General features: G+C 39.9%; 1 protein-coding gene across 2 annotated transcripts; it reads left to right on the forward strand.

The window, feature by feature from the left end:
* The first annotated feature begins 38,831 nt into the window (after positions 1-38,831).
* Positions 38,832-52,878, forward strand: DMBX1 (diencephalon/mesencephalon homeobox 1). Of its 2 annotated transcripts, none has more exons than XM_007430162.3 (4): positions 38,832-38,985; positions 40,268-40,446; positions 47,801-48,155; positions 52,478-52,878. In XM_007430162.3, the coding sequence occupies exons 1-4, from the start codon at positions 38,832-38,834 to the stop codon at positions 52,876-52,878; spliced, it is 1,089 nt and encodes a 362-aa protein (XP_007430224.1). The 2 variants fall into 2 exon arrangements, with proteins under 2 accessions (XP_007430224.1, XP_007430223.1); XM_007430161.3 differs by having other exon boundaries at positions 38,832-38,983; positions 40,251-40,446.
* Positions 52,879-72,089: the final 19,211 nt, after the last annotated feature.

The following is a 72,089-nucleotide window of genomic DNA, read 5'->3' on the forward strand; positions in this document are numbered from 1 at the left end:
CAAATATAATTTGATAATCTTTGTGTGCTCAGATCTGAACACAGCGAAGCATATGGCTCATAGTGGTTGGATAAAGGGACATAATATGCAGAGGTATAAAATGTATATATTTCTTTAAAAAGACATTTATGAGACATGGTGCAGGAGTACATCAAGCAAAAGTGAGCCCTGACAATCTTTAAGATCTGCTGAAGAGTCAATAGCTGCCTTTCCTGTATTACTGACAGGATGAACAAGTGAGACAGGTAGCTAATATGTCTTTTTAGAGACTTTTAGAGATTCAAAACAGGCATTGTTCTTCATGGCTGCTTATCTGCCTCACTTTTAGTATCTTCTCTTTTTTTCTGGGCTTTGAATTATTTCAAAAAGTCAAAGAATGTATTTCACCATAGATGACAGCATGACCACAGTTGAAACAAACAGCTGTTATGATATTATAACAAAGATACAGGACCATCTACATATCACTTGGCAAAGAAATCTTTTAAATTTATATCAAGTGCAGAATGCTTAGATACATAATTCCACCAGGCTATATCTAATGTTTTATTAGCAGATTTATCCTTGTATGATGGAACTTCCTTTTTACTCCTCACTTTCCTATGCGTGCCCCAGATATCTTCCGGTAAGGCCCTCCATCCCTTTCAAGCAGATGTTTGGGCTACATGGGACACAGAGAGAGCAGAAGATCCTGGTCAAACATCATTCTGTCATCAAAATGACACTACTAAACACATAAACCTCCATTCAATTCCACTTCACAGTTCTGTTGGAATAAATGCCTCTCTTAAATCATTTCAGACCTCTTAAAAATTGTCTATCTCAAACCTAAGGCATACAAGTTACCAGGTTATTCAAAAAGAGGAAATTGCACAAGGGACATTACAATGGATAGATTCCTAATAAGCAGGAACTCAACTGATACCAGTTCAGGGAGAAGACTTAGCCCGTAAAAGTGGCATTAAAAGAATCAGAATAGAATCAACAGCTGATTCTTTTGGTTTGCATCTTTGTTTCCTGCTGACAGTGTATGTTACCAAGTGGCTGAAGCAGTTTCAACTGACATTTGCTTTTGCCTTTGGTATCTGCTTTCCCAACACACTCGGTAATACTTGCATTTTGTCTCTGTTAAGATTATCTCTGATTGATTAAGCTTTGTATCAACCCCAGCCATAGCCAAAAGACTTATCAAATCCCAGAGAGCAGATTCATTTTTAAAAGAAAAAAGGTCTTTTATCCTGTACAAGTTGCTATGGCATTTTGCATTTTGCCTAGATAAATGGATAGAATCTGGAGTTTAAAATAAAAGAGAAAAGAAACAAAGGCAAAATGTATGTAATACCCATAGGCAAGGAAAATAGCAAAATAAAATAAATAAAGTTAAATACACAAAATGTAAATAAATTGCTGTGCAACCATACTGATTTCACTAAAGTTATTATAATGATATCAAATCAAATTTCTAATTTAATTCTGGTGCAAGAGGGATAGTACTTAATCTCATACACATCAGAGATTTCATACAGTACCACACATATCTAAGCAGAGTCCTAGTGAGTCTTAAGTGTATAAGATTTCAACCCAAGATGTCGATATACCACTATGTGTCAACCACAAACAGGTGAGCAACAAAATGTATGTTCAGCCCCCAGTGTATAGTAGAACTTGTGTAATAAATCTCTGCACAATGGCTTTTCACACTGGAAGCTCTCCAAATGTGCTAGGAATACCATACCCAGAATTCCAGTGGTTTTGCTGATCAGAATTCTGGGACCTGCCCCCACGTATCAGGAGGGTATCAAGATAAGGAAGGTAGTATGTGCATCTTATTGGCAAGAACCTGCCAAGAGATCTAAAATTGACTTCAGACTTCAGTTTGCATTATATGCAGTAAAATACATTTACAACACAAATGTCCCCTTCTCAGACACTAAAATAAAAGGAACTCATGCTCTGGAGATTAGCTGTGATATGAAACACTGACTAATATAAAATTGTGTCCTTTTTTCATAAAACCACTTGTGGTATAGCCCACTGAACACATGGATAGCTGATTGAGAGAACATTTCTGTTTCAGCATAAAATAATCTCAGTGACACACTTTTTCCCATGAATACACCAAATGTGTATAATTTGTACATAAATGCACTCTTGTATCACACTTTTTCCCATGAATACACCAAATGTGTATAATTTGTACATAAATGCACGGTAGGTTTTTTTTCAAATCACGTGGCATATGCTATGCAAACATGTATATAGATTGAAATAATGGTACAATTGTTCTATTTTTGCCAGGATATAACAAGTGGCACACACATACACACACCTCATAGAAGCATTAAAAAGCATGTACCTAGCTTTAAATACTCATTCATTTGTCCTTTTTAGACATATACAGTACATAATAAAGCATGGGCACAAAAATCAATATTTGAAAATAATGTGCCTATGTTAGCATAGTTTCAGAGAAATTAGATATAAATTCAGAAAATTGCAATGTTATATTTTAAGGCAACAAGTATCAACACTAAGGACTACGTTTCAAATGATCTGACAATTAGTAGACCATTTTCCTTCATGAGGTCATGGATGATAAGACATTTTGCTCTTAGATCACTTTCAGACATTATTTTATGCAATCCCAAAGGTTTTTAATGATTGGATGAACTTAAGTCATATTGTCTTGTTCAACTTGCATATATCATACTTAATAGATTATTCATGGGTACATAGGTTCAACACGATATGCATTCCAAAAATTTTTCCATATCAGTTAATGGTGTTAATAGATATCTCATTAAATTAAAAATATTTCATTAAAAATCATTGGGTTCATATTACTTACTGGTATTTAATTGTTGTGCAGCTAGATATATGTGGAATATAACATGTCTCAGTATCATCAGATTGTTACTAAATCTAATACCCTGCATGAAAAAGTCCATTAGGTGTGTCTGAATCATTGTTATTTTATACTATGCATTTGGCTGCATATGCCAATATATGGTGCCATTACTTAAATTTGATACTTTTGAGGGGATGGGGGGAATCACGACAGCATTTCTGGAGGAAAAAAAAATAGCTATGCTTGCTAAAAAAGGAAATGTTCAGCTACACAATGGATATATCTGTGTAGGTGTGTGCCTAATATATTTTTAAAATCAGCTTCATTATAAGGTCTCTTATCTTGAGTGAGAAAAATTCTTATAGTGAAGCTGACTTTAAAAAACATTTGGCAAATCATCTGGTCCACCTAGACCCACCACTGAAGCATACTGTATTTGAAGAACTTCAACAGCTTCCATTGGCTTCTGGGCACAAACCAGATTATTGGTGTTGATCTTTAAAGCTTTAATGATTTGCTTAGGATATTTGCCAAGTCTCATATGAGTTTACCAGTGTATTGATGACATCATCATCAAAGGCTTTGCTGTCAGTTGGGTGGCAACCAGAGGAAGACCGTTTTTATGATAGCCTCAAGACTTCAGGAGATTTTCTGCCAATTTCTCTGCCCTCTTCCTTTCTAGCTAGTACAGAGAAAGGGGCATCAGTTTTGTTTTGGTATGCCTTTAGAGAACATAAATCCATGTTGTGTTTCTGATTTCATATGGGTTTGGATTGGGATCTGATTGCACTGGATACTTTTTATTGGAAAGATTAAAATCTACATATCTATCACCAGTCCACCCTGTTGCCTCCATCATCTCTCTCTCTCTCCTTTCTCTCTCTCTCTCTCTCTTTCTTTCCCTCCCTCCCTCTCTCTCCCTCTCTCTCCCTCCATCTTATGTGGTCTTACTCAGCATGATAGAAAAGAAAATGATTTCAAGTTACTTTTCAAATGAGTAAAGGATGGGGTTCAGCTTCATTACATAAGGATTCATTGTGAAGTGGGCCAAAGAATGTGTATATGATCTCTCATTATACAATCCTCTCTATAGCAGACTGCAGCCTAACTTTCCAACTTCAGTTAAGCCCCAAAATAAGACATCATAACCAAAGCTCGCCTCTAAGGCTTCTTCATATATGGTGGAGAAGTGACCGAAAATGTGCACATTGGGGGGGGGGGGGGAGACCTATATTCTACTTTACAACAGTGAGGACGACCATTTGGGAACTCCTCTCCATCCCACCAGTAATAATATTGTTGGAGTGAAAGACTGAATAATTTGCTGTTTTGGTATATTAACTAGAGTGAAATATAGGTATTGCTCACTTAGTGACTGTCCTGTACAGCAACCATTTGCAGTTATGACAGTGCTGAAAAAGTAACTGCCCACATTTACTATCTTTGCAGCGTCTCTCTCTCAGTCATGTGTTCGCCATTGCAGTCAATTTGTATACGTTGTCCTGTGTAAAATTGTAAGTACAGTCGTGGTCATGTGATTTTTCACTTAGCAATCACTTCGCTTAATGACCAAGTTGCTGGTCCCAATCCCTGTCACTAAACAAGGACTACCTGTAATTATAACAACAATAATAATCACAAAACAATAACATGTTATAAAAGAGGATTGTCTAATACTCTAATAACTGCAAATTCATCTGGAAATAGACATTCATTTATGTATTCATTTGTTTGTTAGATTTATATCCTAACTTTCTGTGGCAGTATGTATATAACTGTGCTGTAAGCATGTTACTAGATCAGAGCAGTGCCTGTAATTTACTCAGGCAGTCTTTGATTCTCTCAGGGACTAGATAACAAAGTCTACCCTGGATTTTATTTAATAAAAAGCAATAATAAATACATATAGCCATTTCTGGTGAGATTTTGCAAGCTGTATTCATCCTTCCTTTCCCTCTCTTCCATTCCCTATTCTCCTCTACTGCATATCCTTGTTTTTGTCTTGTGCAGTTCCATGATCTTTGGACAGGAATGCCACCTTCTCCTGGGCTGTCTTGATTCAAAGACCCTTGCATTCATCTTCTGTTGCTGAGGTCTTCATTCACTTAATTAGAGCAAGCCCTCAATTAGTGTAGACAGAGATCTGTTTCTTGCCCTGCCTGCCATGAAAATTGGGAGTCTTCTCAGATGGGAAGTTCCATGCATGTTTGGAGACTTTGTATATTGTGGAATCCATGGTATTTTCTGAGCTTGGTTCTCAAGCTCCACAGTTCAACCCTGAGCTACATATATTCTCTTCTATTGGTACTTTGTATATTCTTGCCCAGGCTCCAATTAAAAAGCTCTGTGCAAGTCTTCCTGTATCAATTCCCTCCTCCCACCCCCACCCCAATTTCCATGGGGCTGTGCAAGAGAATGTCTTGGTGGATTGTGTGTGATCATGGCTTTCACAGTAAAATGGAAGCAGCAGACATGTGACACATAGCTATCACCATTTATAATGTGTTGATTCCCCAACCCTTTAAGAAAATGGAGCATGTTAAAAGGAATTTCCATCCCCACAGTATTACAAAGCCAGCTAAGTGATGCACTAGACTGGGTCTGAAAATCCACACATATTTAATTCCATAAATAGCTTGGAAGCAGGAGGGAAACTAAGCTAGAGCAACATAATTCTTCATCATAGCTTTGCAAGCTTAGCAGCAGCCCCACTACTAAGAAATGCTTCAAAAAGACCCACAAAATAAATGATCTCCTAGTTACAGAAGTATTGATTTTCGCCCATATCCAGTAATAAAGAGCAAGTCACCTGTAGGTAAAACTGTTGTAAAATACATTTTATACTCTATTAGTTCAAGAGAGAGAGATTGCTTTATGCAGCTGAAAGAGAAAGGGAGAGAATGAAAAAATAATAAATATTTTCTGATAAGGTGATTGGGGGGATGGGGTATATTTTCTGGCACTTGTTGAATTAGCTAAAGCTATTATTTTCTACCAGCAACTTTTAGTGAGCACGTTTTTAGGAGGAATAAGTGTTTTAGGGTCTTGCTTTACAACGTTGACTGAAAAAGAATCACCTAAAAGGTTGGGGCCCATGAGATAATGAAGAAACAGGGCCTCCAAAACATGACAAAAAATGGTTCAGAATCAGAGGCACATAATAGAAATCATAGCCATATTAATCCATGGCAAGTGCAGAATACAATACCCACAGCAGGGTGATTGCTTTATTAAGATGCATTAAAACAACACAAAAGTGATAACTTTTTTTTTTCATTTGAGAAAATATTACCAAAAAAAAAAAAAAGGATGGGGAAGATACAAGGACTCCAAAAATTAAGAAAGGATATTATGGCTCTGACAGCTGTAATTTAAAGTCAGCTTCCAGATGCAATTATGGACTGAATGCAGAGCCAGGACTTATTTACTGTTTTATACTAACAAAAAAGGACCCCAGAGTAGTTTATAAGTTGAGGTGGAGGAGAAGCAGAATCTTAAACCACACCATTACAAAAAAAAAAAAAAAAAGTTTAAAAATTAACACATGTAAAAATGAAAAATATTTTAAAACATTAGGGCAATGTTAAAGGCAGCCATGGAGGAGATCACTTGCCAATTTAAGGGGCTCCCCAAAATTAATATAACAGAAATCATGCCACTTTGAAAAATGATGAGTTTTCATGTCATCATAAATACCAGTCACTTGGTATTCCTCATACAGTTAAGAGAGCAAGTGCCAAGTTAGAGTAACTACCAAGATCTGAAGTAATTCCTGCACACTGCACAAACATATTTTATAGGGTTTTTACTGTATTACTAGAAAACATAGCTAAGTGAATGTATGATTACATGTAACTTTCCATACACATCATTTCCCTTCCTGCACATAGATAATTCACCCTGACTTGCTATTCCTCCATAGGCAGAGATGACTTAAAAAGGGGGCGGGGGATGATCACTCAGCCAGGTAGTTCCCCCAACTCAATCTGAAATGATACCATTGCAAAAGAATTAAATAGAATTTGTATACCTGTCCACTGTTTTAGAAATTCAAATCACCAAGAATGGGTGAGTGCCATGGCAACTCCTTAGTCAAGTTTTTATTGATGCAAATCAGACAAGTAATACAATAAATTCTAGACTATATGTTTCAGAGAAGAAAGGATTGACAAATCATAACAAAAATGATGGGAAAGATATTAAGTAGCTGTATGTAAATGTATATGCATGTGTGCGTGCAAGTAGACTTAAAAAAGGAAGGCTATGGAAATTCTTGTGAAGCAACTTCCTTTTTTATGTTGCAATGGGTGTAACTCAAAAATGCATTTGCACACATCTTTCTCCCATGTGGCTTTTTAGTAAGAAACATGACTAAAGAAAACTACCCATAGGAAGGAATGAAGGACCTAGGAAAACTCAGCGGTGATATAGATTATATATGGCCAGTCCTTGTAATCTTTCTTCCATGGGGATATTTAACTTTGTCCCAATCTGCCATCATGGGTTCATTTTACAACGTCTGTGGCTTGGTAGAGATCAAGCTGCTTTGTTCATTTCCTGCACAATGCCTGAATGTTCATTGTACAACATACTGACATGTTTCTCCTCATAAGTGCTACCCATTCAATATAGTAAAGCTATAGGAATATGCAGCTTTAAATTTTTGAATTGCCCATCCAGTTCAGCTCTTAAGCATTCCCAACCATCTGGGTTTGCTGGTCATGCAGAATTAGAATAGCCTCCTCTGGGCAGGTCTCACATCTTTCACAGCAGTGTGGTTTTATTTATCTGAAGATCTCTCTGAAAAGAAGGCTGGCACTGTAATCCTCTTGTTGGGAATAAGTGTTTCTCATAAATCCTCCAGAATTTCATTTAGTTCACTTTTGTAAGAACTTACCAAAATTCACAACAAAAGTACTCTTGATAGATGAAAAGTAGATAAGGAATCCAATCTGACAGTTTTACCATAAACCGGTTTTTAATTCACAGAGGTCATTGTGGTTAAACAGGTCTGAATCTTCTGCCCCACTCATGTTCATACATGCGCAGGGGCTTGGCTTATTCTGTGTGAAATAATTTAACCTTTGATAAGGTACCAAAAGTTAGTTCCAACTGGGTGTTTCCTTGCATTATAGTGCAGTTCTCAGCACTATAAAGTTGCAAGTGACTCCCCTTGAGTTCTCATTTCCTGTTAGCTATGCCTCTTGCAGAAAGTACTGGGGTTTCTGTTTGTTGGATTGAGATCCTAGCTTATTCAGGCACTCAGCAGCACCTTCTTCTCCAGGTTTTCCCTACAACAGTCCTGTGAGGTAGGTTGGGCACTGAGAAAGAATATCAGCCAGTAAGTTGCCATAGCTGAGAGTCACAACATGAGATAGGCAGCTATGTAAATTTAATTAATTAATTAATTAATTGAAACCTGGGTCTCCCTGCTCTGGTCCAATGTCTTAACCACTATACCACACTGGCTGTTCCTCACACAGCATGCAAATATATATAATAAGAAAAAAAGGAACCATGATTTGTTTCACAGATTAATGTATTTTTTAATTTGCAGCATTAATATGCTTTTGTGTCCTTGCTTGTATAAAACAACTGCCAATGGAGGCTGTATTAAAAATTTAGCAGCAACTGAAATAAATAGAAATGAAATCTTCACTCCGGGGGTAGTGGGATTTTTTTTTCTTTTTTTAAGTGGCACAGGGAAAAGATGGGAGAGTAAGAGCAGAAGATCCTTTTTACCTCATGACCCTGAGATCACCTTGTATTGGAAACAGAAATCATAAGGCATGTGACACCGCAGTGAAGGTGCCTATTTTCTTTTTAATTTTAATTTTTCTTTTCTTTTTCTATTTTCATCAGTTGCTCTTGGCACCTACAGAAGAAAGAAAGGGAGGCTCAGGGAATGAATCAGAGGATGGGGGGAAAGAGCAAGTCGCAGAACAGGCTGGCCCTTTAAAGCAGGTACCTTCCACGAAGGTGGGGGGGTGCTTCTTTAAAATGAAATCTGTGCTAATAACATGTCCAGAAGATGGCTTCTGGCAAATTGCTTTGTTATTCTTGTCAAAAAAAAAAAAAAGTCCCTTGGAAGCGGTCAATTTTAAACCATATATCAAAATGATTAATTGCCCTTAAATGAGCAGATGTTGAAGTACCCTTGAATAGAGGCAAAAAGGCCTTTTGTGGGGGGGGGGGGAGGACTGCAGACCTAATGTATTTATCGCGTTGGCAAAATTTCATTAGGGCTATTAATTAGCTCTAAGCGCCCAAGCTTTGGGAGAGGCCAAGGTGTATGCAGGCTGCCCCCCAACCATTCCTCCTTTCCTGGTTTTCTTTTGTTAAGGTTTCCGGGCAAGGGGGCTTCCTGGATTCCGTCTGGCACGATTCACAGCCCAGGGAGAGAACGCGAGTCGTCCAGCTTGCGCGTCCTTCCGTCAAAGGAAGCTTCTCCAGGCTGGGTGTGGAAAGGATGCAGCACTCTGTGCTGCTAGATCTCAATGCGGGGAGACCTGGGACTCTCTATGAGCCACCAGGCAGGTGGGGAGAAGGGCCTCCAGCTTTCTTCCTGGACTTGAAGTATGTCCAAATTAAATGTGTTTTCATGGCTCCTCGTTTTTTATTTTTATGATGGCCAGGAGCCTCCCAAACTCTAGTGATCAGGGGCTTGGAGAGGATCCTAGTCTCTCTCAGCTGGGCGTAAGCCCCTATTCAACCTAAGAAGGCTTTTTTCTAAATCGATCAGGCCCAGGGAGCAGGACTTTTTTCCAAATAAACTCCTTCTTCTCTAGGCTGGATAGATCAACCTGGAGTGCAAACCAAGGACGTCATGAAAGACCATTATTAACCCAATAGGGACTGGGATAGTCAGCCAGCCTTTAAGTAAACTTTCATTAGCTGAAGATGAAACAAGTAGATGGTAGTTGATAGTTAGGGATGTTGGAGGAGCACCATAGTGACTTAGGGTCAAGTCCACCTTTAGCCAGTGGCCGTCTTTGGGCCACTCAGTCCTTTTATGTAGTTGTTGTGGGGGGAAATTGAAAAGGAGAGTGCTATTCCTGAGCTTCTGGAGGAAAGCCAGGGATAGAAGTTTAACCAATATATAATACCCAATGCCAAATACCCAAATATGTGTTAAGCAAAGGAAAAGTATCTCTCGCCCTCTCTCCCCTCTAAGGATGTTTGGTTGATAAAACTGTTCCTGCACTTTGGATGTTTCAAAGTGAACGTGGTGGTATTGTAAGAGTAGCACTAGCCAGACTGCCCCCCCCAAAAAACAAAAACAGGTAGAGAGATGAATGGCAGAGAAAAGAAGCACTCCCCCATCTACAGTTGTGGAATTTTTTCATAACTTTTCAAAAGATGGGGGAGCGGGAGGGAATCCAAGCATGAACAACAGGAGCAAGCCACTTCATACTTTTCATCAGAAAATCCTTAAAACTCAGTTGGTCTGGTTTCTTCTGAAATCCGGCATCAAATATGTTTTCAATGAATTCATGGAAAGTGGGGGTGGGGGGGAAATAGAGGGATGGGGAACTTTTAAAATCTGTTTAAGTTTATAAACAAGATTAAAGAAACAATGTCAAGGGTCTTATGGAAATGGTGATAGTGCCCCTTTAAATAACAGCAAGCGGAGATTTTCTATATCACTGTGCAGTTTAAATCTGCCTTGATGGACTGGACATTAGTCCTCCTTAAATCCTTCAGAAAGCAGCTTTAAGGAAAAAGGCTGAGAGGAATTTCTTCTCGCTTTAATTGCTTAAGAAACGGTTCCCACAATGAGCGGTGGCCTAGATTCGCCTCTCATTTAAGTTCTGATTTTTAAAAGTTCACAAGTTAATCCCCTTTCAGTCTCACACGAATGCAGTTGGCATAGGGGACAAAGTAATGGACAATGTGTGTGGTGTGGTGGGGAGACATTTCAAACCATTAAAAAAAAAAAAGATGCCACATAAGGAAAAGAGAGAGAAAAGAAGGCAATAGCAATGTATTGATTTGGTTAAGTAGCCATTTTAAGTCCTTGTTATCATTAGGATATGGGGTGACTTTATGCATCATCTGATACCACGAGAGTTTGGACTCCCCCCCCCCCCCCCACCTCACTTTTACTGTCTTGGCTGTAAGGATATGGAAAAGCTGTTTCCCAATTTAAACAGGTAGGCTGATGCATTTGAATTCAAGGTTTATATACCAGTCTGTCACTCAGGAAAAAAAAAAAAAAATGAGAAGTAGGATTCCAGAGTTTTGCAAAAAGAAATAGGATTGAGAAAAAGAGAAGGAATAATTTAAAGAAATATTTTAACCTTAGTAGTAAGCTCCTGATTTGTTAAACGAAATTAATGCACACACGCACACACGCATACACACAAACACGAAGTTGTCAATAACTGGGTAAAAATTAATAAGTGAACTATTTATTTGTTTTGTCCCAGTGAAATATGAAAATTGTGCAAAGAAATAATAATATTAGGGAAATCTTAAATTTATTAAAGAAATGTAAATCTAATTTCAAAATAATTGACATTGCCTTCCCCTTCTCTCTCTCTCACTCCTTTAAACTAGGACTCCCATCATCTCCAGAGAGGGATGATGGGAGTTGTAGTCTAACACAAGCACCAGGCTGGGGGAAGGTACTAAGATCAGCAATCTTCTCATTCACTTCCAGATTTCTGGACATCTGGATTAAGATGAAACTGTTGTTATATAGACATAGCATCTAAATGTTGCTTCTTGTTTAATAAACAAGTATGTGATTGATTTAGATCTTAACGTTAAAAAAATGAAAACTTTGGGGAAATTTTATGTTATAGATGCATTTATCTACACAGCAGGTAAATAGTTATTCTGTGAAGACTGATTTAAAGCATTAAAGGGCCAGAGGAAAAATATTTTATATTGAAATTTAACAACGTGGATTGGCTTCAATGCGTGAGTGTAGAAAGGGGTCCCTGTCAACGAACAAGTAACAAAATGTAATTTTAGTAAGGTTCAGAAAGAAGAAAGCTCTATAAAATCAAATCAGATTTAAAGAAAAAGTTCGGTTCTGTCCCATCCCGTCTGGGAATTTATTTACAAAATCGCACCCTGCGCCCTTTTTCCCCCGTATGACTGTGCCGCGGATTCATCACATCCGCCCATGAGAATCACAATATATTTATTATTAAACAGTCAATAGTTTAAAACAGGGAGTTCGGGGAAAAGGTGTCGATCAGCAGAATTAGATTGTCATCTCCTTCCTTCCCTTTTCTCAGATGGCCAACCTGTCGCTTTGCAAGCCAAGTGCGGCTGCCCGGAGGCGGTTGCGGAGCACTCGGCCCAGAGACTATGGAAGTTCACGTTCATTGACGGCCGGAGCCACTGAACGGCTTTTAACTTTTGAACCCATTCCCCTCCTCCCCGCCCGCTGCGCTTCTGCCCGGTTAAAGGGCCGCTGGCTCTTTCCCTGCGCGAGTTTCCTGCTCCGATCCGCTCACGCTCCGGAGAAGCTAGAGGTTTGCGGGCAACCCGAGAGCCGCAGGGCCTGGAGGGCAGGGGGGCGCCAATGGAAAGGGCTACGGCGACATCTCCCCTCCCAGCCCGGAGCGTCCACGACGCCCAGCAGAAGGCAGACAGGAAAGCCCGGCGATTTGCCTTCCCGCTGGGCTGGCTCTCTGCCGGCGTTCGTCCTCTCCTGGACGCTCCGCTCACTGCTTCAGTGCGGGGATCCGGAAGGGCTGCCGCCCCACAGTGTCAGAGCATTCCCCGAGTCCCCGCAGCTGGAGGTCAGTGGTTTCTTGCAGTGAGCCTGAGAAGCTGTTCTCAGGGCACACGGGGCGGGCGAACGGCAGGCCCCTGGGCACCTGTCAAGTTCCTTCGGAGGCGTCCGGAACGAGCTTTCTCACCAACTTCCTGAGTTCACCTCAGGTTAGGAACAGAGTCCCTGACCCACGTCAGAAAAATGCGGCTTGGCCAGGTGATAACAGCTTTTCCGAAGTAAAGGGTGGGGAGGAGAAATAAAAGCCAATCCCCGTCCAGTTTGGTGCCCTCTAGATGCGCCGGACTACACCTCCCATTATCCTTACTCAGTCCGACACATCTGGAGGGCTCAAGTTGGAAAAGATTGTTCCGGGTAAACATCCTGTTTGCCTTGTTCAGTGGGAAGATACTTCAATATCTTTGCTCTACTTAGGAGGAATCCTCTTCGCGTCCAATCTTTCCCTCTCCAAAACTTGTATTTAGAACTTCCTTCCTTCCTCGCTAACTCAGCAAATAACAATTTGCCATATATGAAGGGGTGTGTGCGTGTGTCTCTTTCTCTCTGTGTATACAGAGATACAGAAACACATACCCCCAAAAGTCAAGAGGCATTGCAGATGGCTATATGTTGCAGGCTTAAATTAAAAGAGCTTCTTTTCCCTCTTTTTCTCCCCCCCCCCCCCCCGCTCGCTTTCTGACTGTCTTCTTCCCTTAATTCCTGCCTAAACGGTTTTGCTCTGGGAGAAGAAATCTTTTCTAGAGGAGGGGGAGAACCCTTAAGAAGAGAAGGGTATTATTGTTTTAATCCTCTTATCCGCAGTCATTTTAAAACAGGGTGTTTTGGAACCTGAAATGGCGTCTTGTCCTCCCAATCCCACCCTAAATCCTTCTGGGATGGGAGAGAGTCTAAAGCAAAAAAAGAAAAAAAGAAAACCCTGGCATCTATTAGCAAGCCCCGCAAAGGATTTCAGCAACTGCAAAGGCATGACAGAGCCGAAAAGCAAATAAAACCAACGGTGCAGTTAGGTCTGCCAAAAGCTACTTCTTGGTTGCCTCAGAGAGATTGAGTGAATGAGTGTGTGTGAGAGAGATGGAATACTCGCAGAAATTAAAGGGAATGCTAAAACTGTTCTCTCTGTGTCACGCCTACTTTTTCTCCTTTTAATCCACCGGATTATTTGGGAATCAAATCTTAATCCCTCCCGCAGTCTTCACACACACCGTGGCAAGGACTAAACATTCTCTGAAGTCACCTTCGCTTTTGCCTAGGTATCTGTGGTAAGGTTTGTTTGGAGAAGCGGATTTTAACGCGTTTATTTAGAAATAAACTCACTTAGTTTAGAAAGATGTATTCTAGGCTAAACGGGGGTAGGACTGCAGCTTTAAGTCCTATGAAAATGTAGTTGGCATAACAGGGAGTGATTAAGATTGAGGTCGTAGTTTTTAAAAATAAATCAAAAGCTCAGTTCTTTGAAAATATCCCGCCGAGCGTGTGTGGTGGTGAGATACTTAGTTTAGAAATACCGCATAGTGCCCTGCGCAGTCAAGATGAAGATCAAATCAAACGGGAAGATGTCGCACAGCTTGGATCTTTTCTGTCCTGCGTTTGATACCCAAGAAGAAATGGTGCAGAGGTGATGATTTCAGAAGTCAGAAATCTGTGTGGGGAGCAGCGCCCAAAGGACAGGCCAGTCCTAGCGCTCCAAGTCACAGGAATAGTTGGCAACGAGGTCTGGGCAGGGGGAGGCGAAGTGATTTCCCTGGAGACCTGTGCAGGCGTCACGTGGAGGGGAAGCTTCAGCCTTCCAGACGCGACAAGTGCGAAGGGTGAACTTTCAGACTTCCGGTGAAACCCTAACCTGACCTGGGCTTTGGCCTCCCCCGAAAGGAAATGCGTCATAAAACTGTGCAAATATTCGAAGTACTGTACAGGGCTATGTCCAGGTTTCCCTCTAGGTAGGGTGGCCCAGGCTGTCGGCAGTGTTCGGCTGGGATCTTTCCAGGCGCCTCGTTATCATACACCTTTCGTTGTATGATGCAGGCAAACACGAGGCGCCATGGACGGATTAGTCTATCTATTGCCCCCTTTGGCTCTCTTCGGGCGTGGATCCATTACCCACTAAAGGCACTAATGCGACCCTTTTCTCTTTCCTCTGCCTCCAGTTCGACCCCGTCAGCCTGGTTTGCTGTTATGATCGGCCAGAGATTCAATTAGACTTTTACACCTGACTAGCCTTGGAATAAAGGACTGGAGCGAGCGGGAGAACCGCTTAAATTGCTATTAGAAGGGACGGCGGGAGGGAGGGACGGCGGGAAGGAGGCAGGGAGGGAGGGAGACGTGGCGGCCCGGGGAGGGGGCGATCAGCAAAGCCTCTCTTTTGATTGACGTGGGGAAGAGCCATTGAACATCTTGCGGGGGAGCTCCCAGGTCTATGTGAAGCTCCTTTTAAAAATCCTTCCTGAATCCGCCTCCCCCAGTAGATGGCAGCTTTGTATGACTGGGAGCCCGGCAGGAGGAGACTGGAGTAAAGCGAGCGCTCCTGAGTCCCTTTCTGGGCGCTCCGCACTCCCGAGCGAGAGGCTGCCTCCCTCAAGGTCGGCGGCGGCGGCGGCGGCGGCGGCGGCTGCAGCCAACCCCCGAGACAGAAGCGTCCTCTCGAAAGGTACGGCGGTGGTCCCTGGCTTGCTCCTCCCTCCGCTTGGCCGAAAACCCTCCCGGCGCTCGGAACTTTGCCCCGAGCTTTGCTGCTCTCCTTTAGGAGGCGCGCGCGTGTTCCAGGACTAGCGCGAGCGGTTGTCCGCGGGGCGAAGGGTGAGGAGGTGGCGAGGACGGCGCTGCGGCTTCTCTGTCGGGGAGCGGATCTGGGGGACAAACTTTTTCTCCTTTCCCACGAACGCCGCGCGGCAGTGCCGAGTCCCGGCTCTCCTTGCGCCGCTGCCTCCGTTCCCTTTGAACGAGCCCGCGTTTCCTCCGGGCTCTGGCTTTGACTTCATTTGGAACAGATTAGTTCGCCCTATAACTATTTTTCTCCCTTTCCTTGTTCCCTCCCTTTTTCTTTTACGTAAAGAGAGACAAATCTCTTGCCTCGCTTTCCGAAGGTAATGTTTAGCAGATGCTTAGAGGAATACATTTAGGCGCACAGATTCGTTCGGTTAAAAGCTTCTTTTTTTTCCCTAGCGAGGCGGCGGCGAACGCTCCACGAATGGTTTTAATACTCAGCTTCGAGTCTTCAAACTTGTCAAATGTCTTGGCTACCCTTTGAACTCTTTTCCACGCACCCCGTAGGGGGAAAGTGAAAGAGGTCAGACTTTCTTCCGTTCTCCTTGTTTTATTATTGACTTGCGGGCCGTTTTCCCCCATTTCTTTCCTTTTTTTCAACTTTTCACTCCGGCTCCTTTCCCGGCATCCCGTTCATTTGCCAAAGGGCACAGTTAAGAGCTCAGCGCTTCCATGTGTAGGCATCGAAGTGGTAGACTGTAAAATTCATCCCTATTTACCTAACGATGCTTTAATAAGCTAAACAGCCGAGTGAGGCCAAGAGAGACAGACTTGGAGGCGGAGGGAAGCGGAGCTGGAGGCGAAGAGATTAAGTCAGGGAAAGAAGGCTGAAAGACGAATATTTCGCTAGCAGCAGTATGCAAGTGGGGTGGGTGGAGTGCGGATTTTCTTTCTCATATGGGTGAGAATGTTAAAGAGGATTGAAAACGCCACTGCGTGGGAAACTCTATATCAAAGTGTGGTTGGACTAGATACCCTCGAGGGACCCCTCCACCTGTTTCTAGTACCCTGCAATGCAGTTCAGGGCAAGCCTCCAGAGACAAGGGGTTGAGTTCAGCCTATGCAAGTGTTTAATGGGGCTCGCTTTCAAGTAAGCGGGACGCTAAGCCTTGCAAAACTGCGCAGGGGGCATTGGGCAACACGGATTTTGTCTTACTGTACTTAAGCATGAGTTTTGCGCGGAGCTAAGATTCTCCTTCCTTAAATTACGAAGTGTGCACGTTTTGCTGATTCTTCCCGGGAGCTTCACTCTCTCTCCCGCTCGCAGCTCCTCTTCACTCCCCACCCCGTCCACGTTAGAACAAATTCACGAAGCGACAGGATATGCGTTGTGACCTGGGGTTGATAAATAGGCGGCTGACCAGTACAATCCTGGTTGCGCTTCCATTACGCTGCGAACCCGGATGGAGATCCGCCGGCATATTTTCGAGCCAGGGACTTCATGCATCTCGGTCAGAGCCTCCCCCGGGGCCATGGGATAATGAATGAGTCAGGGTGGGGGAAAGAGGAGCGTGTGTGTGCGTGGTGGGCACACCGCAATTCATTCCAAGCCACCAAGAATTGTTTGGCCAAAGGATATTCTTTCCCACCCTGAAGCCCCCAGGTACCTAAAAAAAAAATCCTATCGGCTTAGACCCGAACTCCGGGAATAGGAGTGGGATGTTAAATCTTATTATTCTCTTGATCAAGACAAACGAATATTTGCGAGTATGGAAAGGAGGGTTCCAGAAAAAGAAACAGAACAGTTTTGTTTCTATTTTGCATGCATTTATACTGTCTATGATGTCGTGAGATCTACTGGTCATTCCAAAAAACTCTGTCTCTCCAAGTATTTGAAAATCAATCCTGTTGTTGAGTATGGACCTAACTGCCGAGTAAGCCCCCACACACACATACACACACCTGCCACGAACTAAGTCCCATCTAATACGATGCTTGAATTAAGCTACAGTCTTAAACTTTCCAAGGAGGGAGCTGGTGACCAGAGTTTCCCAATAAAACGTATAAGATTGCACAGTTGCGGTTGCTCAGGCCTTTTAAAAATAACAATCTATCTTTCTGAGAGGGTAAAGTAGGGGGAACAAAATGACTTATTAAAGAAAAGGGAGAAGGGGGGGGCAGGGCTCTGCTTATTTTCAATAATGGCATAACAATTAATTCTTGTTCCATCCTTTTCCCGAAAAGTTAAAAGTAATGCTTGCAGAAGGAAGAACAGAAGCCTGTATAAAGTGCAAAATAGCTCTTAGAAGTTGATGTGGAGGGAAAGTTGGCCATCAAATTTCAGATGTCAAAACATATTAATTTACACACATTTCTCAATCATTTCAGTTGAATTAATATGCATAGGACTGGCTATTTTTAAAGGTTATTTTTTTAAAAAAAATCTTTATTTGGAAGCTCAGTAGAAGATAGTATTTAAAACATGAGATTAGGGCTGATTAGTAAGATTTTATTTTATTTTATTTTTTGCTATGCAATCTGTTAGACAATCCTAGACGTATAACCTGGTCAGTTTATTGGGTGGAAAGGGGAAAGCCGAATGAGTCGATAGCCGAGCAATACCTTTCTTAGCACCAACCAAATCCAGAATTGCTCTTTAGCAAAAGTTTTTTTCACAATTCCTCAGCACGACGTTACAAAACGTATTTCACGCCTGGGGGGCACCTTTGTGTTTTCAAAAGGGGGAGGGGGAATCTTTGTCACTGAAAGCAAAGTGGACATTAGCCCCCAGGACCCTTCCTGCTAAGAAAGGAATTCAGTCTACAAATCGCATGCCAGCGGACTTAGACCCGCAGAGCAGAAAGATCTAGCCCAAAGTTCTGTCTTCCCTTGCTTTTTGAAAGATCGTGCCTGGAGAACTGGAAAGTTTGCGCACCTTTTTGGTTCGTGCCCATAAAGATACTCCCAACTGTTCGGGTTGGATCCCCGTAAAGAATTCCGTTGCCGGCCCACTGCCGCTTTCGTCTCCCGTTCCCATCGCATATGCCTGGGAGGAAGCCCTTGGGGTTCAGCGCGACGTCTCCGCCTGAATTTCCCAATTTTAAAAGTCCTCGGATTTCGACGAAACCTGCTCCCCAATAAATCTGTCTCCAGATCGCCGTCTGCGCTGGAATCCCGGGCTTTCTGCCGAGTCGAGGGAGGAGAAAACCGCTCCTGAAAGGGCCAGCACGCGCAGAAGCCGGAACGCCGCAGAAGCTCTTGCCTTCCCTCCTTAAGAATGACTGAACCAATCAACCGACAACTTAATTCCCGACGCTTGACTGGTGTTTCCTCCGGCAGGCGAAGGAGCAGGGATCTCCGTCTGTCATCCGGCTCCAAGAGAGAGTGACTCTGGAGCAGCGAAGCCGAAAACCTCGGGTATGAGGTAGAAAAGCGCTGGAAGATTTCAAACCCAGCCTCTGTTTGACGGGACTGGAGGTGGTGTGCGCCCCCCACCCCACCCCACCCCACCCGACCTGCACCGCCCGGATAAGAACAGAGGAAGGAAACCGGTTCGTTTCGGCACTTGGTGCGAGGCGCGGAAATGTTCGCTTCTCAAATCGATGTGGTCGGAGCAAAGGTTTGGGGAACTCCAGGGTGGGTCTTATTAGAGATCGTGTTGGGCAGAAGAGGAGGCGAAGTCATAGCTTGGGAGAATACAAACAGGGTCGTGTAGTACCTTATGCGCAGGAAGATTTGCGGCGCCTGCACTGAAACTCAGTGCAGAACTCAAACAACTCGGCAAAGAACGCTTCCCCCGCTCTTTCTTTCTGTTCATTTCTCTCCCCACCTCCGCCGGCGTCCAAGTCCGCTTACTCTTTTCTCCAGCCCTGCAACTCTGGCTGCGTTTCTCACTCCCATTGTGTAATCATGTGTTACTTTTGGGGAAGGGAGCATATTTTTGGTCCCTAGTTTAACTCCGGATAAAAAACTGGGGTACCAACCCAGTACAGAATAATCCAGATTGCTCCCCCACCCTGAGACGCTTTAAAAGCTGCAGGCAGCACCTGGGCTGGGGATGCCACTTCAGAGGCCTGACATCCAGTTCGCTTGCCCGGTTTGTTACGTTAACTACGCAGTCAATCCAGCTAGTTTCTGAGAAGTTTCTCAGTCAGTGCGCAATGCTGTGCGTGTTTCCCTCCTAGAGATTTCTAACATCCCTCTCCTTTTCCCAGCCATTTTTGTGGCAGTACATTGTAAAGTCTCCACACAGCAACAGTTCCATGCGCTATAAAAAGCTGACTGCTACTTCCAACCCAGATAGTCTTATTGTTCTCGGCAACAATAAGAAAACAGTTCCTCATTTTGTTCTTCCAGGATATATTTTTTTTTACTTCCTGGGATTTCTTCTTGGTCTCCCATCCAAATATTATCCAGGCCTGATCCTGCTTGCTTAGCTTTGCAAATTCAGCCAAGGTCGGCTGTGTGTTGCTCTTTGCTGTTACTAGTAATCTAGTACTTCTCGGGAGTCAGTCCAAGCAGAGTCACTGGGAATAACTTTTAGTCAGAAGAGGGTCCGAATCACCCTGAGAAGAGAACTAAGAGTGAGATACTTTTGTACAAAGGGGAAAATGATTGTTGTCTCACCCCCACCCCCACCCCCACCCCCACCCCCATACATACACCGCGGGCTTTGCCATTTCAATCCTATGGCAACTCCTTGGGGCCTAAAACATGTCTCAGTCCTGGACATCTCATTCCGGAGTTTCGCTTCTTTTTTAAAGCCCTCGGAGAGACATTTATTTGGTTAGTTAGTTAGCTAGCAGAACTTCACGCTGGCCAGTTATTTCGGGCCAATGCCGCCGCGGATAAAGACGCCCGAATGGGCTCTTAAGCTCCCTTCGAGCTTCTCCGTTGCGCTGGACAAGCTGCAAAGCGAAGCGCCGCCGCCTTTCCGTTCCATTTGGTTGACACTTCAAATTTCCTATGTAAATGACAGTAATAAATATCTAATCATGTCCCGCAGCTATATACGGCTTTCTGAGCAGCCCTCATTAATGAGACATCAAGCCAGGATGGAGGCGGGGACAGAACTCCCCCCACCCCCCACCCCAAGCAGGGTAGAGTAAACGGCTTGCAAAGCCCCACAGTTCACAAGCGATTCCGAAAGAGGAGGGGGTAGAGCACGCGCTTGTCTTTCAAAAATACTGTAGTAAGTAAAGCCTCCCTCGACTCTGGTGACTTCGCAGACACACCCCTGTAGTTTTCTTGGCAACAGTAGGGAAGTGCCTTCCTTCGGGACGTGGTTCAACTTTCCCGTCTGTCGGATCCCCCGGCGCCGTTCTCCTATTTAAGGACTAATAGGGTCGGCCCGCCTTAATCAGTACCTGAGTGTTTCTCGGTCGTTTTATATGGGCCCAGTACCGTGGTAGTCTAAGGACGGGGGACGTCATCGGAACAAAAAGGATAGGGGAGAGGGTGGCTCCATGGGCGCGGAGAGTTTATCTGCCCCGGTTCAACAGAGGGGAGCGGATAGAGAGAAAGCGGAGCTCTTGCGCCCCACTCGTTACGTTCGATGGGGAATTTCCCGGCAGATTCTGTTCCTTTCACTTTCACCCAGAGAATCCCAGGAAAACTATCGCCAAGCTATCAGGTACAGAGCACAGAGCGCGGACTGCTCAAAAAAGGGAATCTTCAGCTCAACGGACATTTTGCAGTTTTTCTTTTAAAAACAACAACACTTCGGGTGCTATCAGTTACTAGTGTCCGAGGCGCAGCAAAGGAAGGAAGATCACGTTATACCAGCAACCCTCCCTGTCAAACAGTGCAAGCTTCGGAGTTCCTCAGAACTGTTCTTCAGGCCCCTGATCGTTGGAAAAGACTGATGGATGGGCAGGATCTTTATCGCCAAAATGGGCTCCGAAGAAGTTAGAAAAGAGGAAAATGAAGGGTCAAAAACTGAAATTAGAGGAGGAGGAGGAAGGCAGTAAGAAAGATCCAAGCGAAGATAAAGAATAAATGAAATGAAACCCACAACACCATGAGGAAGTAAGAAATACAGAGAACTAGGCATTTTAGGGATCCGAAATAAAGGTGATGGGCAAACCTTGGTCTTAGGCCAGGAGAGAGAGAGCTCTCATGGGATAACTTTTTATTTTTTCTCAAGAAAACTGACATATGCCCATCAACAGAGTGATTCCAGGACAATGCACTGGCCCAGAAAGCGCACTTCATTGCCAGTGGGAGTGCGCGTGTGTGTGTGTGAAATAAGTCTGAAATTAAACCATACGAGTTTGATATTGTTCTCTTAAAACTAAACAAATGGAGTGATTACATTCTCTCCAAACGCATCAGTCACGCTACATTAAGCAGCAGAGAGCTAATTATCCCAATTAGGAGGCTGATTTATAATTAATGGCTTGGACCAAGTGATAATTGGATGTTAATGGATAACAGTTTTGTCTGGAAGTAACCTCACACTTCCCCAAAGGCAATCCTGCTTTTCCGTCCCTTCCTTTTGCTCACAGCAAATGAAGATGCAGTGAGTATAAAGAAAATGAAGGAAAGTGTTTCTAGTTGCTTTGGGGTGTGTTAAGGGAAACTGGTAGGAATAGAAGGCTGGAAGTGAATAGTTTCAGATCTGTAAAATGCTAGGGCTGGAAGGAACTGTAAATTATCCAATTTAATATATTTTCCAGTTGTATCCATTACTTTTTCTATTATATGTAAAGCACTGCAATCCTGAACACACTTGTGTCCCATTTATACTTGAATTTCTTCATCGGTCTTTCATAAGAAAAATTCTGCTAGTGACTTACGAAACAAAATTAAAACTACTCAAATACCATATATGAGCAGTATTAAAACTTAGTCAAAGTTTAATATCTCCAAACAATACATGGGGCTTACTTTGGAGTAGACACATAAAGGACTGCTCTGTAGGTTAATGAAACTTACTGAATTATTTTCAGATCAGAATTTACCTGCCTAGTCTTTTTTGGCTAATGCAAGATTGGATCCCACAGACTTGTTCTAGACTTTGAAATTTAGAATATTTTAATTTTTTTTTTCTTGAAAGGGGATAAATAAGACAACCTCCTTTAGCTAATACTATGGGAAGTGGCGGAATAAGGACAGATGGAAAAAAAGGTACTGATGTCGGCATGGTGCAATAAAGTCTTTTTGAAATATGATCTTAACTGAAGGGTTGAGGTATCCGAATGAGGCCACTTGGTAGAAGCGTAGAATGTATGGGTTGGGAGGGACTATCATCAATTTCAACCCTATGACCAGTACAGGAACCCACTACTACAATACCCTAACACAGGGTTCCTCAACCTTGGCGACTTGAAGATGTGGCTGGGGAATTCTGAGAGTTGTAGTCCACCCATCTTCAAGTCACCAAGGTTGAGGAACCCTGCCCTAACAGATGGCCATCTGACTTCCGGTGAGGGAGAGTCCATCACCTTCTGAGACAATCTGTTTCATTGTTGAACAGTTTGTACCATTTGGAGGCTTTTTTCCCCTCTGATGTCCAACCAAAATCTGCTTCTTTGTAAATTCATGATTTCTTGTCTGGCCTTCTGGAACAACTCTGAACCATTCTGCCCCATTTTCTACATGACATCCTTTCAGATATTTGAAAATAGTTATTACTAAGGGCTCCCTAAGCAACAACTTCTTGTAATAACCCCAGGAAAATGTAACTTCTGAAAGTGTCCATTCTCATTTTGCATGGAAAAATACAGAACTGCAATCACAAAACATGCACATTTGCTTTTATACAGCCAGTGTGACCTAGTAGTTAAAGGGGGGATCTGGGTTCAAGTCAGCTCTCAGATATGGAACCTTCTCTCAGCCCAACTCACTGGGCAAAATTATTGTTCATGCGGATAATATGAAAGGAGATCCCCAGGTAAACCACCTTGCAGGAAACAAACTTAACAAATATTTATATCCTTCCCAATTCATTATTAACCTGTCTCTCCTTTACTGTAGCATAGATATCTCACCAGAATATTTCGTCTCCATGAGGCCATTCACTCTCTGATCCTGAACATCATTTAACAGGACCTTTTATTAAAGGACATCACACTGGCAGTCTTACCCACACATGTACATTACCAGTAGCTAGAGCTAATGGGTGGCTGCTGGTGCCTGAGACCCCATGCTCCAGTGATCAGAGGACAGAGACCTCTCTGTCCCCTTTGCAGACTATGGTACCTGTCACAGCATAAGGCCTATTAGCTATGCCCTTAAGGGACAATAATAAAGACTACCCAGAAGGCTCCTTTTAGGTCAGGAGAAGTGGACACTGGCAAGAGAAGCCAGGAACATTTTTATTTTTAACACAGCACTAGTCTCTGTAGCCTGTGGATAACTGTAATGGGTTTTGTCCCTAGAGTCATCAATCTCTTCTAAACACCAGACACATCATAACAAAAGCTAGAGAAAAACATTCTGTAGTGTCCAAACCCAAATGAAGACTTCTGGCTATTACAGGCAGACTCTTTTGTATGAGGCTCAGGATCAAATTGATCAAACCCAAACAAGCCAATCCATCTGCAAGGACGCTGCTGGCTGCTGGCACAAACTTTGAGATGAATGGCCTGAAGTTAGACTCCAAAAAGCTGCACTAAGATACCCAAACACAACAGGCAACACTTTAGCTATTTATCACTTATTTAATAGTTCTCTGTGCTGCTGCTTAGCGTGGGATTTGCAAACCCGAGAGTTTTCTTTTTAAAAATGTATATAAAAATGTATGAGTGCACAGCAGCCAAAATGTTATTAATGATATATGCTTTCCTCTAACAAAACTACTGTGGGTTTCAACGGGTAAAAAACCTTCAGATTTTAAAATCGGCGATCTCCCCATTCCATGCTGTTAGGTTTCTGACTTTCATACTTCTAGTGTTAATAACTAGAAATATGGAAAGTAACTGAATTATTCACCTCTCAGTACACTGTGGTGGAATTAACATAGAGTTGCAGCACCTTGCCAGTCCTGCAGCACTGAACCTAGTTAGTACTTGAAACACCAGGAAAAAACAGTGCTATAGCCTTTTACAAGGATTTCTATAGGGTAAAGTAAAAAAAAATCAAGATGGAGGCTACAATAGTGCAATAGAAACTCTGCCTGATTTTCATGCATATCATTTGCATATAAAAGCCAAATGGTGCCTCAACTGCACCAGCATTGCCACCATCTTGACTTTTTTGACCACACTGCTAGCCAAAACTGGGAAGTAAAAGTCATTAAAAAAGTGATAGCAACCACCTTGCTATTGTTGCCGAGAAAACTATTTAAATGTGTCACTTGGATTTGAGCTGGACTAGAAGATATTATCTTTATTTTCACCTGCAGTACATGCTTAAAAGTGCAAATGTTCGGATTTCTATTAAAACACACATATATATGAAAATGTTGCCCTTTAACAGTCTGATTCCCAACTTTATTTCCTGAAACCTGTGCACTTAGAGCTGACTTACTTTAGCCGAAGTCATTTACTTTACTTACTTACTCACTTACCATCCCAGCCTTAAAAGCATGTCGTAATAACATCCTATTTGTAACTGAACACGTCCGTATGTTTTTCTTTCTGTACATTGCTATAGAGAGCCGCTCTGGTCTAGTGGTGAAGGCACCAGGCTAGAAACCAGGAGCCCGTGAGTTCTAGTCCTGCTTTAGGTACAAAGTCAGCTGGGTGACCTTGGGCCGGTCACTCCCTCTCAGCCATAGAAAGGAGGCAGTGGCAAACCACTTCCGAAAAACCTTGCCAAGGAAACTGCAGGGACTAATCCAGGCAGTCACCAGGAGTAAAAAACAAAACAAAACAAAACTGACTTGAAGGCACAAAACATTACTAGATATGGAGAGAGAGTGTGCCATATTATTATAGAAACAAGTTACTGCCCATCAGCTGCTAAAAAGTCTACATGAGGGTATTTTTGCCCATTCAATCAATGGCAGAAGGAAATATGTTGTTAGAACATTACTCATGCTTCTCTTTGGAAAAAGAACAATATCCTGTTGCTACTCAGAGAGATGCCTAAATCCATTCTAAGTCTCTCTGATATTAATGGAATTTACTTGCAAGAGATAGGCTTAAGAGTGTGGTACCACATTCATTTCAATCCAAGAAATTGGACTTAATCCAAGTTTTGAATCAATGTAGAAAAAGCAGAGCCTTTTATTTTTTATTTATTTTTAAATGCAAAGTAGTAATACTAATTCCATCCATATAGACATCTCCCTAATATAGCCTAAGATATCATGTTTATAGTAATGTATACCTGAGTGCATATAGTCACGGTATGTGAAGACAGGAATCGTCACATTCAGAAAAATAAAAGGAGGTGGTTTGGGGGCAAACAAAACTTTTTTTTATAACTCTAGAAAACAGTCACTTTACACCCGAAGAGTGCAAAATTATTGCCAGAGTAAACAAGCCTCTACTGGCAAAGTAGATTATCCTTTTCATCTGAAGTGCCTGCATTACTGACATGACCATTGTGTCTAAACGTAAAGGAAAACATGCCATTCAATTCTATGTAATACTCATAACAGTTTCACCCTACTGCAGCCAATTATTTTACAGTTTTCAAAACCCTTTGTTGCTGAGAATTACTTTTCTTCCATGTTTATTAGATATATATTCCTTTATTTGAGGATAATGATCTCTGGACCAACCTACATTCTGATCTTAAATATTTGGGATTTGAGCCAGAGCTAGGTGTATTTCCAGTAGACCCCTTAATTGCAATGAGACACCTCTAAATAGAACAAAGTTTGAATCCAGATTTGCATAAAGGCACCTGAACTAACAAAGCATATGAAGAAGTTCTATCTAGAGATTCAGCGTAGGTAGTCTGTTGCCTGTTCCGTCAATCTCCTTTTATATACACAGGAGTTTTGCCATTCATAACTGCTAACAAAGGTAGATTTCTTGTTTTCTTTAAGGAATTTCCCGCACATTGTGGGAGTTTCTAGGTGTGTTATAGAAAACTTTCAGTTTGTGTTGGTCATCAGTAATATTGCAACACATGGGTTGAGAGCCTTCTCCAATTTAGCACCTATCACATTCCTATAAATCCTAGTTAACATAGCCAGCTGGTGGTATGTATGGATGGAGGGTGCCAGTTTGGGGAAAATAGATATAAAACATGTGTAATGTTATTCATCACTTTGATTTCTGAAAAATTCAGTTTAAATCTACCATCCAAGGAAACCCCACTGCCTACAGAAGGCCAATACAAGTTCACTTTCAAAGAGCATCTGTAAAATTCCATATGGACATTTGTGATTCATGGCTGAAGAGACACCATATTTGCTGAAGTTGTTATGCCAGCAGAAATGTGCACAGTAGCTTCTGGAATGCACACAGGAACTGCATCCCCATCCAGCACCATGTGAAATGTTTTATTCATCTCAAGTGTTGCTTAGGATCTCTAGTGAAACGTATCTTGTTCACCTTGACTCTTTGGAACTCCATCTCATTGTTACACATTTATGCAACTATGAGACCACAATTAGTGGCCAGACTAAAAGGCAACGTGGGGTACTATTTGGAGAAGGGAGTAAGGGCAGAACTGAACTATCAGTCCAGCAACTAATGTTCTGCCAAGGTTGCAATAAACCAATTAAAGTAGGATACATGGGTTTAATTATATATTTATATTATCTAATATTTATCCGGGCTCTTTTTTTCTAGCTACGAAAGTAAAAGTCTTTGCATAGTACCTAAAAGAAGCAGAATGAGGTCCTAGAAAACTTTCATAAGCCCAAACCAAGAGGTCCCAATTCCTAGATCACTAATGCTCTTTTACTTTATATCAGAAGATTCCTGTAAAATAGTGTCCAAAGATGAGCATACAGTAGTACACTTCCAGCTGACATGGGAATGAGGTAGCCTTCTACAGCCAGCTCCATTTAATGGTGTAACTACAGTTCTCAGAATTCCAGTGACTCTGTTGTCTGGCTGTGATGAAAGTTGTAGCCCAACACCCCCAATAAATCTTGGAGATACTGGATGGAGGATGACTGGAACAGGCATTCATTTCAGATACCCAGGTCTGAAAGAGGAAATATGGAAAAGGTAGCAGTTTAGACTCCTGCCTTCATGCTCTGTAACAAAGATGCATGCCTTTAGAAATCCTGTGGCATTTCATTCCACTTGTTATAGAAATTCACATACATACTGACCAAGCCAAAGCCTTAATAAGTTGGAAGAGGTGATTTACTATATTTCCAAATTATGGTCCATTTTTATGATAGTTAAGACACATTGATTTATGTTCAGTGAAGATCTGCAAATTGAATGTTTGGTGTTCTTGACTTTCTGTGTGTGCATGTAGAGGGGTTTCCCATACCATAATTTTGATGCCAGAAAGAGAGAGAGAGAGAAGGAGAGAATGTTTGTGTATTCTTGTATATAGCCTATTGCCATGATCCAGACTTGGCTACCCATTCTTAAAACCTATTGATATGGGACATCAGTTTGTGATGGGAAGTCACATAAATTGATAAATGTTGTTTAAATTATAGCTACGTTTCCCTGAAGTGCGATTCAGTCAAAGACAGACTCCTCCGAAACCTGAGAATGTGCTACATGTTGCACCACGGAAAAATGCAATTCTCTCCAACATCCCCCAGGTTAAATACCCGCACCTATATGTGCATGTATGTACACGGACACATGGAGTACATCCCGTGCACCTTTGCTTGTAAGCCAGCCCTGTTGTATCAAGATAAATGTTTAGAAGATTACAACTTCATAACTAAGGACTATTTCTTCCTTTCATGTCTGCATCTTTCTGAGAAAACACACACACACACACACACACCATTTACAATTTTAACCTGTATTTAGTGCTTGTGGGTGTGTTAGAAATTTACAGAATTAAAAACCCAAGTGCAACATAATATTCACCCATCCATCCTACTAGTGACATTTCAGAAATGTTTAGCTGCAATTACCTTTGCTACTACTTCTTTTCATGAAAAACTTCCCTTTGCCGAACAAGCAAAAAATAAAAATGCACAGAGTTGCTATTGAATTGTAATTTTAAAGATAACAAAAGGGGATGTTATTAAACACATGGAGAGCAATCACACTAACACTACTGTACTGGATTAATTTTATGTTAATTATACTTAAATATAGGAATCATTTTTTCTGCCTGGCTGCATTCACTGGTTTATCCAGTTTCTGTCTCAGATTTTGGAGAATGGCTCCCTGCACAGCATTCAGAGGTCAAGTGGGACATTCCTGTCCTGCCTACTTCTGTCTCTGCTCTACCTTGATTCATCTGCCATGGATCACTTTCTCTAATTCTCCTTCTTCCCCATCACCTATATTATACACCGATGAAGCCACACTCTGTCAGGCAGAGTTGGCTAGAAATGACAAGAGCTGTAATCCAGCACATGTACAAAGGACTCAGTAGGGCATTGTTAACCTGGAAGTTATTCTTATTCTGCATGTCTTAAACAAGAAGAGGAAGGACTCACACCTGCTTTGTTGTTATGCACCCTACCCTCTACCTCTTGGTATACAGGGACTACACACACTTGATCTTTGACCAGAAGATACTCTGACCTAAGGCTGCAATTACATCCACTTTTACCTGGAGTAAGTAGAAAGATACCCAGTGGGATTTATTTCAAAGTGGAAAAATATGGAATTCCAATATAAGGTTACTGTCCTACACCAATAAGCAAATCTTACTGAGCTGAGTAGGACTAACCTCTGAATAGATATTCATAAGATTTCTCTGTAAAATATAGGTGCCAAAGAAACCAGAGGTGATGGTTCTAACAGGAGCTCTTATGGGCTTTTGCAAACATTCACACTGGCCAAAGCAGAAATGTCCAAAATGCAGCCAGCACGTTAGACCTGAAAAATGACATTTTGACAGAAGAATAGGAGCAATCCATCCTGGGTTCCTCAGAAACTGTCAGAATATAGAGTAATGCAAACTGGGCTGTAATACAAAAAAGAAAATTCTTTTCTGAAAGAAAATGGGCCTTGCAATTACATAACTGAACCCATTTGAATATTTTAGCAACAATTAGGATAACATGTTTAAAAATCTGCATAAATGTGTCTATGCGTTTCTATTTATTCATTGAAGTTATATATTGGAGGAAACCAATCTGCTAAAAGCAAAAAATCAAACAAACCCTAGATCTAAGGTGCTAAAGTTCCTTCAGAACTTCTTTCTCCATCCAGAATCAACCACTACATATATTTCAGGAAAAATTGTCAGTGATTTCTCGCTTGTAGGAAATTGGGGAGCAGGGGGAAGAGAAGGGGCTGAGGCATGGAAGAGGTGCTTCTCTTTTGTACCTCCCATGTCACTGAACTGCCTTCTCCTGGAAGTTTGACTCAACATTGACGGCATTCTGGAAGTTGGTTAAGAGAGAGCTGTTCTGAAGGACTCTTTTAGCTTCATAATTGAGATAATGTCTTCATGTGAAATTCAGTGTGCTGCTCCAGGTCTAGAGTGACTTTTGTTATTTTTGATGACTATCTTATACTGTGGATACTTTATTATTTTGTACAATGGATATTTAATGTTGCATTTTTGTGTACTGCCAATAATTTAATGACTGTGGCGGTGTAGACATTTAATAAATATATAACATATACTGAAGTTTAAAATCATTTAACAACCCAGTGTCTTCTTTACCTCTGCAACTTTGTTTAATATCTCAAAGGGGAATCTTTTGAACCCTGATTTATTGTACATATAGAGTCTGGATGAATCGGAGGGATATCTGTAAAACTTATTTATATCCCGATGAATATTATAAAAGGGAATGTTTCCAGAGATATCAAGTATCCTCTGAGGAACAAAGAACTTACATTAGGGCTCAGAAATCATTTATATTATGGGAACTGTGGAGACTTCAGACCTGAAAAATTTAAGACATCTTGCAGAAATCATTTATTTAGAGCCCTTCCAGATATGTAAAGAACTGTCACTGTATGTATATGGTGACTGATGTCTCTAAGTGGAATATGCTTTTCACTTACCAACAAAAAGGATAATACAGTGAGAGTAATGTTTATCTTGTACAGCAAGCAAGGATAAAGAAACATTTCTGTTGAAGGCCACAGCATTCTCTTCAAGCTGATATTTCTGGGGTTCCATGCTGTGGATTAGAGCCAACACTGTGTAGACCTCTCCTTTCGCTCTATTTCTGGAACACCCTCACCCCACCCCCATCTCCTTTTATGATACTTACTTCTCTCCACCCACACTCAGCAGGTTGTAACAAGTGGGGAAAATTGTTCTTGTCATCATTTGGGTACAGTTTGCTCAGAGAGGACTTTTGAAATTAATCCAAGGGTGGCATGTAGCCTTTGTGCTGAAAGACGTCCTTCCCTATTAGAGAATGAAAATATCAGGGATTATTGAAGCTTGTCGAGTTACCCAGTTGGTAATTATTCAGAGTTCACTTTCTCTCTCTTACGGAATTGCATCTTTTTTTGTGGCTCAGATCATTTAATTAGTATTAGAATACTAAAATCATAGTAGTTATGGGGGAGGTATAATTGGTCTATAGAATTATTGACAGCAGCATCTGTAATAAGATGGTCAGAAATGGAATGTGGTTCCATTCAATGAAGGCAGGAATTTTCATCAAGGCAGGTAAGATTCATTCATAACAAGGCTGAGATACCTTACAAAATGGAAGGAAGGAAGGAAGGAAGGAAGGAAGGAAGGAAGGAAGGAAGGAAGGAAGGAAGGAAGGAAGGAAGGAAGGAAGGAAGGAAGGAAGGAAGGAAGGAAGGAATTGATGTGGTTTTTCTATCACATAATTAGATGTCCTGAAGGATAATTCAACCTAAATTTGAACATGAGAGAATCATACCCTTATGCTTTTCCTAAAGAATGCTTCTGGTGATGAAACTAGTGATGCACCTTTCTCAGTGAATCACAAATCAAAATGTGTTGATTAGAATCAGTCACACAAGAAAATAATCTGGCACTAGCAGCACACCGATAAAATCAGGGGATGGATGGGCTTATAGGCTTTTTTTGGAAAGGTTAGCTTGGAGGTTCTGTGTCTCTGGATAGCGTCCTCCATTCTTCTCTGTGGGCTGTATTTTTAATATTTTAAAAAGTATCTGTTTAACCTGCTGGAACTGTTAATCTTTTTTAGCCATTTAACATTCTGCAAACAGCAAAAGATCAATGCTGTAATGGTTTATACCTATTGGGGCAGACAAGCAAGGCAAAAACAGTGTGTGCAAAATTCAGGAAAAGAAGCTAATATTAAGTTTCTTAGGAAATAATGGCAAGTTATTTTGCTTAGTCATTTTCCACAAGAATATCACCTCAGAGAATGACGCTTTTGTGGCTTGGCTCTCACATAAGTTTAAAAGCACACGGAGAGGGGTTTGAAAAGCTGCGCTAGAAAGCAAAAGAAAGCAATGACACGTGCCCAGTCAAGTTATTTTTCTTTATTGCAAAAATTGGATTTATTCCGTGGATGTGATAGTTGTAATCAATGAGGTTGAGGGACGAAGACAGAAAGAGCGTAGTAGACTTGGGTTGGTTGTTAAAATACAGTCATACGAGACACCAAGTGGGGAGTTCTAGGAAGACTAACACGACTTCTGAGCCTCAAGATTTAGAGCAACGTAAAGTCTTTTTTCTATAGAAAGGACCCACATATCATGTGTTAGAAAGCGATATTGTGTGAATCACTGTACGATTAAGAATCGCACTAGTTCTGAGATCTAAGATAGTGTATATGAATTTTGCCAAACATTTCAAGTGTCATTCACCGTTCACACTGGCATCATTTTTCACTTTTGAAAAGACACCTCAAAAATGAGCGTCAAAGAAATCTGTTGCTTTCTGCCATACATCTTTTTATCACAGATCTTTAGGCTTTCTTTTCCTAATCTGAAAAAGGCCTATGGCAGGATTCCCCTCTCTTAGGATCTAATGGAAATATGGAAAGCCAACCGATGATTCTGTAACAAAACAAGATATTCATGCATGCTCCTTGGCTACCCCCTACTTAAATAAATGCAAGGGTACCTATTCTATCCCTGAGAAGTTCACCAAAATACTCTTCTCCTTTGAAAGTGATTTCCGTAATCATTTTTTGTTCTTCAGATTGAAGGAGAACTGGTAGAAAAAAATGCAGGAAAAAAATTAGCCCTAAAATAGTGAAAACAATTGCAACAACATCAATGTCACAGCAAGAGAAATCAAGAAACATCTAATCAATGAATTAGAATGCCTGAGCATCCAAAGGAATGCTGATGAATAAATTCTATGCATCCATGAAGCATATCTTCCTTTTTTATGTTCTTGTCTTTTACTTGGTCAAGCAGCTTCCTATCTGATCAAAACCAGAATTTGAAAAAGAGATGCCCAACCCTTTAGGTTGCTCCCACCAGTGGCAGCCTTGAAGATGAATTCCCAGTTGGCAAAGGGACACTTTCCCTTCCACACCACACCTTAGATACCCTTCTTCCCCACCATGCCCCTGGACAACTACAATTCTCTCACGGATCCTCCCCTACTACCCTTCTGCCTGCTCTGTCTGCTGAGTGATATAGGGACAAGTGGTTCAACATTTAAGTGTCTCTTTCAAGTTTCATAGCTCTTTTCCAGTCTGTCTATTCATTTAACATCGCAATATTCATTCTCATCTCATCTGGATTTATTACTGATGCTTTCCTCTTATTCTTATCCTCTTGAAATCTGTAGGAAAGTGGATACAAGAGTAGCAGTCATTATTGATGGGGAGGTGAAGGTTCAATCCCCCAATGTACCAAGGACAACTTAAGATATGCTCTTTTTCACTGCACAATGTTAATTTATATAATACACCGCCTAATCAAACTCTACTGCTTATTCTCCAATTGGCTGCAGCATTACCAATGCCCTCCAGCCACCAAACGACATAAAAGATGCATTTGCAGATTTTGAAAATTAAAGCCATCTATACAGCCAGTGGGGAAGATCAGCTTATTTGGTTGCTTAATGAAATATAAAGATTATTTTAACCAATGTAAGCACAATTCGACAGCTTGCAAAACACCATAGCAGCTTGACAAATGGCCTCCACCATTTACAAGAAATTTGCTGCACACTGTCTTTTAAATATTTAATTTATTCTACTTGGAATGTGCAAGGAGGTAAATGGGAAGTTAAATGTGCCTGAGCGCAATTCAGTTTGTCTGCATCTCCCCACAAATGAATGGCTCCAAGAAAATAGTTCTTTATTACATTCTTATATGGGTTCTAATCAACAAACAATTCTTTCATCTTGGCAAAAGAGCTGTTAAGGGAAGGAACTTCAAGGGGTTAAACTGAACTAGGGAGACATATGGGAGAGAGATTTGATGATAAGCTACACACAGTATGAAGTCCCTGATCATGGCCTGTTTTTCAGGAACAAGGGTTGTGCTTCTGCAAGTCTATACACTGGCATTTTAAAACATGGAGCTATCTTAGGAATGCTCTAATTCAGTCCTTTTAAAACAGGAATCTATGATTTTTTCCAGACTGAAGACCATGCTTTGGGCAGCATTCCCGAGGCACACTTCAAAAAGAATGTGGGGCCAGAGTAAAAATTAAATTTGATGTCATCGATAATTAAATCCAATGAACACCAAATTGTGTCAACAAAATAGCTAATATGATTGTTCTCTACATATATATCATGTTCTTCTGTCGTCTTAATAATTGCAGTTTTATTAGCCACTTTTGGAAAGGCTCTGTAGGATGCATTCCTGATTTTCAGATTATGTACCCTTGTATTAAATCAGGTGTTTCCTAGATTTAAATCATCCTGACTTTAAGGATTCAATCTCCCCCTTAAAATATTCATCATCTGGTCATGCAACCTATTTAATAGACAGTCCTTTAGAGGACAACCCTTTACTCGAAGGTGCCTTCTCACTGAAGGATTGTTCAGTCCAAGTTTTGTTTAAAGATACAATAAGTGGACGGTTAACTTTCCTCCTCCTTTTTTTTTTTTTTAAGATGGATCTTCTCTTTCTGATAGTGTGTAAGAGTCCCCTCAAGTCTCCCAGGAAAGAGGTGTTACATTTAAAGTTACCCATTCAGCTCAAAAATATTTCTTCATCTCTAACCAATTTTCTACTTAGTTTTGACTAATTTGATATTTGACAGAATATCCTCCAGTTCTATCAACTGCATCCCACAGGCTGCCTATCCTACTTTGTCAAAGAAAGAAAGCACTTTTTCCCCGCAGCAATCTATTTTTTAAAAATAATCTTATTTAAAATAATAGTTCCTAATAATATTTAGTGGCAAATTAAGCCAAACATCTGCCTATAATTTCCCAGGTCCTCCTTTTTCCTAGTGCTGTAATAGCTTGTATGATTTCAGTCTGTTTTGCTTTTATTGCATTTATGTTGCACTGATTACCCTTTCAAATTATACTTCCCCCTCATGATATCTTTCCATCCCCACATATATATTTAGCAAACTACCAGTTAGAACATGGGACCTAGATTAGGGCAGTCCAAGTTCAAATAAAACTGCAAACTTTGTCTCCTCCCGGGTAACCCTGGACTTATCACCCATTCTGAGACTTACCTGCTTCATAGAGTTATTGTGAATATGAACATTAGAGAATCACATTTACAATTCCCTGAGCTGCCTGGAAGACAACTGAGTTAAAAGTATGAGAATAAAAATAAGGGTTTCATTTATTCCCCATCCCTTGTTTGAATCAGCAGGAAAACAGGAAGAAAATATAGGTGACAAAGTTTAAAGGATATGATCCAACTCTCTTAGCCACAACATAAAGATGGAAGGGACCTTAACAGAAATTTGCCCTAAGTGCTGCTGTTATTTATCTACATTAAGTGGGTGTGTTCTCTACCTCCAGGTGCTGAGGATTCCCTTCTGCTTCTTGAATAATGTTAGACAAAATAATGACATCCAGCAACAAAGCCTTACGTGAATCTTGTCTGCCTAGAGATCTGAAGACAGGTTCGTTGAATAGAAATCTAATGGCCTACTTTTCTCAGTCTTGAAAGTTCAAGCTGGCCTACAGAAGGCTGCCATTTAAAATTTGTTCAGAATATTTCAGTTGGTCAAAAATGTAGTTTGCCATCCTGTTCACACGGGACAGCCCCTTCAGAGCAAAGAACAATGCTGTTCATATTCACTGGCTTTCAGTGTGATGCTTCAGGCCCCGTGAAGCAACAGTGAAGGCAGGAGGTATCTCAGCTAGCTTTGTGCACAACTGCTGACAGGAGAGCCACTTGAATTCTCCCTCAGATATTAATCAGCAGGCACCTTTCACAAACCACTTCACCAGCTGGTTTCAATCCCCAATTCAGACAGCCATACCTGTCTACTCAGTCACTCAGGTAAACGCCTAAACTGCAGCAGGTGATTTTATTGGTGTGTGTCACATGAGATTGTGGAACTTCCTGCTGAAGGAATACTGCTTGGCTCCCTTATGGCGTGGCTTTAAACAAGTGAACCTTTTGTTTCTCTCACAGGGCATCACTTGTTAAATATTACTTTTGATTCCGTTTTTCTTTTGTTTGGGGCTTTTATTAAGTCTGATGTTGCTGGCTAGCCACCTAACGAATGAAGAAGTTGGATTCAGTTTTTAAATCATTAAATGACCTGCTGAACTAGACATTTTTTAAAGTGTATTTTGAACTGTGCGGTGGTGTCTGACTATAATGCACCCATGCACAGCAGGCTGGCCAGATGTTCATGTATATTCTTGATCTCTCTGAATGTTGCTGATTGGAGTCAGATTCTTTCATGTTACAGAGCAAAAAAATAATCAGAATTGGGCATTCCATTGCGCTACTATAGAAGAGTTGTCATATTCAAAATTTACACAAGGAGCACCATGAACTCTTAACATTTTCTTAGAGTGAAGGGAGGAATAGATGAAAATCACATATTTTGAATATTGACTATTTTCTGATATGTTTTCTGAAACGCATTTTCTTATCACCAACTTGATACGTTGACAACTTCACATCAGTGGAATTAAGAGAAAGTTTCTAGAATTATTTCCTTTGTTTTGGAAACATTGCTGAATATTCTGTGGAGAGTGGAGTGTAAAGAAAGTTGTGTTGGACTAAGTCCGAGGAAACTTAGATTCAAATCTGCACAATCATGGATCTCACAGGGTAACTTTAGACAAAAGCACCATGTACTTTGTCTTGAACAGAGGAAATATGCAAATAAATTAATTAAAGCTAAAATTATTCTTGAGGGATGTTCAAATTTTCAGTGATTGCTGTGCATGGTGGGTCATACTGGACTGCATTGGGTTCTTATTTAACAATTTTTTTCAAAAGGTTACTTGTAACTTTGCAAAACCAGACATTTCTATGAATTGATTCTCTCTTCCTCTAATATAGATGAAGATGCTTTGATTAGATTCAGAGAAGTGAGTTCACTACCGGTATATATGACTTTTTTTCTCAGCAATAGAGGCCTTGTTGTTAACATTTTATGGGGGAGGGGAACCATTTGTTTTCCTGCATTTCCCCTCTGCTTCCATTCCTTCCAGATACAGAAAGTACGTAATTGTGACCAGACCATAAAGAATAAAGTCTGTCTACAAGCCATACAAAGTACGATATTGGGAATAAAATTTTGACAGCTATGATCTATAGGGCAAAACAAAACATAGAGGAAAGAGCAAAAAACAGCCCTGCTGTCCAGTTTCCATAAGTCTTTTATTATGTGCAGACTGAACTTTATGCCATAATTATTGAAAAGGGCCTTGCAGATCAAGGTAAGTTAGCTGAAGAATGGTTCCTGGTGAATGACAGAAAGCTACTTTCTATCTCCCTAATATGGAAAGACCCAAAATGCCAAGGAAAGTTTATGAGAGACTGGATTCCAAGAATAAAAAGACTGCTGCAGCTAGATGTTACCTATTTTCCAGGGCTGGAAAATATAAGATGACTGGTTAGAAATGAAATCTACCATTCTTCTTTCTGGTGAAAATATCTAGTCATACTTTCCCTCACAGCAGTACACAAATGATGTTCAACAGCTGACAGCAGACAAATACCTGAAGCTTCAGACTTGCTCAGTTCTTTTCTTTTTAATCTTATGTCAATGACTGGAAGTTGTAACATTGGAGGAAATCACACAAACATAGAAATCACACTTCAAAAATAGCAATTCTTAAGATCATCAGTTGTCTAAGTAAGACAATTTGGGCATTGTAAGTCTCCTACTGGAAAGATGGTAACTACAGTATATCAGATACAGCTTTCTCTCCCATAATAAGAACCATTTTATATTCACTATATAAAGACTTCATCACATGGATCATGTTCATTAAGTCCCCATATGATTGGATAGCAAATGTCCAAGACTTCAAATTTTGCTTAGAATGCACCACACCCATTTTGAATAGCAGCTTTGCAGATAATTGTTTCTCAAGCATGCATTATCAAACTCTGATACATTCCAATTATTCCTTACAAATTTATAAAATTCAGATTTCAAGTAAAATAGATTTCATTTTTTGAAATAAGCAAATGCAGGAGATTTGATAAGTAGACCCCAATTTATAAAAGCATAGTGATGAACAGATGGTGTAGGTACAAAATTAATATTACTTTTTGGAAAAATAAATATTTCTCTTCTGAAAATGATCATAAATACATTTTTAAGGTATCAGTCATCAATATTTTCTTTGAACAGCCAAAATGGCATGTTCTGTATCAAATATAAAGATGTGTTTATCAAAAATGCAAAAAAGAAAGGGGGAAAAAAATCTAGGAGGGGACTCCAGGTAACTCAGACTGAGCTGCAGAATTCTGAGAGTCTGGGCCAGTGTTTTTCAAACTTGGTAACTAAGATATGTGGACTTCAACTCCCAGAATACTGGCTGGGGAATTCTGGTAGTTGAAGTCCACATCTTAATGGTGCAAAGTTTGAAAAACACTGGTCTGGAGGGAGGTAACAGAATGGAGAATCCTATGGAAGGGCATAGGAGGGTGAGAAACCGTGAAGAAAAATACTCCGAATGGTAACACTGTGATATTGGTCCCACTTCTTTGCTTTTTGTTTGTCTGTCATATCCCATCCTTTCTTTGTAGAACTTGGGAAGTTGTACCGGGATTTGGACGACCCGTTTAATTTTCAAAATAATCATACAAGCTAGGTTAGGCTGAAAGACCGAACCAGTATCCTCCAGCAAGAGAGTATGGATTTGTAATTATCTTCCCATTCCCAATACAGCATTCTAAGCAGTTCACCTCAGTACTTCTGGGCAAGCAGATAATTGTGTATCTTTATGTGATGTTTACCCCACCTTGCTCAGTTACCTTGGAAGCAAGATGTTGGTGCAATGGTGGTCTGCTCCATAGGGATTAAAGGTGAAGCACGGATCCTTTGAACGCCAAGCAGAAAAGGGCATCTCCCTGAATTCAACATGAGATTCAACTCTATATTCTTTTAGCATTCCTGTTTCTTTTGCATCCATACATTGCCTCAACCACAACCCTCCCACCAATCTCATTTCTCTGTTGCTTCAGGTCCTATGTCACCATGCAGCACTATGGAGTGAATGGCTATTCTCTTCATGCCATGAATTCTTTGAGTGCCATGTATAACCTGCACCAACAAGCAGCCCAGCAAGCCCAGCACGCGCCTGACTACAGACCCTCAGTGCATGCCCTCACCCTGGCAGAGAGACTGGCTGGTAAGAACAAGGATGGGTTTTATGCCATGTGGGAGGGAGTATGGAAACAGCACCCCTGTCATGAGCCACCCAAGGGACCGGCCCTTTAATAGACCCAAGTCAGAGCTGGGATGACTAGAAATGTCCAATCTACCCAGTTGTACATGGGTTCAAAAAGAAGAGGAAGAAGGGATGTTGCACTTCCTCCATTCCCCTTCCTGCAATTCTCAGCACCCTCTGCATGGTGGTGGTTTTGTTAGTTTTCAGTATAACTTTCCTTCCTATTCATTTGTTTTGTGGTACTTATAGAAGAAATGCAAGCCTGAAGCATCCACAGTCAATTTCCCCTAATATTCAGAAAATAACGAATGAGTTAATAACTTGTTAAAAGTATTTCTAAACCACTTCTCATTACAAAAGCAATTTACAACCATCCTTAAAACATTTTGGAATAAAAACAGAGTAAGAACAATAAAAACAACCCACAACTTTTCTGAAAATACCTTTTTAATGTAGCTTCCCTAATATGCACCTTAGTGTATGTCACTTTCCAAAATATGCACTGTTTTAAGAAGTATCTTTCCTACACATATATGCTTTGTGCACATTTCTGAGAGAAAGTGAAAAAAGTGCTACCAGTGAATGGGTTTCATTTTGCTTATTTTGAAATCTCTGGTGGACCTCTTTTATATTCCTTGTCTCTTCTGTGGTGGAAGCTCTTTTTGAGATTTTAGAAAATGGATATTCCCAGAGATCCTTGTTCTCATCAGGTTTTACTAGAGTCTGAACTCTTGGGGAGTGCTTCCATGGATACAGAAGGTTGACCTCTGCAGACAATAATCTTCTACATATACAGTAGAGGATAATAGAACAGCAAAGGGGCACAGCTCCATGATGTTTGCCATTCCTTCTTTTCATCCATAATGTTTACTCAAGCCCTGGGGTGCCCAGAAGTGCTGACCATTCTAGCTGGGATTATGAAAGCTGAAATCTATCATATCTAGGGGGACCTGATTAGGGAAGATGGGCTTACGTACAAGAACACATGCCTGAAAATTACTTGTATTTCTAACATAATGATCCTCACTAAGTCAGCCTTGTACCTTTGGATCTTGCACTGTGGCTTTCTTTGGTCAAATCAGGCAGTGATGTCCAACTAAAGGTGATGGCAGCCTTGAACTAGAAGTTTTCCCAATTATTATTTTAGTTTTTTGTCTGCTGCCCTGTTATTATTTTTTAACACACAAATTACACTAATTAAATTGGCCACATTTCTTGTCTTCCAACGGCTGTACGTTTCAAGACATCATCTTGGAGGCCCGTTATGGCTCCCAGCACCGCAAACAGAGGAGAAGCCGCACAGCTTTCACAGCCCAGCAACTGGAAGCCCTGGAGAAAACTTTCCAGAAGACTCACTATCCAGATGTGGTGATGAGGGAGCGATTGGCAATGTGCACTAATCTGCCAGAGGCTAGAGTACAGGTACCCATCACTCACTATTTCGCATGTTTAATACAATTGAGCTAAATGCAGATCTAATACTTGAAAGGAAGTAGAGATGATCTCCGAATACAAGTTTTGTCATGATAACAGTGTCTCAGAATGGGACAACTAAATGTATCTAAAGAATCAAATAGTTCTTTGGCAGCAAAAATGTCCTATTAGCTAAGCTGGAAAAGTGTAGGTTTCTCTAGATGGGTGCCTGCATGTGAGTCAGTCATAAGTACAATTATAAGTTTACTTCTTACTCTATGATTACTCTCTTCTTTCTATAACCTATTCTGTTTAATCATCAAAACCATAATCATAAGTTCATTTTTTTCGTTTCACACAAAAAGTCTATAAGGGATTTCCAGTCAGCAATAAATGTAGATATTGTCTTTTCTCTGACCAAAGAAGCCTTAGTCTTTAGTCTTAGTTCAAATGTTAGGTCTTTGAACCCTGAAAACAGGCCACTTAGTTCATGAATATCCTTCTCCTAACTGTGCATATCTGCTCCTTCAGAACATAATATAATTCTCAAGCACACAAACAGACCAGTACCACTAATCAAGCTTCTTGGCCTTATTTCTCTTTTGGTCCTGCAAGTATGACATTCACTTGTAATTAACAGTGCACTTATTTCTGCTCATATGCTCAGAAACATAGGACTAAATTGCACAATATACTAAATAAATAGCACATGTCTACCTGTCTAAATTTTGTCTATGGTACAGCAAGAGCCTAGAGCTCTTATCCTCTTTGAGACCACTGCCTGTGGAGAGGAGAAGGCTTAAAGTTGCTTCAGAAAATCTCAATAGCATGGATAAATTAAGGAAGAAAAAAACTCCATTGTTGCCAATAGAGTTTTTTCCTCTTCTCCCTTCTCTTTCTCAGGTGAGAAGGTAAACTTCATAAAAACCACCACCCCTTCCATGTACAGTGGTTTCAGTTAGGGTGCCGTGCTCCCTGCATATACCACTGTAAACAAAAATGAGGACAACTCAATGTTATACATTTAAAACGTTGTGAAGTTAAACCTGCAAATGCAGTAAAGTTATGGGGTGTTAATTTGCAGCTGTCTTTCATTATGTGTTTTTCGATGTTATTCCTGCTTGTACTTTACACCCAAGCTTGGAATAGTTGCCAATGACACTGCTTCCAAATTCATTGTTTTGAAGATGGCAACCCAAGACTTGATCTCAAACTCACGGCACTATCCTATGCATATCTTTTTAATATCATTTTATTAAATACTAAAAACAATATAAAAACTAACACAAACTAATGCAAAGTAAGAAAAAGAAAAGAAAGAAAAAGAAATCAAAGAGAAACGCAAGAAAGGAAAAAGTAAAGAAAAAATAGAAGAAAAAAGATACAAAGTAGTAGCTTCCAATTTTCTATACAGCAGTTATAAGTACAATTATAAGTTTACCTCTTACTCAACATACCTCTCTTTTTATAATCTATTCTGTTTAATCATCAAAACCATAAATCGTAAGTTCATTTTTTTTTTCTGTTTCACACAAAAAGTCTATAAGGGATTTCCAGTCAGCAGTAAATGTAGACACTGTCTTTTCTCTGATCAAAGAAGTCAATTTAGCCATCTCAGCAAGTTCCATCATTTTCACCAACCATTCCTCCATTGTGGTTAATGCCGAAATTTTCCATCTTTGTGAATACAATAATCTTGCTGCAGTTATCATATACAAAAACAAATTCTGTGACCTTTTTCCAACTGTTTGTCCATCAGTCCCAAAAGAAAAATCTCTGGTTTCAATTGTATATTAATCTTTAAGATCCTCTAAATCAGTGTATGTATTTGGATCCAGAATTTTCTAGCTTTTTTTTTTACACATCCACCAAAGATGATAAAATGTCCTTTCTTGTTGTTTACTTTTCCAACATAAATTTGAAGCACCTTTATATTCTAGACAATTTCTCTGGTGACAAATACCAATGGTACATCATCTTATAAAAATACTCTTTAAGATTATAACATAATGTAAATTTCAATCATTTCAGCCACATATTTTCCCATTGTTCCATCTGTATATTATAACCACAATTTTTAGCCTACTTTATCATACAGTCTTTCACTTGTTCATCTTCTGTTTCATATTTCAATAACAGTTTATACATTTTAGCAATTACATGTTCATCATTTGTACACAATTCTATCTCAAACTCAATCTTAGAATGTTCAAAACCATAAACTCTTTTGTCTACCTTAAATCTTTCTAATAATTGTAAATAGGAGAACCATTGACAATTATATCCCTCTCCCATCAGTTCTTCTCTTGATTTTATTTTACATTTCCCTTGACAAAATTCTAGTATCTCACAATACGTTAGCCAACTGCGCTTGCAATTATTTCTCATCTATAAAATGCTTCTTGTCCTAAGAGCCACAGAGGTATTTTCTGGCACAACCTGAGTTTGTATCTATTCCATATTCTCAATAAGGCACATATAGGATAATGGTTTTTAAAATCCTCATTGACCTTAACTTTGTCATACCACAAATATCCATGCTGCCCAAATCTCAGTTCGTGTTCTTCTAACCCCAAAAGCCTTCAGTTTCTCAGCAGCACCCACTCTTTCATCCAAACAAAATGGCAAGCTGCAAAATACAATTTCAATTCAGGTAAACCCAATCTTCCTCTTTCCTTTGTATCTGTAGCACCTTATATTTAACTCATGTCTTTTTTTCCCTTGCTACACAAATTTAGATATATTCTTCTGCCACTGTTTAAATTGTGCATCAGTTGTTAAAATGGGTATTGTCTGAAAGAAAAACATCATTCTAGGCAAGACATTCATTTTTATCACAGAAATTATCCCCAACAATGACAATTGTAATTTTCCCCGTCTTAACATATCTTTATTAACTTCATTCCATATTTTAACATAATGATTTTGACATAACATACAGTTCATATTTGTCATAATGATACCCTGGTATTTTACTTTCTTCTCAATCTTAAAACCCATTTTATTCATCAGTTCTGTTAAATCTTCTATTTTCATATTTTTTATTAACATCTTCACCTTCTGTTTATTAATCTTAAAACCTGCTAATGCACCAAATTCTTTTAATTTGCCCATTAATATTTCAAATCCCTTTAAAGGATCTTCGAGAACCAAAGTCATCTGCAAAAGCCCTTAATTTACAAGTTTCTTCTTCAGTCTTTACTCCCACAATCCTCTCATCTTGTCTTATATCTCTATTCAATATTTCCAGAACTAAAATAAACAAGAAGGGAGCAGTGGCCATCCCTGTCTTGTTCCTTTTTGTATCTCTTGGGGTTTTGTTAAATCTCAATTAACAATTATCTATGCTTTCTGTGAAGTGTAGATCAACCTTATCCATTTTATGATGTTCTCTCCAAAATTCATATCTTTCAGAACCTCAGCCCAGGTGAGTTGTCAAAGGCCTTTTCTGTATCCAAGAAGATCAAGGCAGCGTATTTTTCATTATGTTGCTCCAAGTATTCCAAAATGTCCAACACATTTCTGACATTGTCCTTTAACTGTCCTTTAGGTAAAAACCTACATTGATCCTCATGAATAAAGTCTTGCAAAATTACTTTCAGTCTATCAGCTAGGATCATTGTGAATAACTTGTAGTCATTGTTCAATAATGATATCAGGCTATAGTTTCTTGTTAAAGTCAAATCTTGTCCCTCTTTGGGTATGAATGCAATATTGGCCTCTTTCCAGCATCTTTCCTCCCTGTAGGATAGAGTTAATCATATTTTGTAAAGGTTGTAAAACTTCATTCTCAAAACATGTATAATAAGAACCTGATAATCCATCTGGTGCAGGAACCTTTCCTAGTTTAATTTTTTTATAGCTTCAGAAACTTCTCTTATTGTTATAGGTCCAATTCATAATCTGTCTCTGTTCCTCTGTAATCCTTGGTAATTTTTGTTTCTTTAGATATTCATCGACTTTCTCTAGAGAGATGTTACTTCCTTTATACAAATTAGAATAATATTGATGAAATGCTTTTTGTATGGCTGCATTGTCCATTAATACAGTATCCCCTTATAATTTCAATATCATTTTCTTTTCTTTTTCTTTTCATAATTTATATGCTAGCCACTTCCCTGGTTTATTTGCAAGCTCTTTTTTTTTTTTTTTTGCTTTGTATAATTCATTTTTATTTCCTTTTCTCTTACTGTTAACATAGATAATTGCCATTGTAGAAGCTTAATTTGTTGAGAAATAATCTTCTCTGGAGAATTGTTTAATTCTTCTTTTCTCTATTTCATCCAAAATAGCTTGTGTTTTTTCTTGACTCCTCTTTTTAAGTTCACTATTATGTTGTATAAAATAACCTCTAATAAAAGCTTTACTTGCATCCCAAGCCATTCTTAAATCAGTATCTTTATCTAAATTTTTTACAAAAAAATTATTTTAGTATCTTTTTACAATCCTCCGCCATTGCTCCTTTCTGTAGCAACGTTTTGTTCAGTCTCCATCTAAAAGAACTAGATTTCGTTTTGTAAATCAAAATCACAGGATTATGATCCGAAAAAGTCTTTGATAATATCTCTACTTTAGAAACCTTAGTGGCCAAATTCATTGAAATCCAAATCATATCTATTCCTGAAAAAGATCTGCCTTTCACAAAAGTAAGTATACCCTCCTGAATTGCCATTTTTCTGTCTCCATATATCAACCAGCCCTAAAATGTCCATCAGATTAAAAACAACAGCACACTTTTGGTAATTTGCCTTGAGGAATTCTATTTTTTTTTTTCCAGAAGTTCTGTCTAGTTGTGGGAGATCACTCCATTCCAATCCCCCATCAACCACCAATTTTCATAGGAAAAACCTATTAATCCCTCTATAAGTCATTTATAAAACAGTACTTTGTCCTCATTTGGGCCATAAATTCCCAGTTTCAAAGTCTTAGCCCCATGCAAATTAACTTCCACCCCAACAAATCTACCATACTCATTAGTCAATACAAGTTCTGGTTTTAGTTGGAGATTCATGTACAAAACAACTCTATTTTTTTGTTGTTGCTGCAGAAATAAATTCTTCACTCAAATTTTTATGAAACAAATCCTTTGTGTCCTTTTTTCTAATATGTGTCTCTTGTAAGCAAATTATACTTTGCTTTAATTTTTTCAAATAGTCATTTTTTTTCTCTTTTGGGGAGCATTTGCTCCATTTATATTCCATGTTAAGCATTTGTAATCCATCATCAAGCCAAAATTTTAGAAAAGTCTATATCTATAGCACCTAGATCAGTATTATCTCTTTCAATTTCTTGTTGCACCTGTTGGAGTTTTTGGGTAGGGTCCTCTGACACCTCCATTTGGATCTCCTCCTATTCCCCTTTGAATTTTTCTAAACATTCCTTTCCCTTCTGGACAGAATTCAGTAGAAACCACCTTCCAATTTATTCCATCGGAATGGGATCTTTTTCTACTTTAATCTCTCAGTCAAAAAAATATACTTTTTTCTCTTATGCAAAATTCTAATAGGAATTTCTTTAAGAACAATTATATCTATATTATCAATTTCAATCTTGTATTAAAATGCTGCTGCAAGCTCTCTTGTCTTTTTCCTGACAAAATGCATCAAAACATCCCTTGAAACATTTATTGTTCTCACAAATCTGAAATGTATTCTATATACTTCATCAATTTCTGCCTCGGTGTCCTCTTCCCAATCCAAAAAGTTTGCCACGCCTTTAATCTTCTAATCTTTTCTCTAATATCTTCATCAGAATCCTCTGGGACTGCTCTAACTCTCAAGCAAAATTCCTTCTCTCTCAATTCCAATAGAGCTAGATTATTTAGTTCTCTTTCCAACTCTCTATCTGTAACTTCTGTCTTACTCTCTAAAATTTTGACTTTGTTTTACCTCTCCAGACACTTGTTTTACAGAACTTTCCATCTTTTTAACTTCTTTCACCTCCTCTTTTCATCTTTACAAGTCTTTCATCCATTCTTTTTTCAAAAGGTGTCAATTTGGTATCAAGTGTTTTAGTCAGTTTAGTATCAAGTGATTCTGCTAATTTATTAGCCAATTCCTCAAACATTTTCTGAAGCAAATCTGGTGTAATTCCTTTTTCTGCAGGTTGCTCTAGTGATCCTCCCCTCCCCTCTATTCTTGCTGTTTTTCTGATTGTCATTTTAGTATTATAATCCAGAACAGAAAGTGTTTCAAATAAGGGGAACAGAAAAGACAAATTTCCCCCCTTTTTTGTCTTCCTGTGCCTTTAATACTTTCATCTCTAATGATACTCTGTAATTCCAATCAACATCACAATCCACATCTCCATAGCTCCATAGCTACACCTCCATAGCTATGGCTCACATTACCTTTATCTTTTGTTTTGCAATAACCACAAATTGTCTGAACTTTTTAATAGCAAACAGAAAACATTCCCACGAAGGTCTGGTCCATTTGTCTAATTTAATTCCAATTTATTCAAAACCACTTTCACCAAAAATTAATCTTTCAAAATAGCTGTCCTCTTTATCTGTTTTAAACTTTCTTAGTTTAAACAAGGCTCCTTGTTAAGCTTTTTTCCAAAAAAAATTAAGTCCTTAAAACCCTTTTCTTTCTTTATTCCTTCATAATCTAAAAAGAATTATAACTCACCAAGTGGAATCTTATCCTGCCACTTAGAAAACCTCTCTTTAGCTATAAATTAATTACATCCAGAAGTGGTTAAGAAATGAAGTTTGATTGAACTTTGTGTCCTTATAATAGGCTGCAATTACAGCTGTGAGCTTGATTGAATTCCCTTGACTCCCAGCCACTCAACTCATGAGCTGACTGCAAAAAACTCAGTTCCTGCAATCTACTCATAAGGCACAGCTGTCTGGAGTGAAAATGGGTGATCTCATGATCTCTCCTTTATCCAGAAAGATTTGCACTGGCCAATCTCCACTGATCTAGCTGCCAATCTCTGCTGTATTGCCATCCCCACTCCTTCGGGGACATCTAGTTCACCATGATCCTCACCAGAAGTCAGCGCTATCCTAAGCATATTGACCCAGAAATAAATTCCAATACACTTCATGGGATTTAAGTGTGCATAGAATTGAAACTTAAATGTGATATCAACATCTTCTATCTGCTTTAGTGTAGTTTTAAACCTTCATCAGCCCCAGATTTATTAAAGTTCATATTTTCAGACAAAATAATTAGGAGTTCACTGTAAACAGGAGAATATGCTGATTAAATGTTGAATTTGTTTGAATTTATAGATGTAGTTGCTAAGATTTCTATGGGAGGGGGGGAATCCAATATTTAATACAAGAATTACCTTTTATACTTTCTTTTTTCCTTTTCCTTTCTCTTCTTTTTTTGGGGGGGGACAAACAAAGGTTTGGTTTAAAAACAGAAGAGCTAAATTTAGAAAGAAGCAGCGTAGTCTACAGAAAGAACAGCTACAGAAGCAGAAAGACTCAGAAGCCAATCATAGTGAAGGCAAAGCAGACACACCTGTGTTAGAAGCACCAACTCCAACTCTGGATGCAGACAAATCTCTGAGCTTGCCAAGGGAGGTAAATGCAGAGCTCAGCTTGACTCTCTCAGAGCATTCAGCTAGTGAGTCAGCAGCTGAAGACCAGACAGACAAAGAGGAGGAATTCAAGATCTCACTGGAGGAGAACAAGGCAGAGAAAAGCCCTGGAGTGGAAAACAAGGCACTGAACAGCAAGAGGACAAGTCCAAAAGCAGGTGAGAAGAATACCAACTCCCTTTGCTAAGAATTTTGATCTCAAAATCCATATTAGACTAAAGTGTGTAAGCCCAGGTTTCCAGATCTCTTAACAATGTAAAAGATTTTTTAAAAAAAGTGGTGAGGGTAGAGAAGGGAAGCATACAACAAGGACAAAGTCAGAAAAATACTATTCTGACAACATAAATGACCCTTTAAAATAATAACATTGAACCATTTCAATCACTTACAGATGGGTCATTTCAGAAGGGAATTTTTGTCTCTAGACAAAACTGGCTTAAACATTTCTCATATTTTGCTTCCTTTTGTCTTGAGTTATTCAGATGCCTCACATCCATTATTTCATTCACTGAGTTAGAGAGAACAACATGAATGAAGCAATGTGGAATTTGGGGTAGGGTGTTGTTTCACAAGTTCCCTTTGAAAGGATGTCTTACTCTCAAAGCATTATCATGACCCTGAAGTTGGCTATTTTTACCTAAACAGCAAACTGAGCAGGCACCAATATCACCTGGAAGCAAACTGTAAGCTCCATTTATATGCTGCAGGGTTGATGTTATGGCCAGGCCAGATGCTCTGTAGTGGTCCCCCTCCCCATATATTCTTGAATGTCTTTCAGGTTTTGTCTCATCTGTTGCATCTTCCTATTGTTTTTCCTTCACCCTCCTCCTCCTCCTCCTCCTCCTCTGGTTTTTCTCTGGCAGAATTCACATAGCTCCAAGATTATCCTTGATAGTGGATAATCCCTGTTCAGCCTCCATTCAATACATTAGCTTATAAGCAAATTGAACAGGCTGGGCTCATGCAACATACACCAAAACAAAAACAAAAGAAAAGAAAAAGAAAAAAAATATTGGCATCCAGCTTTGTAGATAGTTGCATCAAAGACAGAAATCTGATAGAAAGAGACATGGTTCTTGAGGAAGCACTGAACAGCTTGCAGTTCCTGCAGAAAACCAAAACTTCTGGGATGGGGAAGGGCTGGGAAACATTTGGTAGCAGGCACAGTAACAATAGGTGGTAACCATAATGGTCTGAAACAGTGACATATGTAAAAGATCAGGCCAGTTGCATTGCTGATAGTTCACATAGCAGCAAAGGTATTGCTGTAAGGTAGCATTTGTCCTCGCTATTTCTCCATCCAACTGGGTTGATGGGCAGAGGACAGGTGAAAATTTACATCCCATAGCTGAAATGGCTTTCCAAAAACATGCTGTGAATTGTGTACCTCTATCAGAAATTAGATGATTTGGGAAAGCTGAATTTCATAAAATTCACTGAGTAAAAAGACAAGCTTTCTCAGGAACAGAGGTGCCAATGACAGGGAATGAAATGAGTTATACAGGTCCTTAACACATGGTATGTAGTCAGTAATAAAATCCAAAGAACTGATGTCCCAAAGCCCCTGCAGAAAAAAAGAATATGGCTTGTTGGTGAGAGGTTTGGCATGATGACACATGTGGCAAGAAGAAACATAGGCCTTGCAATTTGTTCTAATATGAGGCAACAGAGAAGGAAAGGGACATTTTATATATTCCACTATGTCCAACAAACTGCCATGGCAGAACTTCAAGAGTTCTTTCTTTTGAGGAAGGAGGAATATATAACTGGTCGTTGTGATGCAGTTCTTCATATTCCCAAGCAATGGTGAAAGGAGAAGATTTTATTTTTTTAAGTCTCTAAGAATGTTTTAAGTGTTCCAAATTCTTGCCTTTGGTTCAGTTCTTCAGAGGGTGTTTCACATGTTCAAGCAGTTGGCACCAATGCGGAAAGACTGCTTTAATCACCAAGAGTTGCTGGTTAAAAATACCAGAGTTCCTTTCAGTTGCAAGGAGCTATCTGGAAAGAAATGCCAGAAGAGGAGGCTGCCCTCAAATTCTGGAGGAGGAAACAAAATTGGAAACACCAAGCAATATAACAAAGTGACAGGTGGAATCTGGATGATGCAGGAAGGCTGAGAAGTGACTGGCTTGTTGAGTATCAGAATCCCAATTAAAGGGTACTCCTTTCTTGATAAGATGAATCACCAGTATGGCTGGTGCAGCAAAATTAGGAAGAAATTACAGTAAAAATGGCAAAGTCCAGAAACCATTGTAACATTCTTAACACTGAATTTTGTGTGTGTGGTTCCCCCTTAAAAATAATTTATACTTTAGCTGGATCCATCTAAATATGATAACCCAAACATTCCAATATAGTCAAATTAAAGACGTATTTCTCTACCCTAGTATAGAGACTGTAGTAACAAAGATATTAAAGGACTGCCCAAACTTGTTCATTGTGAAGAGTAGAATCCTCAGAGTAAGTAAGCAAATTATCTAAATAAATGACTACAAAATCATCCAGAAAGTCAGGAAAAATATAATTTATAGATCACATAACGGCAGGCTTTATGTTAATCCAAATGGCATTGATGCGTATTCAAACTTCGCAGAGCAAGTATTAAAGGCAGTTAAATATTCATGCCCTTCTTTCATGCAAATTAGATTGTAAGGTCCTCTAGGATATAATTTGGTAAATGTATAGTATATGCCTTCAGTATGACATAGGGCCTGGATACCTGAGAGACCACTTGTCTCCAATTGTTTTTGCCCACCTAGTACATTCCAGCAGAGTGGGTGCCCTCCAGGTCCCCTCCATTAAATATTGCCATCTTGTGGGGCCTACGAAATGTGCCTTCTCTGTTGGGCCCCCACCCTCTGGAACAGCATCCCCCAGAGATAAGGATGGTGCCCTCTCTCCTAAGATTCCAGAAAGCCTTGAAAACCTGGCTTTGGTCCCAGGCCTGGGGTTGATGTTTACTGTTTGTTTGATGGCTCCTGTTTTGTTTTGTGGATTTTGTTATTAGAACATTTTAGTCCGGGCTGCTTGTTGATTTAATACCTTTAGCTGTTTTTATGTCTTTTTTAGTTTTGTGCACCGCTCAGAGACCACTGGAGTTCAGTGGCATGCATGCATGCATGCATGAATAGAATTCAGAAATGAGAAGTGCACAAAAAGCCTTTGCATACGAGGGCTTCCATGTGACCTGAAACCCTCGAGTATCAGGCAACTGCACTGTGCTCTTAAAAACCAGCTGTTTAGGATTCCCCAGTATAACTTGGAGGGTTCAATTGTTCCTCATGTATTAAGATCTACGTGTGAAGGTATTTCCAAAGAGGACTTCCATTAACCCAAGTTTTGGAAGTACAAGTTACAGTTTTATATTGTAAAAAAATCAGGGAAGACCTTCATTCATCTTGATGCAGCTTTAAAGCAATTTTTCAAATATGACAGGTCAGTGGAATATATAGCCTTCTCAGCTATTTCCTACAAGCAGAAGTCTTGCATCTATCTTAGTGTGATGTGTTTTTTCCAGACTACAATACAGGTTCACTTTCAGCCTTTGCTTGCAATGAATGCAAGGGTAACATTTCACACAAGCAATTCATCCTGGATGAGTTCAGACCAGGCATATTTGAAGCTATGTGGTAAATATTTAAAGACTAAATGCTTGGTGCCAGCACTATGCCAAGTAATGAGGCTGACTGTATGGTAAGCTGGTATTACTATCACTTTGCTGTCACATACAATCTGGCAAAGGAATGATGTGGTGACACTGAGCATGGAACAATAAAGGAAACTACCAACAGATATCATATTATAAATGGCTACTGTGTAAATTTTGGCCTTAGACTTAGATCAGACAATACAGTTCTCTTACAGGAATGGAAGCACATCTTATAACCCAAGTCTCTAAGCCTGTCATTGCATGAATATCTATGCTTACAAATGCATGCATGTTTTAATTTTTGTTGTAAACCCCACCTCTGCATGAAATTGGTGACATATAAAACAAATTACTCTAAAGTGCTTTTGCAATTGTACAAAAGGAACAGCAAGTTATTGTTCTTGAGGAGATCATGTCTTATCTAGATCAGAATTACTAAGAATGATTGGCAGCAGTCCTCAAGGAATTCAGACAAGAATTTGTCCAGTGGCATCTGAAATTCTGGGATCTGAGGTCTTTTACATGAGGAAGGGACCTGTAGATTTTCAGAGGTTGCTAACCACACCTCCCTACATCTCTCAGCATTGGCAATGCTGTCTGGGGCTGCGGGCAGTTGTGGAAAAGCAACATCTGAAGGTCAGGGTTTCCCCTCCCCTTTTATACGCAAATTACGTTTTCAGGCATGGCATTCCAGCCATCATTCTTTCTCCCGTACCGCTAACCTGCTGCACTGAGCTTGACACAACTTTCAAAAATGCAAATGTAATCAGTTCATTCCAGGTTGGAGCTTGCTTCTTCGCTGACTTGATTTTGCTGTGTTTAAAAATGCAGATTCCCCTATCAGCACCGCTGCCACCGCATCCTCCAGCAGCAGTATGTCCCAGACCCACTCCTATTCGTCTTCTCCTCTCAGCCTCTTTCGCCTTCAGGAGCAGTTCCGCCAACACATGGCAGCCACCAATAACTTGGTCCATTATTCCTCCTTCGAAATGGGGAGCCCTTCTGCCATGCCATATTTGGGCATGAATGTCAACATGGCACCGCTAAGCTCACTGCATTGCCAGTCCTACTACCAGTCCCTGTCCCATGCCCAGCAGGTGTGGTCCTCTCCAATTCTCCAGGCATCTTCCTCTCTTCCCAGCCTGAACAGTAAAACCACCAGTATTGAGAATCTCCGGCTGCGAGCGAAGCAACACGCTGCCTCTCTGGGGCTGGATACTTTACCAAACTGAGGGCCGGGCCGAATCCCAGCAAAAGCCCGTACACAGATGGCCACAAGGAAACGCCCAAGCTTCTGCCACTGGAGGGAAGGGTTTCTGATGTACAGCCTACTGCTTTCCATTTTGTCCCCCCATTCATGTGGGAAAGGGTTGACAGAAGTCTCGTGGATTCCACATCTGGCATTACTTCTGCCTCTTTGCACTGGCCAATTTAAAAAATAACCTGCAGAAAGGAAAGGTGTTTTAAAATGTGAAATTGTCTTCAGAACTGTGAGTCAAATATGAACTGTTTGGGAACGTTCTTGGTATTATTCTATGTGTTGATTGCTTTGCTTTTATTTTGGGGGTGGGAGGAGAATGGGGAAGAGAAAGTCCTTCAATCTGTATATAGTTTACATGTTCTTTCACTTGTGTGTTAATATCAGTGTTGCCTTACGCAGAATTGTGGAGCGCCCCTCCTTCCATTTTCTTTTACCTTTGATACTTATTCAGTAGATAGAATCAATACTGTCATTACCACAAAGGACAGAGGAAAGCAAATAAACTCTTTGTCAGCTAGTTTTATGCTGTCAGTATTCCTAATGCAGTTGAACAGAAAACAGTTCTGAAACTCCAGTGCCATTTTTTGCTGCATGTTATGAACACCAGGATATAATTAAGAATTGATTCCTGGTTAAGCACTTCCAGTAGGACAGGTTCAGATTTTTTTGAAGCACTTCCTCAAACGAAATGGCTGAAAGCCCTACTATTTTTTTCTGTACAAATTCCAAAGATCATTACCCAGTTTCTCTTTCTCTCTTCTGTTAAGATGCATCGTTTTCTGTTTGTAATTTGTGTAACTTTGAAACTGAAAAACAGTTAAACAACAGTGTGCTTTATCTTCCAGGGCTTTTCTATATTAGTTGCATGCCAGGCCAAGGCAAGAGATGTTGCTGCCCTTCCACTGGGCAGTGCATGGCACCTTCTCCTGCCACCCAGCCAAAGTGCATTGTATCTAATAAATTTGCTTGGCACTGGAGACAGGAAATCCCAAAGGCACTTTTCATCCTCCCTGGTATAGTAATAATAAATTCTATCACCAACCATTTGCTGCCTTTTCATAACCCTCGCAATCTGATTAATGGTGGAGCTAGCCATTACTTCTGTCCCCTATCAACATTCCAAATATGTTCTCAACCCAAGAAGATTGCCTACAATGTCATAGTGCTTTGTCTCCAATTATGGTGTATCAACGTCACAGATGCTCTTAAGAAAACATAGAAACTTCTGCTCTGTATATGATGCTTTTTCATTCTGGGCCTCGCAACCCCATTAAATGTCAATAGAATCAGGCTTGTTTACACTGAGAACAAAGGGTCTGAAATCAGTGGAACTTACACATGTCATAACTGGCCTAAGTCCTCCTGACTTTGATGTCTCTACATTATGTATGACCAATTTAGATCCAAACCAATGAATTTCTTATAACTGGGGCAACCCAAAGTGCTTCTTGCATTACTATAATTCTGTAGAACTAGGTCAACATTTCAGTGCAGATTATGGTGTTCACCCTAACAAACATCAGCTATATCAAATGCAAGAACACTTATTACTTTCAATTTGGATGACAATGATTAACATCCATCTTCATGTTTTAAAATATCTCCCTGGCCATGGATTCATTCTTCTTAACAGAATATATCTTAAACTTCTCCAAACTAGTCCCCTCCAGGTCTGTTGGATTTCAGTTCCCTGATTTGCTGGCTGTGAATTATAGAAGTTAGCCCAATATTCCTGGAATGCAACAGGCTGAGGAAGCTGAAGGTTAAATAGTACAAAAGAGAACAAGTTACACAGAACACTGAGAGTTTTAAAGGTGGGGGGAAACAAAGTGATATTAAAAAGCTATAGGAAAAGCACTACAATGAGATTAATCTTTCATACAAATTAATCTCCTGTTACAAGGCACATGCAAATGCATGAGAAAAAACTCTTTCAGTATTTATTTTTTTCCAGTGTGGTTTTAATGCCAATGACTAAATAGTAGAGAAATCTTATAATTAAAGAACAACGGGAAATTATGTAAGAACTTCTTTGAACACGCACGCACGCAACACATATCCCAATGGAATGGCATCAGACAACGAGATGGGTTTATCTTTCCTCTCCATCCTTCTCCAGACCTCCTCACATCTGTGCCTACAGTGGGTGAATCTTTCAGAAATAATTTTGGGATGAGGCCTGTGGCTGTAGTGGACAAAAGGGAACAGGAAAGATTTGCCGAACAAGAGTAGTCGTTTCCTACAGTATTAGATGGCATTCATTGGAGGAAATGTAGGCATAGTGTCAGATTGACCAGACCAGAAACTCAACTCCACAGGAAGGCAAAAACTACTTTTACTGAGGTTGGCTATAGTAACAGAATCTTGCAAGTCTGATTGTGCTGTACCCCCTCCCCCCACCCCTTCTTATACTACAGTGAATCAAGGAGGCATTTACCTCAGCTGCTTCTGAATATTATCTTGTTTCCCAGGGCTTAAAGAATGCTTCAGCTCCCTTTGCTTAGGTCAGTGTTTCTCAACCTTGGCAACTTTAAGATGCTGGCTGGGGAATTCTAGGAGTTGAAGTCCACATAGATTAAAGTTGCTAAGGCTGAGAAACACAGTCTTGGAAAAAGGGCCAAGTATTGTGGCTGATTCAGCTATAAACCAAGAAAAGGTTATTTAACTTAATTATTTATCCTGCTAGCTTTGTCTCAAATGCTGTCATTTTAAAATATTATTGCCTAAAGTCTGTAGGTACTTAAGAAATTAGAAAACTTATTTTAGAACCTTCTAATTTCTACGAATGACAGTCTTTCCTATGGTTTCTTTCCCCTAAGGGTTGCAAAGCTTCTTCTGCTAAAACTTAGGCTTGCTCGATCCAGGTTTGATTTTGGAATTTGCAATCATACCTCTTGTGTTTTGTGCAAAATTTCCATTATTGTCATAATATTTTTGTACCTTATGTATCTTCAAAATATAAATCATACATTGTGCAAAAAGAATTTACCATTTTTCAAATTACTTTCAGGAACATAATGCATACTGATATATACAATGTTTTTACATTTTGTAATTACTGAAGTATTTAACTACCCTCTCTTAAGTCAAGGCCTATGTAATCAGACTGAACAAAAATTCTGTTGCTCTGAAAGATTTCAGTGAATAAAAAATGTTCAGTTAACAAAGAACATAGAACTGACAAAATAACTAAACTATAACATTTCTCAGATTAATTACAGTGGGATTTTGATTTTGATGGAGAAAAATAAATAGTAAAAAGAAAAACTAGTGAATTGTAATGTAAATCAATCTTTCCAAGAAACTGGATTATATATATGACCAACTGCCCATGTCACAATCCAGTTAATAAAATACTATGTTGTACCTTTTAAGCACATGCGAAGCATACACAAATGAAATCACAGTGTTCGGGTTTGAAAATTAGTGGTACTGTATTCTTCATTTCTTCAGGGCAGTCTCTTACACAGTTCAGAAGTACCATCTTGAAACTGAACTGGAGAGCATTTTGAATATTTGATCCAAATTTAAGCCCTTGAAAGGGCTCTTTACACTGTTTATGTATCTTAAGTCTATGAACCTAACCAGGTTTTGAGAACAAATTGTATTAAAATACAACCAAGTTCATACTAATAGGAGGTAAGGAAAAAAGCTGTTATGTTGTAGTATAGCCCTTTCAGGTGCCTCAGGAGATTGTACATTTCCCTTTCCAGGATGAGGAACCCTTCTTTGAACCAAGGGCCACATTGCACTGTGATTAACTTCCAAGGGCTGCATGCAAGAGGTAGGTGGAGCCCCTCCAAAAAGTGGGGGTGACAGAAGTAAGAATCTCACTTTCTGCATTCAAACCAAGCTGCTCACTCTCTTACATAACCAACTGATCACCCCTGGGCAGGGGTGGAGGAAGCTTGCCATGAAGCACAGGATTATCCCTCTGACCTTTGGTGTCTCATACACAAATGTCTTGGAGGCTGAAAGCCAGAAGCTGGGTTCAAAACTAGGCTATAACCCTTCTCCCTGAAATACTAATTTTTATGTCCAGACCCCTGGTGAACTCCCTTTTGCAGTCTGAAGCAATTAGATTTTCTGTTTGTGACAATGTTCAGGAGAAGGTGTTGGCAATGAGGATATGGGGAATGTTCCAGATATTGTTGAGCTGTGATCACAGCTGCACTTACCATCTAAGCTGCTCCTGTCCTGCGCTCACGTCTAAATCAGCCTAGGAAAGACACATCTGGATTGAGATGGTTTGGCAATTGTTTGCAAGGGAGTCAGACTAGACTGCAGGGTACCATGTCCTCAAATTGGACGGTTCCATGTTGTTGTGCCCTCCCACCTTTTCATTCAAGGAAAGCAATTGCCAATCACTCCCCTTTGTCTGGTTGGGTCTTTCTCTGCATTTATATATACAGAGTTAAATCATCAAAATTTAGGTAGATTTGACTTCCAAATAACTTCCAGCTTCCAAATAAAACTTACTTCCTTGCCAACTGTTTTACACCGTGGTAATTTTTTTACCTTTCTTTTATTACCAGTGTTTAAAAAGGCTGCTGGTTCATAACCCAGCAAAATGTTGTCATTATTCTCTTTCCTTCAGCTAGCTAGCTGAAGGCTTTAAAGAAAAAAGCGCAGAGTTTCACTGTTTCATTATTCTTTTTCAATCCCTTGAGATAAATGAGAGAATAAAAAGAACCATCACAGCTAGCTGAAAGAAAGAAAATAGTAATTAAAAACGCCACACATTTCTAATGGGTTTAGAACCAGCAACCTCTTATTTATCAAGCAAAGCTTTTAACCACCATGCTATCTGATTGGCACTGCTGAAAGTAATGTCTTTGATCAGCGCAAGTATTGTTTCGATTGAGGGGGCATTTTTTTTCCTTGCAAAGTAGCCAATGAACTGCTGGGGTTAGCCTGTAAGGAAGAAAAGCACTCCAGCTGAAATGGACAAGAACACTTGAGGTGACATCAGAGGAAAAGACTACTTTCAAACCACAGCAGGAAAATGCACCTGGAAGTTGCATGGGATGGAGGTGAGTAAAGGCTGACATTATCCAGTTTTGGCCTCAAAATGTTTGCTGTCCCATTGTGGGAACAGGACTGCACAGCAGTGCAGATACTCCCTACAACTCTCAGCATTCATTATTTGGCCATAGCGGCTGTAGCTGCAGCTGATAGAAGTAATAGTTCAGTAGCAACTGGAGGGCCACAGGATTCTCACAGCCTCATAAATTAAGTCCACATACAGATTAACAGTGCATTAAAATGATTAAAGTATGTCCTCCTTTGTTAAAGGAGGCCATGATTCTTTCCGGTCAAAAGGTGCAAATCGGGGGTTTTCAAACTTTTTCAGGTGTGTAACCTGTAAGCTAAAAGAAATACATACATACATACATACATATATATGTGTGTATGTGTATGTATGTATGTATGTATGTATGTATGTATATACACGCGCGCGCACACACACACACACCTAGAACCCCTGATCAGGAGGCAAAGCTCTAGTGATAGAAAACTGATTTTTCAAGTGATCCCCCCCCCCACACACACACTTTTTGCTTAGTTTCTCGTGGAGTTCCATCAAGTTCTTGTGGAACCCTAAGGTTTTGCAAAACACAGTTTGAAAAATCCTGGGGTAAATCACAGTAACTTAAATGGACTCATCCTCTCTATATTGGTGTGTCTGAAGTATATAATCACTCAGATCTGTCTTCCAAAAGTCAAAGATCTGTTTAAAACTCCTGGCCTACTTTGTACAGTTATATATAAAGTACAGAAACAGATAATTATCTTGCCATGGCTGTAAGTGGGAACTGCCTCTGGGGTTTGTATACACTGAATAAACTAAAGTAAAAATTTCATAAAGCTCCATATTGATTTTATAAAGTAATTATATATAACAACTTAAAGCTGAGAAAAAATATATAAAATCAATATGTTTATTAGGCCCACCCAAACTACTCTGGAAGCACTCATGAATTTCTAAAGCAATTAAGATGCACAGAAAATGCACTTGGTTACTGATATATTTGTTTTCAGTGGAGAAAAAGGAGAGAACAAATTTGAAGGATTGGTATCAAACACTACATCACTGGGGCTAGGAAATTCTATCTCAAGAGAAGTTGTCACATTTGAGAATAAATCTTTCATCAACTGGTCAGCTACGTAATGGTCCTCTGTGGCTTAAGAAGACAAAGTACAATCAGTTTAAATGTTGGTGTTTATAAAAAGGTGGGTACATTCCCACTACTTACCAACTTGACCAATGAACTTCTAATCAAAGTCATGCATGTGGGCCATACCTGGATAAGGATCTACACATTTTAAAGGGTGAAAAAGCTGATATAATTTTCTGTAAAAATTAAGCTGTAATGTAACAGTTTTGTGCTGTAGGATACACTATCTGACAATGCAAACATGTATAATATTTATTTATTCTCTGATAGTTTAAAAATAAATACAATCGTATTCTTTTGAAGCAGGCTGCAGCATGACGCCATGTAACCAACTTGTGTCCGTCTTACTTTATGTAAATTTGCCTGTTTTCATCTTCAGATAATAAAAAAAATATGAGGAAAAACATGTTTCCTTGTTTATCAAAACAAGACCAACATTGAAAGAATTATTTAATTGTTTCCTTTTTAAAAAATTGAAGATTAGGAACACCTGGATGATATTTTATTGTTTTGAAGGGTAATTTCATTTAAAAAATATTTACAAAATAAATAAAAGAATTTTCCAGAATCAGAGTAGGAATGGCATTATTTGCACTGTTGAACCTGGCATGAATGAATGTCATTTAAAAAAAAAAGAATTAAAAGTGAAGCCAAGTCAGTCCATTTTATTGGTCAATAATGCCTAAAACTTTCCTTTCTGGAGGCCACTACATCATCCTCAAAAAATTTGTTAAAGTCGAAGTTTGGCATCTCAAGGACTATAAGAATCAAAGTATTTGTGACAATCTCAGAGACCCTTAAATTAAATAAAAATAAAATATTTTTTAAATCAAAATATAGTGGTTAAACCCATTAGCTTGCCATGAAGTTACCTGAAAATGGCACATATTGGCTAGAATGTGTCCAAACTGACTGGCACTGTCCTTAACAGGGAATACTGGATGTAATCCCAATATAACCGAGACTTGTAACCTAGTCTGGACCTTCTCTATATTACCAAATAATATTGTGTGGAAGCCTCAGTTGATGGATCCCTGATGAAAGACAAAGGTGAACATTAAGGATGCTTGTTAGAATACCAAAATGAACCGCTGAGCAAAATTGGAATCTCCAAGACTGTAGGCTAGACTGGGAAGTCAGGAAAAAAAACCTGGAAAAAGTCAATGGCAAACCATTTCCATACAGTTGCCAAGAAAACTATATGGACATATCTATGCAGTTCCCAGGAGCTCAGCTCAAGTTAACAACATCTTTACTTCACCCTTTCTCTCAGCAGCCCACGTGCCCCCTTTAACAAACCATTGTGTCACTGCAAGATAGAAGATTCTCTGGAACATCATGGAGCTAGTAGCAATCTTCAGCAGGAAGAAGAATGGCCATTGCAAAGTGACTAAGGAATTGGACTAAGGATGGGGAGTGCAAAAGCTCACCTAACTCTCTCACCCCAACCTATCTCACAGGGTTGCTATTGTGGGAAAAGAATGATCTAGTCATACATACACCTAAGAGTTATCTAAGGTTTCAGTTGAGTTCTCTCTAGGGATAAAAACCCAGCTGAAGATGGAAGTAGCAGTCACTTATTCTGGATTAATGCATCACCTATTAGTGCTGATGCTGGCTTCACACAGCATATTGAACCACAAACTGGTCAATCATATTCTAGTCTTGCATGTATATTTTTTAAAAAAGAAGAAAGCTTAACCATGACTTAAAATAATGTAAGCATAGAGGTAAGCATATAGTCAACTAAAGTAATATGCTTGTAACAAGGAAGCTTTGGGGAGAAATCTGCATCAAGGTTCTGCGATGTATACTCTGCGTGAGATTGTTCCACAACCTGTATCATTGGATATCCTTGGTGATATGAGGAAATGTTCCATAAGCATCAGTAAATCAGTCCTGTATTAAATCTGTTTTTTTATAATCCTCTCTCATTTCCATCCCTGAGATTCTTTTATTAAATTTCTCATGACTAAAGCCAAATAATCATTGTGGTGCATAAATGTCAGGACAATGTACTTGCTACTAATGTGTCTCTGGCTATGCAATCCAGAGTAATTCCATAATTTTTAAAACTTTGCATTGTTTCTAGGAAATGCTTAATGGGTAGCATGCTACACATTTCTTATTGATTGCCAGTTGTGATAATCATTTGTCACCTCTATCTGCATCAAATCCATTAAGCTCCTGCTAGCTGCATTAACAGCAAAGTAATCAAATTAAATTCATTTTATATAAAAGTATTTTTTAAAAATCAGCAGGAGGAGTCAGTTCCCTGTGTTATGTTGAGTGACTTCATGTTTCAATTGCTGTCTTTTCCCATGCATGAATAGTAAATCTGCAACTGGAGTTTCAAAAAGATTAGAGGATATAGGGAATGCTTGAATGATTTATTAGATTTGCAGCCCACTTTTAATCCAAAATTACATGCTAGAAAGCTAACAATAAAAATGAGAAGAAATCAAAATGAAAACAGCAAAAATCAAAACAAATAAGAGGATCTCAACTCAGCAGCCAAAGCCTGCATTACCACCAAAGAACTGCCTATATAAAACTTTATTTCTAGCAGATGTGCATTGCCATCCCATGCAAGTCTGCAGATGTTAAATGAGACATCTAGTTTATTTTTCTATTACAAAATGTAAATCTACATTCTTTTCATAGGATGGGAACCAAATGTATTATAAACTAATAACTTTATTGCTTTCAGATTGCTATGGCAATTCTGGTAGATTGTTTTTATGTTATGATTGAAAATATTTCCAAATTTAGCTTGACATAAATTGTAAGATCCCACCTTATACTTCTATGATGCTCATCATCCTAAACTGATAACTGGTAAATCACTGAGCAATATCTTCCTAGAGTCTCATTATTATGCACAGCTAACATCACGAGTCTTTTGAAACATGACTAGTAAATCTGAGTTTCACACCAATGTTAATAACTCAGCAGATTCATCAAATGTATAAGTATTCACCTTCTAAAAACTGCTTGCCACAAGGATACTCCTGGTCTACAAGAACAAATCAGGAAGTTAGAGTTGTCTTAAGGGGGCAATTCATTGAAATTTCACTGTGCCTCTGACAGATGCTGTAGAAAGATAGTGGATCATGTCATTCCAGCACAATTGTAGATCACCTGCAAGCACTCCCTTGTTGCCATAGGCTCATTCACCCCTTCATTGGTCACACAACTGCCTTTTACAAGGCCTGGAGCTGCTGCTAAAGATCAATACAACAGAGGGGTGGTAGAATGCTAGGCAGATCTTAGAAATAGCTGAGGAAACCAGCTGAGGAGCAAAAGTATTATGACTAAATCTCAGTCAAGACCAATGACAGCAAATCTATGCTCTTTCATGTGAGCATTTCCTCAGATAGGTATGCTAGACAATATAAGACAATATAAGTCCTATCAAAAGAACTACATGCATTAAAGCACCAAGGTTTTTGCTTCTCTGAGGCCCTTTCCCTACTTATACCCAGCCATGACACAAAAATGCTTAGGCAACCTTTTTTCCCCGCCAAGTCCTCATAATTTTGCCTTCCCCATTTCATATCTAAGGCACCCTAAAGTCATCCTTATCTGTTCCAAGATTGTTAAAGAATCTTCTCCCCTTTAAGCAGGCAACATTTTGCTATGGGAACAACCTAGCATGCTTCAATAAGCTGCAGTCAGAAAGAACAAGGAGAAATTGTTCCACAAAAGAAACTTTCAAACAGCCCCTTGGAATTTAGGAAGTCTATGAAGACCTGGCTATTTAAACAGGCCCTTACGGGAGCATAGCACCCTTCTGCTATTCCTTAAAGGAATCCAACCATTGTTGGGCTTCTGTGCAAGCCTAAAGGAAAGATGCTACTGCTTTAAGGAATCCACTCATAATCCCTAAAGGACATTTTTCCATGCTCCTGCAGGAACCTCAGAAAGTCTGGGTTCCTTTAATAAGAAGCAGAGAGGTGCGATGCTTCCATGAGATCAAAAGCACATCTGATTTTCAGAGCAGCAAAAGGGACAGGGAGGGGTGTCCACAGGGGGACACCAAAAAAGTCAAGATGGCGGCCACAACTATGCAATCAAAGTCCCACTCCTTTTTTTTACATGCAACATATGACACACATAAAAAAGACAGGGCTTTGATTGCGTGGTCCTGGCACCATCATGTCTTTCTGGATCCCACCCCACCTCCATGGATCTTGTGGGAAATCATACTTTGTACTTTCTCTTGCTGTTTTATCTTCACAGCATCTACCCTGTGAGTTGTGCAGAACAATAGTGAGTAGGTATAGAGAGTAAGGAAGATGACTTTAATGGAAATCTGCAAGATCCATTACCAGAGCGATGAGGGGTGAAATATATCTTAAGTCCACAAGAGACAGAAAACATGCAGAAGGGCTCAGACAAACTCCTCCCTAATTCACATGAGTATAAGAATGGGAGGAGGCACAGCATAATCAGACTTGCAGAATTCTGTTATTATCACTATTCTCAATAAAAGTTGTTTTGGCCTTCTTGTGGAGTTGATTTCCTGGCCTGGCTTACCTGGTGGGACTGACAATAGGCCAGTAAGCCTTCTTGGCTGAGGGTGGACTGGAATCTAGCCTCCCCAATCCCAGACCAATTTTTCTCCTCTGGAGGTGCAAGAAACATCTTCTATGCAGAGTGCTAGTTTGATTCAAAAATTAATAAATAATAATGTAATATTAATGTTCCATATGTTTCACAAGGAACATATTTCCAGGTACTGTGTGTATATGTATCAGCCATATGTTTGAAGCATCTAAACTTCGTGGAAGTCAGAAGTAAGTCTATTGTTTGTTGCCGGATGAATAAACTGCCAGCTGAACATTAACTGGCAGCAAAGATTAAGAGTTTTCTGAATCTCTTTGCTGCCATCTTGTGGACATGCCGATTTCTGCAGCCCATATAGAGTAGCCGGCTGCTGCAGAGAGTAATCCCGCACCCATGCATTCAGCAATCAGTCCTATTGTGTCCCATTGCTTGCTCCCTAATAAGAGATGCTTATGCAGTTTCAGCCTAAAGTACACAGAAGGGGGGGGGGGGGAAGGACCATGTGTATGCAAAAGCTCTTGGTTCCAAGTCAGGATCGTTTGGTTAGTCTCCACTTGTTGCTGAAAATAATGGGAGCTGTAGTCAAATACCACATGGGAGAAGGTTACAACAGAGCCAGAATACTCCTGCAGGGTCACGCACAAGCAATACATCTGTAATCTTTTGCAACATTTGGAATGGTTTTGTTTTAACTCTGCTTTTTCTGTTTTCATGCCAAATTACACTGACTGGTTGGCAGGGATTCTAACCAGTTCCAAACAATAAAAGCCCTCCAGATTGGTGGGATCTGCTTTCTGACAGGTTATTGCCTGTGCCAAATGAGACAGAAATGCACATAATCTTGTAAAATGAAAGCCAAGGACAGACCTGTCCCTGTCTTAGATGAATAAGTATCCCATTACATTGAGGAATGACAGCCTCAGGCTATGATTATGCCACCATTATATTCAAAGCATCATGGTTTGTCAGACTGGATAAATTCTAGTAAAATAAAATAAAAAGCATCCGATGTATAGCCAAGCATACAATCTGTTATTGTGCTTCATATCTCTTGCTTGGTCTTACAGATTATTGGACAAAATGGCCCCATGTTTAAGCATGTATTCAGGATCTGATATGAAACATGGTCTTGCCAACCCTTGGACTTAAAAAGGCACAAACAACTCCACTGAACTCTGTGAATTACAGTGGTCAAGAGCCAGCAAAAGGAAGACCACCAGCAAGAGCAGCAGTATTTGGGAACAATACGTATGCAATACTCTCACCATGTTGTTTAGGGCAAATTCACTGTCTCAGAGCCAGATGTGGTGGCTGTTGTTTTAATATGCTACACTAACAAGGGTAAAGCATCAGAAAAAAAATGAAATGTTGTACCCTTCAAGCAGCCTTATATTTAAGGGGCAAGTTGTACCTTGTAACAGCTCAAGGTCACGCTTCCTGGAACATTTTCAGGAGGCGACCTGGTGTACTTCTCCTCTCCCCTCCCCCCCCCCACTGCCTCCTTAATGTCTGGAATAAGCAATCAGAATGATCTAGGCCAGTGTTTCTTGACCTTGGCATCTTTAAGATGGGTGGATGCTGGCTGGGGAATTCTGGGAGCTGAAGTCCACCCATCTTAAAGTTGCCAAGGTTGAGAAACACTGATCTAGGCAGAGAGAAGAGATGCATGCTTTATAAGATTGGGGTATTGTAAAACCTTCTACATAGGGCTGCCCTTAAGACCTTTAGGAAGCTACAGAATATCGCAGCTCAAGTAGTCAAGGGCACGTCTCCTTGTGCCCATAGAACACTGCTACCACAGAAGCTGCACTGGATATCAGTTATCTTCCAAGCTCAATTCAAGATGGCGATTGCCACTTCTAAAGCCCTTCGTAGTTCAGGTCCTGGATTTCTGCAGGACTGCCCTCTCCCAAGAACATCTGCCTGCCTAATAAGCTGAAGTAGAGTGGCCTTTCTCTCTGTCCCCTCACTCAAGGAGGGCCATCTGCAGGAGCCGTGGAAGCAGCTCTTCTGCTGTCTCCTATGGAACAGCATTCAGACGTTCAGTGGATCCTTCAGTGTTTAGGAAGTCTATTATGAGCTGGCTATTGAAAGAGGCCCTGGGATCTGCACGATCCTTTTTTTTTTTTCCTTTGAGCTACTGAAATTCTTAGGTGATTTTATTATGTTATACGATGCTATTTTGTTGTTGTTGTTATGTTTTAATCCCAACTTTATTTATTTTATTTATTTATTTAATAGACTTGTCCCCACCCATCTATACAGAGGGAGCTGTATAGTGCTCAGGGTCAGTTCTGATTGGAATAGCCTATAAGCCCTATAAAACAAATAAATACACTCTCTTACTCCTTCCTCCCAGGGTCTTTCTATCCCCCATCCATTGTTCCTGAGCAGTAATGTGAAGCTAACTAGCCACCAGTTAGGGAGATGAATTGGCATTTTTATGGTGCCCTGATGGGTTTGTAGTACATTATGTGCGTTGAATTGGAGAGTGAGCCCCATTACATAGAGAGAGAGTTTTAGTGCCTATGCACAGGATTGGGTTAAAATAAGTCTAGATGCCTTAGGCAGCTGATAATCAAACTTTGCATATGAATACTGATGATATTTATGCTACTTCTGTACTGAAATGTTATTGTCCATTGAGAAAACATAACCTACAATATCTGCAGAAAACTACACATTTTGAATTAATCCTTTCAGCTTCCTCCCACTCAACCCCAGCCCCCAAAGACCAAATCAAGGGTGACCACAAGAGCTTCCACAGACCAAGATGGCAGTCACAACCATGTGATCAAAGTCCTGCCTCTTTTATATTCATTCAAAAAAAGGGTGGGGACTTCAACCACATGATCACGGCTACCAACTTGACTTTTTTGATCCCCCTGGGGACACCCTTGGAACAGACTACAGTAATGCTTTAGAATCAACCGCATTCAATTTGATGGAAAAAATAACTTCAGCCTCCCTCATTTACCAGCACACCAAAGGCATTCCAGCAGAGGAGATCATGAGGAACTCTTCCCCTCAGGAATATTCAGAATCAGAAGTATGGAAGTTGCAAGTGACTGAAAAACATTTAGGGCCAACAACACCAGAATTCTCTACCATCTCAAGCTGGAAAAAGTCACACATAAAAATATTTTAAAACATTTTTCAGAAAAAAGCTAGAAAAGTGGAAGCTTCTTTTCCAGGAGAAAAAAACTTCAGGAAAGTTAAAGGCTTTCTTCAGCCCAGTATTAATATATTGGTTCTTTCCAGCCCTCAACACCCAACTTCCCAATACTACCCTACTTGTTAAATGAAAATATATTCACCAAAAGCCATGATACTCAGAATCTTTTACTAACTTTTGCCCTTTTCCACAAGGAGAGAACCTTGAAGGGTTCCTATCCCTACTCTTTCTCCCTCACAATGTGAGAGGGAGGGCAAAAGGCAAAATCCCCACCCCGACAAAAGAAACCTGAATTTCTATTCAAAGCTTGACAAGCGCTAGCTGAATACGATCCTAATCTCAATTCAGCATTCTTCTTGCAGCTTGGCCTCTCCATTCAGGGCTCAATTCTTTTAACTGTCAGCCCAGGAAATCCCCCAAATGGAATAACTGGGCAGATAAGAGATAATAATCAAGGGAAGCTGAGAAATCTACAGTAATTTCATAGCACTTTGGGGAAAAAAAATACACGGATGATGGTGGAGGAAATAAAAAGATGGCCTATAAGCATCTCCTCTCATGCTCCACCTATCACAACCCCAAATCTATTCTCCAAGCCCTTGCATTTTCAGACCCATCTAGGATTGCAGTAATCTTTCATTTATTGTTATGGCCAGCACAGAGATTATGCTTAAGTTGGGAGTCAAATTGCCACTCACGTCTTCTCAATGGGTCTTTAACCACTATGGGACAAACAGAAATTCAGCAGGTGGTACATCACAGACTCTTGTATCTTTGGATAAATAAAAGTTTCTATTGCTGAATTTTAGCTTGACACATAGAAATGTAAGAAGCCATAGGTATCTACCAGGAAACTAATTTAGCAACCCTAATTTAGACTCATTTCTGTGATCCCATCAGCATGCAAAGCCCTTCCAGGAATTAGTTGTTACACTTTTATTCTAGCCTTCCTCAAAGCACTCAAACAGATTTGGGTGGGCTCAAGGCCCATAGAGCGAGGGCTGCAAGTTGAAGGCAGGCTTTGGATCAAGGTTAAGATATTCTGCTGGTAGCCTTAACTTTTACTATTCAATTTCTAGGGGGTGTATAAAAGACAACAGCAAGGAGGAAACCAAAGTCGGTGTGAAGACCCCATGGTGTAACAATTGCAAGGATTATACTGGTAGTCATTCTAAATAGTCATGCAGTGGTAGCAACAGATAACATCAAGAGGGTGATCAAGCTTCCAGAGTCACTGAATAATAGAATCCAGCTGTGTAATGCTTTGATAGAAAAGCAGGATTAAACACATTTCCAACACTATCATGCAAACTTAAATAGCTATAACACCCAAGATGCACTGACAACTTCAGTATAACTTGCAGACAAACATGAATATATAAAGAAGCCCATGTAATTCTCAAAGTAGCATTTTAGGTTCTCTTTTCAGTTGAGTGCTTTCATCATTGAGCCCTACCACATGCTGACTCATTGGAATTTCAAAGTATCCCCAGCCAAGAGCAAACCAGGCCCACGGTTTCTCCACACTGCTCACCTGCTGCTATAGTTCGAAGTCCACAAGCTGGAGAGCAGGGGGTGTGATGGGAATTCAGCCTCTCCAGTAGAAATACAGAAGATACATGTGAATGTGCATCTATTTCCAAAGCAGAGATGCAGCAGGCTGAAAAATATTTCCAGTATTTATTAACGGCTGGATTCTTGTCCTCCTTCCAAAGTACCATTGCTAGATGGCAAGTGGTACTTTGAGAACAGAAGGTGCCTCCAGGGGCACAGTCAATGCTTTCCCCGAATGTGGTAGATCCCAATATATTGGTGAGATTAGCAATCTCATTTGCCCAGTTTTTATATATTATTTTAATAATTTTCTTAAATTTTACTAGCAGGGTATTTATTTCCTAAAGTTGGCTTGAAATGTACCCTTCCAGTTCCATCTCCACATTTCTCAAAAACATTCTAGCCCTGTGAATGGCTGCTTTTTTTCAGCCTTTTGGAGTGGGGGGGGGGGAACAATTGTTGTGAACAAGTAGGAGTTAGCACTTCTCCTACTTAAGTTTCAGGAAAGCTGAGATATTTCCCTCTTTAATTTTCTCTCCTTTAAAACCATTTTTTTTAAAGCCCTGTGCTAAAGTCTGTCTCTCACTGCACTCCCTGGAATGCCTCGGAAGTCAAAGATGCAGATGGCCTTAGATAACCTTTTGAAGCCAGAGTGCAAAAGTCCTTGCTTCTGATTGGCTCACATTTTCCAAGGCTGCAAGTAGGCCTATTAAAGCTGTAACTGTCAGGTTCTAATTCATCTTTTTAATGGTGTAGACTGGAAGGAATAGAGCCTCCTACTGTGGTGTAATTTCACGCTGAGGAATCTGATGGGGTTCCCCGCAGTCTGATCCTTTATGGATCAGAAAGCTCACTTTCTCTTTGAGCTAGGGAGCCCAAAGATTAGCTCCTTAACCCTCTGTATGCCAGAACAAGCCTGAGTCTGGCTTTTGATGAATCCCCTACCCAATGGGCCTGCTCATGTGACTTTTTTTTCTTCTTTTGGGTGAAAATGTTATTTTCCAAAGGGCGGGAAGGCAGAACAGTTCTTAACTGTTTGGAGAAAGTGCGTAAGTCATAAACCAGGTAAAACAATGAGCTAAACTTAGCAGTAGGTAAAATCACATTAAGATAATGGTAACAGACACAGTAATTGTTCATTTTTCTCATTACAGCTTTGTTGAAAAGATGAATGATGGCTTCGCTCATCTTTCTGGGGGGGAGGGGATATCCAAGACCCTATTGACTGTGAGGGAATCATCTGGGTTTCAGGTTTAAAAAATGATTCAGTGTCTCAAGGTGTATCGAGGATAAACCTTGGTTTGTAATCAATGCTTACATTGAAGCAAGATGCTTTGAAACGCAAAACTAGGCACAGATAGTTCCTTTCTGTATCACCATTCTAGCATCATTAGCTAGACCTGTCTGAGAAACTGCTTGAAGTCTCTCTTGCCTTTCCACTGCAGTCCTGCTAGATTTTTCCAAGCTTGCTTTGCTTTCTTAAGGAGGAAGACAATGAACAGGCAAACAAAGCTTAATTCTGGATTTGTTACATGGTAAAATGGAAAGGGAAAACTGGTGGTATCCCTGCAGAAGATGCCGGTCTATGGCCGTAATAAAGATTTGATTTGAGCTGATTTGATTTGCTGACTCATCTTTCATACTGTCTCTGTTGCTTAAAATTAGATGGGAATATAATGCATCCCAAATGGAATCACCCTTCATAGTGCTATTAAGGCCTCTTTCTTCGGAATTGGAAAATAGTATCTTTTATTAATCCACATTAAGACCATAATGAATAACAGCACTGATTTTGCAATTCATTGGCAAGGTACTACTGTTGTCATGATTAGTACGTCTGCATGTAGGTTTGCGATATCCCTAATCAAATATTAGCTTAGAGGTATCTCATCCTTAGTAATCCCTACTACAGTTATTGATTTATCTTTGGATGTTTTCGTATTTGTACATTCTTCTTTTATGTAATAAGACAATACTTTTACATGATAAGCAAGCAAGCCGACGACACAAAATAATATGGCACATTTAGATTATGAAATTAATTTTGACTTCTTCATCGCTTTCATTAGTTACATCATGGCAACATGCATGTGGGTTGGACGTTTTGTGTGTATCTAGCCTGCCAGCCAATTCTCAATTTTTTAAGTAGCAAAGAATCCATGAAGCTAGGGGTTTGTTATAAGGAAACCAAAAATATATGATGTGTTGGAATTATAAATGGTTTGCTAATTACTACTGTAAATTAAGCTAGGATAAAACAATTTAGTAACAAACAAAACAAAATGTTAGCAGTCACTGAATAGAAGTCTTGGAGGAAAGAATCTCAGCTGATTATATATACCCAAATATTGGCCTGTTAGAAATGATGCAACAGTTCCTAATAATGATGTTTGCTTTTGAATGCAAACTACAAGTAACCAAATTGATCGACTTTCCATTGAGGGCAATTTGGAAAAGTGCCTGAATTAGGTGACAGCTCAATTCTTCTGGATTCCAGGTCTTCTCTGAAATCCAAGACTTGTTCCAGAGAGCTAAATTAGGCTTCTCGTCTTTCGGAGGAACATTAGCTTCCTCAACCAATGCTTGCAAAGCATTTTGCTGCTTGCTGAGAGTTTCAGAAAGCTGTATCTTGCTGGCAAAGGTAAGATGCTTGCCTATGTGGCTTAACCAGCTTTGCCACCGACTTTAGTCTCTATTTTGATAGGCTCTTAAATGGAAATCCAATAATATGTTAAGCAGAAAGAGTTCTCCTGAAAGACATTTTAAATCTCTTGGCTCATTATACCTGTCAAGGAAGGAAAAAAGATTGGGGAGGGGGCATGAAGCCCCACACGTCTCTTTCCCTAGTGGGGAACTCTTCCAGGAGCTATAGCTTTACTCCCCGTTAACCTCCTCCTCCCTCCCATCTTGGGAAATGAGGACAGCAGCTCTGCCTCCCATTGAATAATGAACATGTAAATCGGACTTGGGGCTTTTGAGTGGCATGACCCCTAAATCAGGAAGTTCTCCAAAGCGGCCACAGCAGGAATAAGACTTTATTCCCAGCGGTGAGAATAAGTGATAGGGAACTGAATGAGAGCAGCTCATGCAAATGCTTCCTGAATTAAGCTCCGTCTGAAGTGAGAAAGGATGGATGATAAACACCCTCAGCTTTAAAATGGCAAAATATGCTTTGCAGGCATGAAGCTGGAGCAGTAACAAAAGAATCTGCTATAATATTGACAGCAAAAGCATTTCTAATGTGCTGGGCTGTGGCTACCTAAAATGAAAAAGTCCATTAAAGAGCCCTAACTGTTATTTACACTTTTAAATCTTAAAACCATTAACAAAAGCCACTTAATTCAATTACTTTCCCAGGGCACCGCCATTATAACATGATTGGAGCGATACCGGGTTAGATATAGTGTGGGTGGGGGGATGCAAGCGGGCGGGTGGGTTTCTCTTCCTCTCACTTGCTCATTCCCCCTCCCCCCATGCAGCTCGTTCTCCTGTTTTTTCTCTCCGTTGCTGCTGCGTTGAACTAATGGGGTAAAGTGAAATGATGTCTGTCCCCATTGACAGGTTTATGAGAATTTAATAAAGCGTGGCATGGATAAAATGAGATATTACAAGGTCGCGCAAAGCTGATTGTCTCCGACACATCAGCATTTTTACACCCGGATATTGACAATTCCCAGACTAATCACACCATTTGGCTGCAGAAAG

Source organism: Python bivittatus, unplaced genomic scaffold (assembly GCF_059951505.1).
Source record: "Python bivittatus isolate LINGU-HERP-01145 unplaced genomic scaffold, Pbiv_v1 ctg000700_np1212, whole genome shotgun sequence".
Taxonomy (NCBI): domain Eukaryota; kingdom Metazoa; phylum Chordata; class Lepidosauria; order Squamata; family Pythonidae; genus Python; species Python bivittatus.

Coding starts and splice junctions, on each gene's coding strand:
- DMBX1 (XM_007430161.3), top strand. CDS start 38,832: ATGCAGCACTATGGAGTGAATGGCTATTCTCTTCATGCCATGAATTCT. Junction 38,984..40,250: donor ACCCTGGCAGAGAGACTGGC/TGGTAAGAACAA, acceptor CTTGTCTTCCAA/CGGCTGTACGTTTCAAGACA. Junction 40,447..47,800: donor TGCCAGAGGCTAGAGTACAG/GTACCCATCACT, acceptor GGACAAACAAAG/GTTTGGTTTAAAAACAGAAG.